This window comes from Nicotiana tabacum, chromosome 14 (genome assembly GCF_000715075.1).
Source record: "Nicotiana tabacum cultivar K326 chromosome 14, ASM71507v2, whole genome shotgun sequence".
In the NCBI taxonomy this organism is placed as follows: Eukaryota; Viridiplantae; Streptophyta; class Magnoliopsida; order Solanales; family Solanaceae; genus Nicotiana; species Nicotiana tabacum.
Genome location: NC_134093.1, coordinates 99,916,233 through 99,988,321, shown reverse-complemented (window position 1 = coordinate 99,988,321; position 72,089 = coordinate 99,916,233). Strand labels below are relative to the sequence as shown.

At 38.0% G+C, this 72,089-nt stretch overlaps 4 protein-coding genes across 10 annotated transcripts in view; 1 reads left to right on the top strand and 3 right to left on the bottom strand.

Moving 5' to 3' along the window:
- Positions 1–1,771, bottom strand: part of LOC107797205 (putative protein phosphatase 2C 60) — a 6,129-nt gene extending 4,358 nt beyond the window's left edge. Inside the window, exons 1-3 of one of the 4 annotated variants that reach the window (XM_016620075.2) lie at positions 1,287–1,771; positions 441–527; positions 1–356 (exon numbers count right to left, since the gene is read on the bottom strand). The exon at positions 1–356 is cut by the window's left edge and continues 68 nt beyond it. In XM_016620075.2, coding sequence (XP_016475561.2) covers positions 1–251 — 251 coding nt within the window. In that variant the 5' untranslated portion in view covers positions 252–356; positions 441–527; positions 1,287–1,771. Of the gene's footprint in view, positions 357–440 lie in introns of all 4 variants that reach the window. The other 3 variants (XM_016620074.2, XM_016620072.2, XM_016620076.2) reach the window with 3 other exon arrangements.
- A 33,208-nt stretch (positions 1,772–34,979) lies between these two features.
- LOC107775683 (aspartyl protease family protein 1-like) lies at positions 34,980–39,363 on the top strand. Its single transcript, XM_016595435.2, has 10 exons — positions 34,980–35,948; positions 36,025–36,160; positions 36,455–36,690; positions 37,566–37,790; positions 37,912–38,047; positions 38,258–38,331; positions 38,414–38,513; positions 38,588–38,648; positions 38,800–38,871; positions 38,961–39,363. Exons 1-10 carry the CDS (start codon positions 35,647–35,649, stop codon positions 39,212–39,214), a joined length of 1,596 nt encoding a protein of 531 aa, XP_016450921.2. The 5' UTR covers positions 34,980–35,646; the 3' UTR covers positions 39,215–39,363.
- A 1,486-nt stretch (positions 39,364–40,849) lies between these two features.
- LOC107775684 (uncharacterized) lies at positions 40,850–42,889 on the bottom strand. Its single transcript, XM_016595436.2, has 3 exons — positions 42,674–42,889; positions 42,526–42,580; positions 40,850–41,162 (listed from the first exon to the last, which is right to left on the bottom strand). Exons 1-3 carry the CDS (start codon positions 42,772–42,774, stop codon positions 41,055–41,057), a joined length of 264 nt encoding a protein of 87 aa, XP_016450922.1. The 5' UTR covers positions 42,775–42,889; the 3' UTR covers positions 40,850–41,054.
- A 6,926-nt stretch (positions 42,890–49,815) lies between these two features.
- Positions 49,816–59,824, bottom strand: LOC107804487 (protein MID1-COMPLEMENTING ACTIVITY 1-like). Of its 4 annotated transcripts, none has more exons than XM_016628389.2 (9): positions 59,696–59,824; positions 58,735–58,805; positions 57,667–58,460; positions 55,967–56,382; positions 55,721–55,830; positions 51,929–52,000; positions 50,766–50,872; positions 50,255–50,348; positions 49,816–50,079 (listed from the first exon to the last, which is right to left on the bottom strand). In XM_016628389.2, the coding sequence occupies exons 3-9, from the start codon at positions 58,072–58,074 to the stop codon at positions 50,027–50,029; spliced, it is 1,260 nt and encodes a 419-aa protein (XP_016483875.1). In that variant the 5' UTR covers positions 58,075–58,460; positions 58,735–58,805; positions 59,696–59,824; the 3' UTR covers positions 49,816–50,026. The 4 variants fall into 4 exon arrangements, with proteins under 4 accessions (XP_016483875.1, XP_075085225.1, XP_075085226.1 ...); XM_075229124.1 differs by having other exon boundaries at positions 59,621–59,712; XM_075229125.1 differs by lacking the exon at positions 59,696–59,824 and adding an exon at positions 58,999–59,058.
- Between the last annotated feature and the right edge of the window lie 12,265 nt (positions 59,825–72,089).

The following is a 72,089-nucleotide window of genomic DNA, read 5'->3' as shown; positions in this document are numbered from 1 at the left end:
ATCCCAGCAAATGTACCGTACGGGCCCGAATCAAGCAAGCTCAGAGAGCCCGACTCGATCTGGCTTTGATCCTCCAGCAAATTATTGGCCTGTACTACTGCCATTGAGAACTCGCCAATCAAGTGTTGACCACTGTCCTTATACCAAAAAAGTCCATCTTGCCGTCCAGCTGCATCCGAACCAGCATATACAGAACGGTCTGATGATGGCCGCCAACAGGCCCTCAGGAAATTTATCAGTCTTGATAACATCCCTCATTTCATTTCACCTCTGCTCTACCTCCAATTCTTCAACAGCCAGAATATGGATACAAGAGCAGTCTAACTAAACTCTAATTTGGTTATTACTCTCTTATCCTGCAAACAGGAAACAAGCAAATATAACAAGAAGTTCAGCTATACAACCACTTCAAGAAACACAGAATTGGGAAAAGATCATACCTTTACAGCAACAACAGATCCACTGTATTCCCAACAGGTGGGGTCTGTTAGGGTAGAGTGTATGCAGACCTTACCCCTTACCCCTACCTAGTGAAGGTAGAGAAAAGATCATAGCTTTAACAAAAAGAAATAAATCTACTTAGTAAAACAGAGAGTTCCAAAGTTCAATTTCAACACCAAAGAAGAATAACCAATGAAGTAGGTTAAGAACTATGAGGTCTCAGGTTCAAATCCAATACTAGGTGATTTCTTCGCATATGTCTGGGCCTTCGTAGATAGTCACCCAGTACCCGTGCTGGTGGGAGGCAGCAAATACCCTTTGGAATTATTCGAGAGTATGCCCAACCGACACGAACACATCCCGACAAGTCGAAATACCCTATATTGGACTTATCCAAAGGCTCAAAACACGAAGCGAAATGCAACAACTAAAAATGAAGACTCAAGTGAAACTTAAGGATCCTAATGTTCCAATTATCATGCAACGGTGCCGCCGAAATGCTCCCGAGCCCCTCGGGTCCTAAACCGAACAGAAGCACGAGTCTAAATACATCATATACACTTATTGGAAGCTTCAAATCATGAATCAAAGCGCGAATACTTAAATCGAGAGTTAAGGTTGCTAGTTTATCAAAAAAATCATGACCAACATCCTAGCAATTTCCAAGATATGAAGACTACATCAGCAATCACAAGAAGCAAATTGGGGTAAAATTACACACTACAGTCTACAATGAAAACCAGTCAATCCTATACTCACATACCCCCCAAATGAACAAAACAACAGTAATTCATAATATAGAAAGCACACAAATCAAATAATGTTTACAGCTTAGAGAGAATTACCTTCTTGAAAAATAATATAAAGATAAGATTTTGATGCAATTAGGCCTTTATTATGCTATCTTTTTTCTGGTCAGTTACTGAATCTTTTCAACTGATAATGACTGAGATCTGAAAAAAGACATAACAATCCATGTGGGTCTGAAAGTGTTAGATCTATAGATCCATCAAAGCAGCCCCCCTTAACTATACACAGTAAAGATTGAGTCTTTTTTCCAGTTCTTGTTTCCTTTCTCTCTCTCTTTTCGCTTGTATTACTTGTAAAAAGGAAAGGGGAAAAAGAAAATTGAGAAATTAAAGAGGAAAGAAAGAAGAAAAAGATAAGTATAATAAAGAAAAAGCGGGTGTTGGGTGGGGGAAAGGTTTTACTTTATCTGTGTGTGATTAAACTAACTGAAGAGAACAACACACACTCACTAGTGTTTAGCAGTAGACAAACAAAACCCTTTCAGGAAAAACCCAACAAAATTAGATGGCAAATAGACAGCAATGCTAAAGGAATGGCATATAAGTCAAATATAGGCAAAATATTTTTAAAAAAAAATTACTCTTTGTGAAAGATGTTATAAAATAAAGGCCGTAAAGTAAAGACAAGTATAGAGAAAAACTGATATATTATTCTCACTTCAAACTTATGTACATAATGAACTGAATTCTTCTCTATTTATAGAAGAAAAGAAGCTGTTGTGTAAGCTGTTACTGCAAGCTGCTGTGTAAGTTGCTACTGCAAGCTGCTTGTAAGCTGCTGTGTAAGCTGCTTGTAAGCTGTTGTGTAAGCTGCTTGTAAGTTGCTGCTCTAAACTGTTGTGCCAGATATAGATAATCTTCTATCATGGGTAATATTTATCCATAACGGAGTACCGAAAGGATAAGCTTCTTCAGGAGGCTTATTTCCAATAGAGTACTAAATAGATAAATGTATTTATGGCGGAGTCTCATATGGATAAACTTCTTCAGGAAGCTTATTTACAACGGAGTATTAAATGAACATCCATAATATAATATATTCATAACACTTCCCCTTGGATGTTCATTAAAAGATAATGTACCTCGTTAAAACCTTACTAGGAAAAATTCAGTGGGAAAAAATCCTAGTGAAGGAAAAAGAGTACACATATTTAGTAATACGCATTGCTAACTGCCTCATTAAAAACCTTATAAGGAAAATCCTGTGGGAAAAAAACCTTAATAAGGAAAAAAGAGTACATCGCGTATTTTACTCCCCCTGATGAAAACCTTGTTTCAAATATTTAAGTCTCCGCATTCCAATCTTGTATACCATATTCTCAAAAGTTGAAGTTGGTAAAGATTTGGTGAATAAATCTGCCGGATTGTCACTTGAACGGATTTGTTGCACATCGATGTCACCATTTTTCTGAAGATCGTGTGTGTAGAATAATTTTGGTGAAATGTGCTTCGTTCTATCTCCTTTTATAAATCCTCCCTTCAATTGGGCTATGCATGCAGCATTGTCTTCGTATAAAATTGTGGGTCTTTTCTCACATTCCAAATCACATTTTTCTCGAATAAAATGAATTATTGATCTCAACCATATGCATTCCCTACTTGCTTCATGAATAGCTATTATTTTAGCATGATTTGAAGAAGTAGCAACAATAAATTATTTTGTGGAGCGCCATGATATGATAGTACCTCCACATGTAAACACGTACCCGATTTGAGATCTAGCTTTATGGGGATCAGATAAATAACCTGCATCTGCATAACCAACAAGATCTGCACTATCTTTGTTAGCATAAAACAAACCCATATCAAGAGTTCCCTTTAAATATCGCAATATATGTTGAATCTCGTTCCAATGTCTCCGTGTAGGAGAAGAGCTATATCTTGCTAGTAAATTAATAGAAAATGCTATGTCAAGCCTTGTAGCATTAGCAAGATACATAAGTGCACCAATTGCACTGAGATAGGGTATTTCGGGACCCAGGAGTTCCTCATCCTTTTCTGGAGGTCGGAACGGGTCCTTATTCACTTCAAGTGATCGAACAACCATTGGTGTACTCAATGGGTGCGCTTTGTCCATGTAAAAGCATTTTAAGACCCTTTCTGTATAGGCAGATTGATGGATAAAGATCCCGTCTGCTAAATGTTCAATTTGCAGACCAAGACAAAGTTTTGTCTTCCCAAGATCTTTCATCTCAAATTATTTCTTAAGATATTCAGTTGCTTTTTGGAGCTCTTCTGAAGTTCTAACAAGATTTATGTCATCAACATAAACAGTAAGTATAACAAATTCTGAAGCCATTTTCTTTATAAAAATACATGGACAAATAACATCATTTATGTAACCCTCTTTCAGCAAATATTCACTGAGGCAATTATACCACATGCGCACAGATTGCTTTAAACCATACAAAGATCTTTGTAATCTGATTGAGTACATTTCCCGAGATTTTGAATATGCTTCAGGCATTTTAAATCCTTCGGGGATTTTCATGTAAATTTCATTATCAAGTGACCCGAATAGATAAGTTGTAACCACATCCATTAGATGTATTTCAAGCCTTTCACGTAAGGCTAAACTGATGAGATATCGAAATGTTATGGCATCCATAACGGGTGAATATGTTTCTTCATAATCGACTCCAGGTCGTTGTGAGAATCCTTGTGCGACAAGGCGAGCCTTGTATCTTTCAACTTCATTTTGCTCATTCCTTTTTCACACAAAAACCCATTTATGACCAACTGGCTTTATACCAGCAGGTGTTTGGACTACTGGTCCAAAGACCTCTCTTTTAGCAAGTGCGTTCAATTCTGATTGAATTGCCCCTTGCCATTTTGGCCAATCAGATCTTTGTTGACATTCTTCGACAGATTGGGGTTCAAAATCCTCACTATCTTGCATAATGTTAAGTGCAACATTATATGCAAAAATATTATCCACCACTATTTGAGATCGATTTAAATTAATCCCATCACCAGTAGAACTTATTAAAAGTTCCTCGCTCACTTGAGTCTCGGGTTTATTGATTTCTTCAGGAATCTCATAACTAATCAGATCTTGGGTCTCTTCAGGAGATCCCTTCATAATATCATTTTGATCATTTGTCGATTTTCTTTTTCTAGGATTTCGATCCTTAGAACCCATAGGCCTACCACGCTTCAGGCGTGCTTTAGGTTCACTAGCTCTCATGCTAATAGATGGTCCTGCTGGGACATCAATTTGGATAGGCACATTCTCTGCAGGGATATGTGACTTAGTTATCCTTTTCAAATCAGTAAATGCGTCTGGCATTTGATTTGCTATATTCTGTAAATGGATGATCTTCTGGACCTCCTGATTACATATAGGGGTACGTGGATCAAAGTGAGATAATGATGAAACTTTCCACACAATTTCTCTTTTGATTTCCTTTTTCTCTCCCCCTAATTGTGGGAAATTTGTTTCATCAAATCGACAATCTGCAAATCGAGCAGTAAATAAATCTCCCGTCAATGGTTCAAGATAGCGAATAATAGAGGGTGATTCAAACCCAATATATATTCCTAACCTTCTTTGGGGGCCCATCTTACTGCGCTGTGGTGGTGCTACTGGCACATATACAGCACATCCAAAAATTCGTAGATGGGCAATATTTGGTTCATGACCAAAAACTAATTATGACGGAGAATATTTATTATAATGCGTTGGTCTGAGACGGATAAGTGATGCTACGTGCAAGATAGCATGGCCCCAAATAGTAGTGGACTATTTTATTTTCATAAGTAGTGGTCTTGCTATTAATTGCAGTCGTTTAATGAATGACTCTGCAAGGCCATTTTGAGTATGAACATAAGCTACGGGATATTCAACTTTTATCCCAACTGATAGGCAGTAATCATCAAAAGCTTGAGATGAGAATTCTCCAGCATTATCAAGGCGAATAGCCTTTATAGGATAATCTGGGAATTGTGCCCTTAATCGAATTATTTGGGCTAATAACTTTGCAAACGCCAGGTTGCGAGATGATAATAGGTACACATGAGACCATCTTGAAGATGCATCTATTAGGACCATAAAATATCTAAACGACCCACTTGGTGGGTGAATAGGTACACATATATCCTCATGTATACGTTCTAAAAAGGTAGGGGACTCAATGCCAACCTTCATTGGTGATGGTCTAGTGATCATTTTGCCTTGATAACAAGCATCACAAGAAAATTCATTATTTGTAAGAATCTTCAGGTTCTTTAATAGATGCCCACTCAAACTTTCAGTAATTTGTCTCATCATTATTGATCCAGGATGGCCCAAACGGCCATGCCAAAGCACAAAAGTATTTGAATCAATAAACTTCTGGTTTACGATAGAGTGTGCTTCAACTGTACTAATCTCTGAATAGTATAAGCCAGAAGATAAAGTTGGTAACTTTTCTACAATGCATTTCTGGCCAGAAATATTCTTTGTAATACAAAGATATTCCACATTCATTTCATCTATTGTCTCAACATGATATCCATTTCGGCGGATATCTATAAAACTCAACAAGTTTCTTCGGGACTTGGAGGAGTACAATGCATTGTCGATAATAAGTTTTGTTCCCTTAGACAGAAATACAATAGCTCTTCTGGAGCCTTCAATCAAACTTATATTACCAGAAATTGTAGAAACATTTGCTTTTTCCTTATGCAAATAAGAAAAGTATTTTTGATCTTTGAATATGGCATGAGTTGTTCCATTATCAACTACACAAATATCTTCATGATTAGTCTTTGATCCAAACATAATTTGAGGATTATCCATATTCTTCAAAATGACATAAACAAAATAAATATGATAGTAAACATTATTATCAAAGCATAACTTTTATTTATGTACAACAATTACATAACCATACTATCTACTACAAATAACAAAAATTAAAATATTTACATCTCTACATATTCACTACCGATCACATGACTTGTTTCTCCTTCTGGGAGTGCAAAGTAATCAGCTACATCCAAATGCATGAAGTCTAAATTATCTTCAGAAATAAAATTTGTTTCAGCATTTTTCTCTGTCTTCTTCAGGGAAGCTTGATATAGCTCAACCAGGTGCTTTGGCGTACGACATGTACGTGACCAGTGCCCTTTTCCTTCACATCTATAGCATGTATTTTCTGGCTTTGCTGTTTGCACCACTTCATGCTTTTGCTCCTTCTTTTTCCACTGCTGGTGGTGAGGAGGGTTCTTTGGTGCATTATTATTACCACGATTAGAGTTTCCTCCCCGACCACAGCCATGACCACGACTGGGGCCACATCCTCTTCCACGCTTAGCTTGGTGGAAGTTCGTCTCATTCACTTCAGGGAATGGACAAGAACCAGTAGGTCGGCTTTCATGGTTTTTCATTAATAGCCCATTATGTTGCTCGGCTACAAGAAGATGTGAGATAAGTTCAGAATACTTTTTAAATCCCATCTCTCGATATTGCTGCTGCAGGAGCATATTCGAGGCATGAAAAGTGGTGAAAGTTTTCTCCAACATATCATGATCAGTAATATTATCACCACATAGTTTCAATTGGAAAATAATTCTGAACATAGCAGAATTATACTCACTGATAGATTTAAAATCTTGTAGCCTTAGATGAGTCCAATCATAACGTACCTGTGGAAGAACGACCATCTTTAGGTAGTCATATCTATCTTTCAAATTACTCCACAGTATGACTGGATCTTTAACAGTAAGATATTCTATTTTCAAGCCCTCATCAAGGTGATGGCGTAGGAATATCATTGCTTTGGCACGGTCTTGGTTTGATGCCTGATTTTTATCTTTGATGGTGTCTGCCAGACCCATCGCATCAAGATGAATTTCGGCATCAAGTACTCAAGACATGTAGCTTTTGTCCGATATATCCAGGGCTACAAACTCAAGTTTAGAAAGATTTGACATTATTTAGAAAAAGAAAGTTCGTACCTCTAATACTTTCAAAGTATTTGCTCGAGATGGCAGAGTCTCGTGCTGATAACGTGTTATAAAATAAAGGCTGTAAAGTAAAGACAAGTATAGAGAGAAACTGATATATTATTCTCACTTCAAACTTATGTACATAATGAACTGAATTCTCCTCTATTTATAGAAGAAAGGAAGCTGCTGTGTAAGCTGCTACTGCAAGCTGCTGTGTAAGCTGCTGCTGCAAGCTGCTGTGTAAGCTGCTTGTAAACTGCTGCTCTAAACTGTTGTGCCAGATATTGATAATCTTCTATCATGGGTAATATTTATCCATAACGGAGTACCGAAAGGATAAGCTTCTTCAGGAGGCTTATTTCCAATAGAGTACTAAATAGATAAATGTATTTATGGCGGAGTCTCATATGGATAAACTTCTTCAGGAAGCTTATTTACAACGGAGTACTAAATGAACATCCATAATATAATATATTCATAACAAAAGAATGAAATTTCATATTACATGTGTTATTAAGATTAAAATGGAGATGCTAAGATTAAATAAACTTTTTTTTAAAAAAAAAATCATTTTTTTCTAGACAAACCAAAAACAAAAATGTCACAAAAAATTGGATGGAGAGAGACTACATTACTACTTCCTTTCTCCCAATTTATGTGAAGAGCTTCGGAAAATGAACGTCAAAACACTTAATTTTTTATGTGAATTTTCATACAACTTTTTTAATACTAAAATTTATATATTAAATAATTACATAAAAAGTACTACTATAAGTTAACATAGTTAATGATTCAACTATTTAAAAAATACTTTATAAAGTTTTAGTCAAAGAAAAAGTGTTTGACTCCTTCAAATAATAATACCTTCACATAAAATGGTACCGAGGAAATACTTATGAACCGGTTATAATATAATATTTCTTAAATAAATCTGTTTATGAAATTGAGAGGAGAGAACCATGATTTCATCTTTTTAGCTTAATAATTCAAATTCAACTTTCAACTGTAATATCTCTTTCTTTTCTGTCAGTCAATTTAATATTTCTTAGTAATACAGTAGTAGTATGTTTTACGACATATGAGCGTATATTGCCAAACATATTGTACAACACCGGATGAAATCTACAGTTGTGAAATCTATGTAAAACATATTGTACTTGTGAAAACATACTACTTGTGAAATAATTTAAAACATTACCATCTCATCACTTCTGCTTGTGAAAGATTTCAGAGAAACTGAGAAGCTTTGTGGCCATGCCCAACTCTAGTTCTAAAAAGGATAAGCGATCATAAATATAATTCGATCTAAAAATCCGGAGTCGAATCCCACAGAGAACTAAGGTTTCGCTATAACTGTTTAATATCACCAAGAGGACAAACTCGAATAACTTTTAAGTTACTTAAACTAATTAACTAGTGATTATCAAAAAGCAATAGAAATTTATCAACTAAAGAAACTAAGGGATGGAGACTAAGTTAAGGATGTCTAAAATTATGATTTTTCCAATTGTCGGAATTATTCCCACTATGTTTCCTACAATTTCACCTATGTATTTTCTACTGATCGTGAGCACTTTAGGTGTCGTAATTATCTCTCAAGCAACTACAATAATTTACTAGGTATATTCTCTCGAACTACGCTAACTGGCTTTATCTAACCGCTCACTATGACCACGTCAAGGCTTTGTTATTTCTAAACCTACCTTTAAACCCGTTGTATTGATTTCTCACATACGTTGAGTGACGTTGTTCAACAACCACCTAAATATGTATCCTTTCTCAAGCAACACATAATAAATAGGCACAGTCAATCGATGGCCATTCAATCAACTAAATAAGTACGTAGTTGAACAAGTATATAACTCCAAAGGTTAAATTATATTAAAACATAACAAGAATTCATCCTCTAAGAGGTTCCATCAAAACTCTAGCTAATAAATTAGCTACTCATAATAGTATATAAAACTACAATACTAAAAGTCATAATCAACAATGAAAAGTAGGAAGAAGAAGGGGAAAAACTCGTGGTTGAATCTTTCTCCTTGATTCTCGCGTATTCTTGCCTCCTTGGGTGTTGTTTTACCCTAAAGTAGTGTCTCCCCCTTCAAAATGACGTTTTATGATGTATTTATATCAATTAGGGTTGATGTGGAGCGTCCTTGATCTCTCCAAATTCGAAAAGGATACGCTGAGTCGCGTACTAGAGTTGGTGCAACGAGCGACTTCTAGCACGCTCCCAGTTGTTTTTCTTCTTCGTTGTTCTTCCGCGTTCTAGGTCCAATGCCAACCTCCATACTTCACTGTTTTTTTGTTCATCTCCTAGGCCATTTCGCGCCTGCCTTCATGCAATGCACCAATTGTTGCACGCTCCCAAGTCTTGCATCTCTACTCTTTTTGCATCAAATCATCCAATTCTTGCGAACTTCCATCCAAATTCATTCCTACACACAATAAACATGTAATGTGCATATTATATGTTTATAAACATGAAATATCCCGCAACTCACATAAGAAATTATATGCAAACATACTCAGAAACATGCATTTTTTATTATTTATCACTACCCCATACTTAAACTCTTGCTCGTCCTCGAGCAATTTAAAATTAAGTACATAGGCAAAACACATATTTCAAAATATACTCAAGCATCACACCAATGACAATGCTTTATATCAACGCTTAGAACCCGGCATAAGTACTTTTCATACTCTCCACATTTTTAGACCAATGCCAAGACTATTTAAAATATTTGTGTCTCTTTTAACATCCTAACCTCAAAAATTGACTCCACTACATTCCTCTATATGACTCGCTTCTTGTGCCAACTAAAGATATGAGTTCTTTACCAATCCGTCATAAAGCATGTGCCCTCACCAACAAAGCAAAGAGAGTAATTAGTCCGCATACTCAAATATGAATTTCAATATAATTTAAGGACTCACATATTGAAAGAACTCGCTCACTCTCGCAAAGAAACTCATATGAAACTCAAGTTCGTACCATAAGCTTTCCCGTAGTGTAAGACTCGACTAATTTAAGCTGGTAAAATCTAGGATCAAGTAGGACTTTATAGAGTGTAATGTAGGCTAAGGGATGGGTAGTGTATATATATATATATATATATATATATATATATATAGGAAAAGAGAGACTAATCCTCCTAAGTACTTTCATACACCACACTTTCAAGCACATTCTTGTCATGACCAATTCAATATTTTATCGTAAAATCATACACAATTAAGCCTTTCTTCGTTAAGTACATCAACATATAGAAACTCACTAACCCAAATAAACATATGGGAGGTGTCATTCATTTTTCTTTTTTTTTTTCTTTTGTGTTTTTTTTTACACTCTCCTTAATTTGGTATTTCCAACTAGTAAGACTTTTATACACAAATGTTCCTTTCCAGCCTTTTTATGGTTTCACTCAAAAACTACCCATCTTTTCCTTACTCTTTCCACGACTTAAGTGCTTTCGGAGGTAAAGGGTGAATAAGATACGATTTATAACAAAATAGGAGTTGGCTCGTAATATGGGTGCCAAAGAAAAAAGTCTACATGCTCAAAAGGCTGACTACAAATGTTATCACTGGTAGGCAAATAGGCTTAAGGATCAATCAAAGAAATGTCTATATCATTTCCTAGACTCATATGACTTAATCATTTCGCTTTGACTCACACACGGAACAAGTTCTAGATTAATAAGGGATGATACAGAGTACAACCAAAATCTCACCTCACACAATGCACATGACTTACTCAGGACGGCTCAGACTCGACTCTCAAGTTAAAACAACTAGCACAGTCATCATATAATTCAAACACTAAGAAGTAACAACAAGAGTCAATAAATGAGCCCAAGCGTCAAAAGGAAGTCACACATATTCTCAAGGCATATAGTCACAAGAATCAAGAAGAAAGTACTCAGTACAAATGCTCCACCTCTAAGACCCGATATAAATCATGTCAAAAATATAAACACTCAAGTTCTTCCTATTCCATTATCAGTTGAAAAAAAAATATAATATTTTTGTTTAGACTTTAAACCCTTAAGAAAACTGTTTAGGAAGTCCATCGTAGGGAAAAGTCCAAAACCTTTTGAAAATTCTACCTACAAAAAAAAATTATTATCCGATTCAAAGAGTCATCCCTTGGAAAAGAACTGTGGCCATAAGAAAAAATAAGAGGGATTATTTCTACCTAATTATTATTTTTATTTTTATTTTGATTATTTTCAACACACATAAAATACTACAACTGAAATAGCATAGGAAATCACACAAACAGTCTATTCACCCCACACTTAAAATTATGCATTATCTCCAATACACACCCAAAAATACAAGAGGGTAAAAGAAACTCCTTGTTAGGCCAAAGGCCGAAGCATTAGCAGCTCATGGGGTACTCAAACTTCTCTCATGCATGACCCTTTGTGCGGGCACCCCACACTTAGTTCTAATCATTTAGCTTGTTGTTGCATCCTTCCATTTGCTTCCCATGCTCCTAAAAAATCAAAAACGACACTTGTTTCTCATTTGTGCCTCCAGGTTGCGAATAATAGCATCTTGCCTTTGTATGTGCAGTTGTTTCTCATTATTTTGTTCCACAAAGCACCTTAGCATATCCTTGATCTCTTTCAGGTCATCATCCCAGGGTTTTTTGTTCCTATTAACTTCACAAGAAAAAGAAGAACCATCAAAGTAAGGGGTTGGGGGAAGATAAGAAATATAAGCACAACCATGAAAGTGACCATCTTGACTACCACACATATCACATACATTCCACACATAAGATTGAGTTGGTGCACATAACTCGCTCTCGGGAATATTTTAACATTTTTACCACAGATGGTTTCCTCCACAATACACAAAAGGAAGATCAACAGTAGAATTACCAACATCAAATCTTCCATAATTCCACGATGCCATATTTCTCAAATTAACAAGCAAAACAAAAATTAAAAGAATTAAATACAAGAAAACAAAAATAAAAGTTCAAACTTGAAACCTATCATTATGTACACATACAGCTCCACCGTTATTTTTCCGGCAACGACGCCAAAATTTGGCCACGCCCAACACTAGTCCTAAAAAGGATAAACGGTCGCTGCAAATATAATCCGGTCTAAAAGTCCGGAGTCGAATCCCACAGAGAACTAAGATTTCGCTATAACTGTTCAATATCACCAAGAGGACAAGCTCAGATAACTTTTAAGTTACTTAAACTAATTAACTAGTGATTATCAAAAAGCAATATGAATTTATCAACTAAAGAAACTAAGGGTTGGAGACTAAATTAAGGAGGTCTAGAGTTATGATTTCCCCATTTGTCGAAATCCTTTCCGCTATGTTTTCTACAATTTTGCCTATGTATTCTCTACTGATCGTGAGCACTTTAGGTGTCGTAATTATCTCTCAAGCAACTACAATAATTTACTAGGTATATTCTCTCGAACTACGCTAACTGGCTTTATCTAACCGCTCACTATGACCACGTCAAGGCTTTGTTATTTCTAAACCTACCTTTAAACCCGCTGTATTGATTTCTCACATACGTTAGAAGTGACATTGTTCAACAACCACCTAAATATATATCCTTTCTCAAGCAACAGATAATAAATAGGCACAGTCAATCGATGGCCATTCAATCAACTGAAATAAGTACGTAGTTGAACAAGTATATAACTCCAAGGTTAAATTATATTAAAACATAACAATAATTCATCCTCTAAGGGGTTCCATCAAAACTCTAGATAATAAATTAGCTACTCATAATAGTATGTAAAACTACAATACTAAAAGTCATAACCAACAATGAAAAGTAGGAAGAAGAAGGGGAAAAACTCGTGGTTGAATCTTCCTCCTTGATTCTCGTGTATTCTTGCCTCCTTGGGTGTTGTTTTACCCTAAAGTAGTGTCTCCCCCTTCAAAAGGACGTTTTATGATATATTTATATCAATTAGGGTTGATGTGGGGCGTCCTTGATCTCTCCAAATTCGAAAAGGGCACCCTGAGTCGCGTACTAGAGTTGGTGCAACGCGCGACTTCTAGCACGCTCCCAGTTGTTTTTCTTCTTCTTTGTTCTTTCGCGTTCTAGGTCCAGCGCCAACCTCCATACTTCACTGTTTTTTTTGTTCATCTCCTAGGCCATTTCGCGCCTGCCTTCATGCAATGCACCAATTGTTGCACGCTCCTAGGTCTTGCATCTTGCGAACTTCCATCCAAATTCATTCCTACACACAATAAACATGTAATGAGCATATTATATATTTATAAACATGAAATATCCCGCAACTCACATAAGAAATTATATGCAAACATACTCAGAAACATGCATTTTCCATCATTTATCACTTAGTGATAGCATAGATAGATATAAGAAATTGCGGAAATAGGTTTATGAAAGTTTGGATCTAATGCCATGTAATTAACTAATCCGAGCATTTAATTTAAATTTTTAAGATCTCTAGACTAATAGTCCAGAACAATAAATCCCTTAAAAAGCTTCGTTGTAAAGCATTCATCCCAATACGTGTAGTTTAGACTTTAAGTTCGTCAATAGAAAGCTTAATTTGTATAGCGCCTAGGAACAAGGCCTAGAAAAGGTAAGACACAAAATAGTCGCGCGACAAAGGTGCTATTCTACCATACTTCACACGGATTGATTCACATGATTTAAACGGCTACTCAGACTTCACCAGCTCGGCCCTGTGGCTAATATGGCAGTTCGTCGAACACTTGACGTGCCTAATTCTAAAGCAAAATGTGCAACTTCAGGAGGGGAATGTCGTCCCTATTTTAATAAGAATTGTCGTTCACAAATGACAATGAATGCCATATGTCAATTACAGAAGCACAATGTAAGCACTAGGGCAAATAGAAGAAATATTTCTAGGGTCTCACCACGATGGTGAACCCTACAATTCTCAGAGGAACAAAGCGGACACCCAGGTGGGAGTTTTGGGTCAAGTTGAATGATTACTTCATAATAATTTAAAACTTTAGTAGTATAAGTAACATGTATAATTCCCTCTATTTTGGAAAATTAATTTAGTAATAGTATACAATACAAAGTCATAAAGAAAAGTGATCAAAGAAAATATTATTTAATGCTCTAAAATCTCAAATATTAATTATCTATTATGCCCCAAAGTGAGGAGGGTGTGAACTCTAATTACTCATCGAGCGAACCTTGTGTCTAACTGTCTGACATATAATTTAACTGAATTGTCTGAATTTAGCTGGAAATGTAACCATAGTTAAAAACATTGAATTGTTAAGTCTATAATTGTCACGACACAAAATCCAACTAGTCGTGATGACACCTAACCCAACTCTCTAGGTAAGCCAGTTAACTATTAACCAATTCTAATAACAATAAATAAAGCAATTAAATAAAACAATTATCTGAATCTTATACATTCCCCAAGAACCAGTAGTATAAATCATGAGCTTCTAAGAATAGAGTTTACAAAGCGGAAATGAAATAAATACATCGTCTGTTTGAAAAGTATATAAACAGAGTTTTACATATCTAAAGCTACCACGAACAAGAGGCAGCTACAATCGGGACGCAGGTACATCTTCAATCCAGCTCTCATCGAATACAGCAACATCAGCAACCAACATCTGCACGCAAGGTGCAGGAGTATAGTATGGGTACAACCGACCTCATGTACTCAAAAAGTAACAAATTTAACTTTAGGTTGAAAGTAGTGACGAGCTAACACAAGGTCGGGTCCAATACCAATATCCCATAACAGTTCATAATAGCATAATACAAGTAAAAAAAGATGTATCTCAGAAGTAAAATGCTCAACCCCTTCACAGTTCCAGAAAATAGTCATGCTTCTCAAGTATCTTAGTGAAAACCCAAATCTTTCATCAAAAATGCCAAAAATACGAGTAAGTTTGAAAACTGTAATAAATATTTTTTTTTCAAATATCCTTTCCACAATAAATAAGATGTTTCATTCTTTTTCCAGATAGCAAGTGTGAAAATACCTCTCTATGCCCACATATCAATGTGTGTAAAAAATCATGAATGACGTGATACCGTACAACATGAGGAAAAATGCATCTCTATGCTTGTATATCATGTGTGCATGCCAATGCCATATATCTCAGAGATGAATCATGTACTCATACTCATAGAGTACCCAATCTCACTGTCTCACACTTTTCACTCATCATGCTCAACCACTCGGTACTATATATAGCCCATACGGCCCAGGGAAGATCCATCCCGGAATATATACATCACTGACCATCAGTCACTCGGTACCGAGGAAGGCCAATCCGGCTCCATGGAGAAGATCCATCTCCAGATATATATAAATGCTTCGGACAAGATCCATGTCCAGGGAAGATCCATCCCTCAATATAAATCAACCGCGCTCGCTGGAGGTGTGCAGACCCCAGAGGGGCTCCTACAGCCCAAGCGCTATCATAAGTCAGATCCAGGCATAAATCAATATAGCATATTGCGGCGTGCAGCCCGATCCCATAGCTATAATCAATATAACCTGTTGTGGCGTGCATCCCAATCCCAAAATATCACTCTCACTCGGGCCCTCGGCCTCACTCGGTCATCAATCTTTCCATTCTCACTCGCAGGCTCTCAATTTATCATGAAACTATAACTAGTCCGACAACAATGATATGATGTATCAATAAATAATAACTGAGACTGAGATATGGTATGAATGCATGAATATGACTGAGTATGAAATATCAATAAAATCAGTGAGATAATAGTAAGAAACGACCACTATGGGTCCAAACAGTATCGGCATAATGCCTAAACATGATATCTAACATGATTGGAATCTTAATTACTTTATCACATGGTAAAAATACAGATATCAACAAAGTAGGACCATTGTACAGTGCCATGGAAACAACAGAGTCCCAATTCACATGGTGCACGCCACACGCCCGTCACCTAGCATGTGCGTCACCTCAATACCAATCGCATAACACGTATTTCGGGGTTTCATACCCTCAGCACTAAGATTAGAAGAGTTACTTACCTCGAACAAGCCAATACCAATACCGAACAAGCCAAGCGATGCTCCAAAGATGTCATCCCGCGTGTTCCGACCTCTGAACGGCTCGAAACTAACTAAAAATAACTCAAATGCATCAAACAATGCTAAAGGAACCAATCCCTGTCGAAAAAGATCAAATCTTGAATCAAAAGCCCAAAATCGGCCACAAACCCAACCCGGGCTCATACCTCGGAACCCGACAGAATTTACAAAACTCGAAAGCTCATTCACTCACGAGTCTAACCATACTAAATTTATCAAAATCCGACACCATTTGGTCATGCAAATCTCCAAAATTCACTCTCCAATTCTCAAGCCCTAAACCCCCAAATTTCACTTCAAAATCTCACTAATTAGGCGGGGAAATCAGTAGGGAAACAAGTTTTATGATCCAAAACGAGTACAAGAAGTTTACCTCAATAATCACCTCGAAAATCTTCTCCAAAATCGCCTAAGTCCGAGTCCAAAATATTGAAATAAGACTAAAATTGTGAACCCTTACTTATAAACCTTCTGCCCAGACTTTTCGCATCTGCGGGCCTATTGTCGCACCTGCGATGCCGCATCTGCAGTGAAAATGACACTTCTGCGGAAGTCACTTGCACTTCCAGGGCCCGCACCTGCGCTCCAGGTTCTGCACCTGCGAACGCGCATCTGCGGCCCTGGCCTCGCTTCTGCGGAGTCAATCTCTCCTAGTTGCCCCCGCACCTGCGTCCACTTGTCCACATCTGCGCTACCGCGGGTGGGGAAATTCTTCGCACCTACGATCCCTGTCCTTCATGGCCTTGCCCGCATCTGCGATTCATGCCACGCTTCTGCGTGCTCGCACCTGCGGTGCCCACTCCGCAGGTGCGGTTACACCAGTAGCAGCAACTCTTCAACTGCTTCATCAACTCAAAAACAATCAAGTTCATTAACCACCCGAAATCTACCCGAGGCCCCCGGAACCTCAGCCAAATATGCCAACAAGTCATATAACCCAAAACGAACTTAGTCGAACCTTTGAATCACTCAAAACAACATCAAAACATCGATTACACCCGGATTCAACCCTAAAAAACTTCTAAACTTCTGAATTCTACAAACGATGTCGAATCATACCAAACCATGCCCCATTGACCTCAACTTTTTCATACAAGTGTCACGACCCAAAATCTCACCCGTCGTGATGGCGTCTATCTCAATACTAGGCAAGCCGAAAATCTCAATAAACCATAATTTCTCTCAAGATTGAAAATATAATATTTAAATACAATACAAACACTCCCCAAAATCTGGTGTCGCTGAGTACATAAGCATCTAATATAAATACAAGTTTGGAAAATATAGTCTATAATAGTCTGAGACCAAATACAGTGAACAAAGAGATAGAGAAGGAGAGACAAGATCTGCAGAACACGGCAGCTACCTCAAAATCTCCTGAAAATCAACCGCGCGAAAGGATCAACACTCGCTATGTCCGGGAACACTTGGATCTGCACACGAAGTGCAGGGTATAGTATGAGTACAACCAACTCAGCAAGTAACAATAATAAATAAGGAACTGAAAATAGTAACGAGCTACACAATTATGGTTCGTTTCTAGTAATTCCAGCAAAAGAATAGACATGCTATCAAATCTGACAGTTTAATGTCAAATCAATGTTTATACAGTTCTTGTTCATGTAATCCGTATATCAACAATCTTTCAGAGGTTTCACAATAATGACAGATAGCAACTAAGTGCAATAACAAATGAAAATCAAGTACAACCTCTTAAGACAACAATCACTCACTGGGCTCCCAGCCCTCATCACTCACTCTCAATGGGTACCCGTGCTCACTGGGGGTGTACAGACTCATGAGGGGCTCCTACAGCCCAAGTGCTATAAGAACGGACAACTCACGTGCTGCACGGACAACTCACGTGCCATAATATAAATCTCTGGATCCGCACGGCCAACTCACGTGCAATAATAATAATATAAGGATCCGCACGGCCAACTCACGAGCTGCACGGCTAACTCACGTGCAATAATAAGCCAATAAGGCCTACTGCAGGCGGGCATCCCCGATCCATAAAATATCCTCACAATCAGGCCCTCGGCCTCCCTCAGTCATAAATCTCTCTAGTCTCTCAGGCTCTCAATAATCATGAATCAGCCCAAACAACAATGACATGATGTATCAATAATAATAACAGAGATTGAGATAAAATGTGCAAGTAGAAATTGAGACTGAGTAAATATAGCATTTAGCAGGCAATTCAACAAGTACACGACCTCTGTGGGTCCCAACAACACTATTACATAACCTACGCATGATTTCTAACATGATTTACAGTTAAATTTTATCAACACATAGAGGGCATATAGCTAACAACAAATTATTCAACTTTACAGTTTCCCGGGACGGACCACGTCACAATCCTCTCGGTGCACGCCCACATGCTCGTCACCTAGCATGTGCGTCACCTCCAAAATAATCACATGATACCAAAATCCGGGGTTTAATACCCTCAGGACCAGATTTATAACTGTTACTTACCTCAACCCGTGTAATTATTTATTCCTCTATGCCCTTGCCACGAGAATTGGTCTCCGAAAGCCTCGTATCTAGCCACAATTAATTCGAATCAGTCAATACAAATTATTGTAATTAATTCCATAAGAAAATACTAATTTTCCCAATAAAATCCGAAATTAACTCAAAAATCGCTCGTGGGGCTCACGTATCGGAACCCGACAAAAGTTAAAGAATATGAACGCTCATCCAACCACGAGTCCAACCATATAAATTTCATCAAAATCCGACACCAACTCAACCCTCAAATCTTCAATTAAAGTGTATGAAAATTTCTACCATTTTCAGCCCAATCCTTACCCATTTGAACTTAACAATCTTTCCACAACCTTATTGGTATGTATATATGATACTTTACACCCAAGAATCATACTATTAATCACCCATCTTTACTCCAAACCCGAAATTGAAGAATTAGGGAAAGAAATTCGCACCTCTTGAAGCCCTAGCAAGATCCTTGTGAAATCTTCAAACCTTGAACAAGAGTTGATGGATAAATCACTAAGTCTTCACTTTCTCTCTCTCTAAAATGCTCTCACCTCTCTCTAAAATATCACATTTTGGCTCAAAAATGAGCTTCAAGGGCTATAAATCGAAGTTGGGTCGGGTCAAAAATTAGAAAGAATGGAAGCTCCGACGCAGTTATGCGATCGCATAACAGGTATGCGGTCCGCATACCAACCGCATAATTTGGCCTCCAAAGCTGGGCGTTACTGACCTGTTCTGCGATCATTATGCGGTCCGCATACTTGTTCTGCGGTCGCATAATGCACCGCAAAATAGGTCTGCGGTCGCATAGTGCACCGTAGATTTTTCTCAAACCTTGCCCTCCTCGTGCTCCACTTTGCGACCATTATGCGGTCCGCATAGTGATTCTGCAGCTATATAGTGGTCGCAGAAATGATCATTTTCGACAAAATTTTCCTTTACACATCGGTGCATTGTTCAACCCAAAAAGTCCGAGCCGCGAGAAATTTCTATAATCTTTGTACTAATTGATCTACCTCGGCACCACCAAACCTTAATTTTCTTAGCAAAATTTTCTCCGGGATCGTTACACATAAGTTAACATCCGGTCAACCTTTTCAACTTAAATTCTAAACCTTGGAACTAAGCGCTCTAAATCATTTCAAAATCTCACTGAACCCAAACCAATTACCCCGGCAAGCCAAATAACAACTGTAATTCACAATCGGAGCAGTAAATGGGGGAACGGGATTGCAATAGTCAAAACGACCGGCCGGTTCGTTACAACAAGTCATATTCAACATTACGGACCTACTCCAACTTCCGGAATCGGAATCCGACCCCGATATCAAAAAGTCAATCCCCCAGTCAAACTTCCCCAAAATTCAACTTTCGTCATTTCAAGCCAAATTCCACTACGGACCTCTGAATCACAATCTGGACGCGCTCCTAAGTCCAAAATTACCCAACGGAGCTAACGGACCCATCAAAACTCCGTTCCGAGTTCAAATTCACAAAAAGTCAAACTTGATCAACTCTCCCACTTTAAAACTTCAACAATGAAATTCATTCTTCTAAATCGATTCCGAATAACCTAAAAACCAAAACTGACGATTCACATAAGTCATAATACATCATACAGAGCTATTCATGCCCGTAAACTACCGAGCGACATGTAAATACTCAAAACGATCGGTCGGATCGTTACAATAATTGAACGTTAAGAATTGTAACTGAAAACTATGAACACCAACTAAGTTAAGTTATGAGCCTCTAAACTGAATAAAAATCTAAAAACATATATCCTTATGCCATACCCCGGAATACTAAAGCAATTTATAAATAATGAGACCGAGTCTCCCAACAAAAAGAGAAGCATGTGAATATTGGAATGTGAGCTGGTGCTAATTGGTCGTATCGGAAACGTTGTCAGTTGTATCTGCATTTAAGAAATAGAAGCAAGCCCTTGCCAACTAAGTATTACTTATAGAATACTCGGTAACTCTCATAGACTATATGGGGAATACATGATGTACAAGAAACATATTCACACATAACATGTAAGTAATCTAAGGTCTGTAAATTAATAATAAACTGAAAGTTGAAATGATCAATTTTATAGTCTAATGATCATTGCATTAATTCTCTAGTCTAATGATCAATTTTATAGGAGTCATCCAATTCGTGGATTAAACTAGAACTCTTTAACATGATGCTCATACTCATTCTTGAATCATTTGATAAGGGCTGAATACTTGTTGACATAATTTCCTCCTAATTAATTCAATACCCAAATAAATTTAAGCTTGCCCACTGAAATCTATGCAAACTCGCTTGGATCAGGCATAGTAGAAAATAGAAAAATTAACTTAAATAGATAGTCGGCAGATATACTATATATTATACTTAATAATAATAATAATAATAATAATAATAATAATAATAAAGTTGAACATTCTTTATTGCATTGAGGAGCTATCGACAGTAAAATTCGAATTTCTATAATCAAGCACATGGATAATTTAATGATTTACTCCTACTAAGTAATTTAAGTAATTATGACTTTCGTGAACGACCCATTTTAGATCATTATTTTCATTTTCTCAATTATTATATTGCCAAAAATCGCACCATTTTCAGGAGGTCCATATGTTTAAGTTGGAAACAGGAAATTTCATGCTTATTAAATTCTTGTGATGACCCAAACGGTCATCTTATGTTTTAGAACTCGTATCTGCGTTCTTAAGCCTTAAAAATCTCATTTTTACCCTCCTCAATTTGCGTGCGCAGTCTGGGCAGGTTTCCGAAAAGCTTTTATGTTGAAAACTAATGAAAATAAGAATTTTTGTCTTAAAAGTTGATTTTAGTTGACTTCGATCAATATTTTTGGTAAACGAGCCCAGATCCGTGCGTTGACGGTCCCGGTAGGTCCGTATCGAATTATGGGACCTGGGCGTATGCACGGAATTGAATTCGGAGGTCCCTAACTTGAGTTATGAATTTTTTATGAAAGTTAAAAGTCTAAAAATTAATTATTTTTAAGAATTAATTGATGTTTTGCATTGTTAGTACCGGGTCCGTATTTTAGTTCCGGAGCCCGGTACAGGTTCATTATGATATTTAAGACCTGTCTGAGAAATTTGGTGAGAAATGGAGTTGATTTGACGTGATTCGGACCTTCGGTTGAGAAAATAGTAGTTTTAAAGTGTTTTTAAGAATTTTATTCGATTTGGTGCTAAATTCAGAGTTCTAGGTGGTATTTTGGCGATTTGATCGCGCGAGCAGATCCGTATGATATTTTTAGACTTGTGTGCATATTTGGTTTGGAGCCCCGAGGGCTCGGGTGAGTTTCGGATAGGCCACGGGATGTTTTGGACTTTGAAAATCTGGTTTTTACTGCAGAGTCTATGTTCTGGCATGTCCTTCTTCGCGTTCGCGAAGGTACTCTCGCGAACGCGAAGAGTAAACTGGGCAGCTGAAGTTTTCTTCTTCGCGAACGCGAAGGCCTGGTCGCGAACGCGAAGTGATGGGGGACTTACCCTTCGCGAACGCGACTGGCTCAACGTGGACGCGAAGCATGTGGGGACCTGGGGGGGGGGGGGTGGTCGTTGCTTCATCGCGAACGCGAGCCATGCCTCGCGAACGCGAGCCATGCCTCGCGAACGCGAGCCATGCCTCGCGAACGCGAAGGCCATGGGGGAGTAATCATCGCGAACGCGAGCTGGGTCTCGCGAATGCGAAGGCTTGGCAGCCAGTACCCTTCGCGAATGCGACACTGCTCTCGCGAACGCGATGAACACTGTCGCCCAACACTTAACGGAATCCAAAAACGAGATTTTAGCCAAAAACTCATTTTTCTCAAAAATCAAACTGTGAGAGGCGATTTTTCAAGAGTCATTTCTTCCCCAAATTGTTGGTAAGTGATTCTAAACCATTTTCTTTCAATTACCCATTACATTTCTTGAAATTTCAACCTAAAATCTAGAATTTACATGGTAGAATTAGGGGTTAGGGTAGAAACTAGGAATTTCAAGAATTTGGGGATTTAGACCTCAATTTGAGGTCAGATTCCAAAATCAATTATATATTCAGGCTCGGGGATGAATGGGTAAAAGAAATTTGGTCCGAAACTCGAATTTTGACCAAGCGGGCCCGGGGTCGATTTTTTGACTTTTTGGAGGAAAAATTTGGGAAATTTAATTTATGCAATATAATTGACTCCTTTAGCAATATTTGATATTATTGAGTCATTTTTTAATAGATACGAGTAGTTTGAAGGTGAATTTCAAAGAAAAAGCTGTGATTGAGAATTAAGTGGCCTTCAGAACGAGGTAAGTGTTGTGTCTAACCCTGACTTGAGGGAATTAGGAACCTTAGATTACTTGCTAAGTGAAATTCATTTGAGCGGCGTATATGTGAGGTGACGAGTACTAATGCGCCGCCAATTTACCTGTTTTTTCATGTTTCTTCCGTTTTCTTGTATTGTCTCATTCTCATGCCTAATTGCTATGTGTTATACTAGTGTTGTTAAATTAATCGTCATTATCATGTTTACGAATTTTCTGGTGATAATTGAGTTTATATTTCAAAGTTGAGATTGATATTATGGAACCAAATATTGAAGTAAGGTTTACTTGTTATTCTATCTCCCTGTTGTTATTTATGCATTGCATTATGGTAAGGGAGAGTATTAATGCACGAAGGGTGATGTCATGCCATATTGTGAGTGTTAATGCACGAAGGGTGATGCCGTGCCATGATATGAGAGTTAATGCACGAAGAGTGATGCCGTGTCGTTTCTATTAATTTTATGGTGAGATTGAGAGTAAAAACACGAAGGGTGATGCCGTGTATTTTTCCTTACTGTATTCACTATTCCTGTTGATTCATGGTATATTGACTGCTCCGGTGATCATTCTGTTATAGTTCTTTATCTTGTATTCCCCTCAGTATGTTCCTCTCCCGACATTTCCTGTTTAGTTCTTCATTTCTGTTATTTGCATATACACAGTTAAATTGTACAAGTTGATTTGTAGGTGCCTTGCCTTAGCCTCATCACTACTTCGTCGAGGTTAGGCTCGACACTTACCAGTACATGGGGTCGGTTGTACTGACACTGCACTCTGCACTTTCTGTGCAGATTTTAATACCAACTCGGGTTGATCGAGATTTTGCTATTGGTCCGCTGTCCGCAGATGAACTACGAGGGAGCCAGAGATGCGCAAACATTGCCTCAACGTGTGATTCCGACTGAAGATGCGAACGTATAAAGAGATCACCCAGTGAATAATGTGTGGGGGGTGCAACGTACCTTGGCATCTGGTTGATTTATACGAGTTGTGAAGGTTAATATTGTGGACCATCGGATGTGGTGAACTATGACTTCGCGCCGAGTGGAGGAGTCCACTATCAATGAATGGATTGCGAGTCATGTGTTATATCAGTTTTGGCCTGAAATGTATATATGTGGAACTGAAAGGTTCTCCCAAAATTTACATGTGTTTAAGGCCTGAGATTTTGTAGAGGATAAGGTTGGGACTTGCGGTATGTCCACCTCCATAATAATCCTATACTTCAGTACCAAAGGAGTTAGAGAAACAACTTTAAATTTACAAAAGATCTACTCAGCGTGGACGTCATGGTTGCGGATTTTGGGATGCTTCGGAGGAAGTACAATGGTTGATGAGATTATGGACTATGTGGTTTGTGCCAAGATTTGTCTGTATGGAGCTCTACTTGTGTGATCGTTGTGTATAAATAGGGGTAAGGGGTACCTCCGAGAAGAATCGAAGAGAATGTTAAGAAATGGGTCAGCTCAACAGTGTCGAGACAGCATAACAAAAGAATTAATTGGCCTTGGGAGAGATAATTCTTCACAGGTGTCTGTGGCAAGCCTATGAAGAGGGCACACCAGCCAATACAACACTGCCCACTTGGCTCGATTCTCAGAAATGCTTTTGAAAGAGTTTGTTTCCCGGACTCTCCTAATGCATGGCGCATAGGGTTTGAACGATTGCGTCAGGTCACCATGACGGTGTCATAATATGCCATCAAGTTCAATAAGTTAGCCCGTCATATTCCTACTTTGTTTCCTATAACCAGAGAGCGAGTCCACAGACTCATTAAAGGACTTATTATGATCGTAAAATTTTATATGACTCGGGAGCTACAGACTGATACTTCATTTTCACTAGTGGTAGAAATTGCCAAGATATTAGAACGTGTTCGGGGTGAGGAAAAAGGAAACTAAGGAGACCAAGACGTCTCGAGGTTCTGGGGGATTCAGTAGATTCTACTCTGCGAGTATAAATTATTATGGCAGGGGCTCGGGTAGTCGGTCAGCCCAGTTAGCACATCGGATTAATCGAGGTACTCTAGTAAGTTCTTTTAATGCACCACTGACATAAGTGTCCTACAATGGTTATTCTAGTTATCTGGCACAGACTCAGTATGAGCAGCCAAACCAGCAGATGGGTTGTTATGAATACGGCGATACTAGGCACATCATGAGAAAATTATCCCAAACTTAGGAGATGCATATTTCATCAAAGCACTCAGGCTACGTGCCCCATTGCAGTTACCACATCATTCACACGGTCAGTTAGGGGTGGAGGACAGGCGGGTAGAAGGCGTCCTAGAGGTGGAGACCCAGCCGTTGTTATATTTGTTTTATGGTATGGTGGAGGTCGTTACATCAGATGGTGTCGTTATAGGTACGACCTCGATTTAAAATAAAGGAATAATTTCCTTAACTTGATTCGATTCTGAGTATCAAGACGAGTCCTCTTATTGTGCACCACTTATGAGTGAGCTTCGTAATTCTATAATCTACTTATGTGTTTACTTCTGTTTGGAGGTTTTATGGAGATAAATACACCTATCATTCCATGATGGACTCTAATAAGATCTGTGAGGCTAAAGGTGCCTTTCTGGTACTTATTTCGGTATGTTTTGATGTATTTTCGGATAATTTATTTACAAATTGTGAATTATATGCCTTACCGATGTGGGGTTCATTATGCATTGTGATTTTGTTTAAAGAAAGTTATTTAAAAGGAGAAAATGGAAAGTTTCGATTGGCAAGATGTACATATTACTTGTGATTCAGAACGGAGGCCGAGTTGCTCGTATTTTAAAATAAATTGATGTGTTTAAACCGGGCTATGAGCTGCGGTGGAAGTTATATAAGGACGAGATCCTTGTGATAAAAAAATCTTGTGTTTAAATTCTCCCTTGTGAAATTTAATTTGTACAATAGTACTAATAGGGAGTCATGCCTGCTAGGCTTATTCAAAAATATTTGTATGAAATTCTCTATGCATACTTGCCAAATTTGTGTTATAATATTGAGTTGTAACCTACGAGGTAGGTGCCCGCCCAGGTGGCGTTAAATGTGACTCGTTAATTCGGGAAAATAATTATGAGGTCTTCATGCCTCGCATCTCGTTATTAGTATTGTGAAGGTTTGAAACGAGATTTTTGTTAACATGAAGTTAATTGACGATTCTGTAATTGATTATGAACAACTATTAAGACCAGATTGACCCAGAAGGGTGCCCCATTTAGATGGTCAGACGAGTGTGAGTTGAGCTTTCAGAAGATCAAGACCGCTTTGACTACAACGCTAGTGTTGGTATTACCCACAGGTTCAGGATCGTATACGGTATATTGTGACGCCTCTCACATTGGGCTTGGTGCAGTATTAATGCAAGATGGCAAGGTAATTGCATATGCGTCGCGGCAATTGAAAGTTCACGAGAAGAATTATCCCATTCATGACTTAGAACTGGCAGCCATTGTTCATGCGCTGAAGATTTAGAGGCACTACCTCTACGGTGTCTCGTGTGAGGTATTTACTGATCGTCGTTGCCTTCAGTACCTGTTCAAACAAAAAGATCTTTATTTGAGGCAGAGAAGATGGTTGGAGTTGTTGAAAGACTATGATATCACCATTTTGTATCACCCCGGAAAGGCCAATGTGGTGGTCGATGCTTTGAGTAGAAAGGTTGTGAGTATGGGCAGTCTTGCGTATATTCCGGTTGGTGAGAGGCCATTAACTGCATATGTTCAGACTTTGGCTAACCAATTCGTGAGGTTAGATGTTTCAGAACCCAATCGAGATCTAGCTTGCACAGTGGCTCGATCTTCTTTATATGAGCGCATCAGAGAGAGGCAGTATGATGATACTCGTTTACTTGTCCTTAGGACACGGTGCGGCACAGTGATGCCAAACAGGTTGCTGTGGGGGAAGATGAAGTTCTGCGAATGCAGGGTCGTATTTGTGTGCCTGATGTGGATGGGCTTCATGAATTAATTCTTGAAGAGGCACACAGTTCCAGGTATTCTATTCATCCAGGTATCGCCAAAATGTATCAAGATTTGCGGCAACATTATTGGTGGAGGAGGATGAAGAAAGATATAGTTGCTTACATAGCTTGGTGCCTAAATTGTCAGCAGGTAAAATATGAGCATCAGAGACCCGGTGGTTTGCTTCAGCAGATGGAGATTCCTGAGTGGAAGTGGGAGCGTATCACTATGGACTTTGTTGTTGGACTCCCACGGACTCAGAGGAAGTTCGACGTCGTATGGGTTATTAAGGATAGGCTGACTAAGTCAGCGCACTTCATTCTTGTGGTAGTTACCAATTCCTTGGAGCGGTTAGCAGAGATTTATATTCGTGAGATCGTCCGTCTTTACGGTGTGCCCGTGTCTATCATTTCTGATCGAGGTACGCAGTTTACCTCACACTTTTGGAGGGCAGTACAGCGTGAGTTGGGTACGCGGGTTGAGTTGAGCATAACATTTCATCCTCAGATGGACGGGCAATCCGAGCGTACTATTCAAATCTTGGAGGATATGTTCCGCGCTTGTGTTATAGACTTCAGAGGATCGTGGGATCAGATCTTGCCCCTTGTAGAGTTCGCCTACAACAACAGCTACCAGTCGAGCATTCAGATGGCTCCCTATGAGGCATTATATGGTAGGCGGTGTCGATCGCCAGTTGGGTGGTTCGAGCCGGGAGAGGCTTGGTTGTTGGGCACAGACTTAGTACAGGATGCCTTGGATAAGGTCAAGATTATTCAGGATCGACTTCACATAGCTCAGTCCAGGCAGAAGAGTTATGCCGACCGTAGAGTTCGTGATGTTGCATTCATGGTCGGAGAGAGAGTGTTACTTCGGGTATCACCCATGAAGGGTGTAATGAGGTTCGGAAAGAAGGGCAAGTTGAGCCCTAGGTATATCGAACCTTTTGAGATTCTGGAGAGAGTGGGAGATGTGGCTTACAGGCTTGAATTACCACCTATTTTAGCAGATGTTCATCCGATATTCCATATGTCCATGCTTCGAAAGTATCACGGCGATCCGTCCCATGTGTTAGATTTCAGCTCTGTCCAGTTGGACAAGGATTTGACTTACGAGGAGGAACCAGTATCAATTCTAGCCCGGCAAGTTTGCTAGTTAAGATCAAAGAGTTATCCTTCAGTTCGAGTGCAGTGGAGAGGTAAGCCTATTGAGGCAGCTACTTGGGAGTCCGAGTCCGATATGCGGAGTAGATATCCCCACCTTTTTACCAGCCCAGGTACTTTTCTATGTCCATTCGAGGACGAACGGTTGTTTTAGAGGTGGAGATTGTGATGATCCAAAAGGTCATTTTATATTTTAGAACTCGAATCTGCGCTCTTAAGCCTTAAAAATCTCATTTTTACCCTCATCGATTTGCGTGCACAGTCCAAGAAGGTTTCCGAAAAACTTTTATGTTAAAAACTAATGAAAATAAGAATTTTTGCCTTAAAAGTTGATTTTAGTTGACTTCGGTCAACATTTTTGGTAAACAGGCCTGGATCCGTGCGTTGACGGTCTCGATAGGTCCGTATCGAATTATGGGACCTAGGCGTATGCCCGGAATTAAATTCGGAGGTCCCTAGCTTGAATTATGAATTTTTGATGAAAGTTAAAAGTCTGAAAATTAATTGTTTTAAGATGTTTGGCATTGTTAGTACCGGGTCTGTATTTTAGTTCCGGAGCCCGGTACAGGTTCATTATGATATTTAAGCCCTGTCTGAGAAATTTGGTGAGAAATGGAGTTGATCTGACGTAATTCGGACCTTCGGTTGAGAAAATAGTAATTTTAAAGTTTTCTTGAGAATTTCATTCGATTTGGTGCTAAATTCGGAGTTCTAGGTGTTATTTTGGCGATTTGATCGCGTGAGCAGGTCCGTATGATATTTTTAGACTTGTGTGCATGTTTGGTTTGGAGCCCCGAGGGCTCGGGTAAGTTTCGGATAGGCCACGAGATGTTTTGGACTTTGAAAATCTGGTTTTTACTGCAGAGTCTGTGTTCTGGCATGTCCTTCTTCGCGTTCGCGAAGGTACTCTCGCGAACGCGAAGAGTAAACTGGGCAGCTAAAGTTTTCTTCTTTGCGAACGCGAAGTGATGGGGGACTTATCCTTCGCGAACGCGAAGCATGTGGGGACCTGGGGGGGAGGGGGTTTCGTTGCTTCATCGCGAACGCGAGCGATGCCTCGCAAACGCGAAGTCTTGGCAGCTAGTACCCTTCGCGAACGCGACAGTGCTCTTGCGAACACGATGAACACTGTCGCCCAGCACTTAACAGAATCTAAAAACGGAATTTTAGCCAAAAACTCATTTTTCTCAAAAATCAAACGGTGAGAGGCGATTTTTCAAGAGTCATTTCTTCCCCAAATTGTTGGTAAGTGATTCTAAATCATTTTCTTTCAAATACCCATTAATTTCTTGAAATTTCAACCTAAACTCTAGAATTTTCATGGTAGGATTAGGGGTTAGGGTAGACACTAGGAATTTCGGAAATTTGGGGATTTAGATCTCAATTTGAGGTCGGATTCTAAAACCAATTATATATTCGGGCTCGGGGATGAATGGGTAAAAGAATTTTGGTCCGAACCTCGAGTTTTGACCAAGCGGGCCCGGGCCGATATTTTGACTTTTTGGAGGAAAAATTTGGAAAATTTAATTTATGCAATATAATTGATTCCTTTAGCAATATTTGACATTATTGAGTCATTTTTAAATAGATACGAGTGGTTTGGAGGTGAATTCCAAAGAAAAAGCTGTGATTGAGAATTAAGTAGTATTCGGAGCGAGGTAAGTGTTGTGTCTAACCCTGACTTGAGGAAATTATGAACCTTAGATTACTTGCTAAGTGAAATTCTTGTGAGCGGCGTATATGTGAGGTGACGAGTACTTATGCGTCGCCAATTTACCTGTTTTTCCATGTTTCTTTCGTTTTCTTATATTGTCTCATTCCCATGCCTAATTGCTATGTGTTATACTAGTGTTGTTAAATTGATCGTCATTATCATGTTTACGGATTTTCTAATGATAATTGAGTTTATATTTCAAAGTTGAGATTGATATTATGGAACCAAATGTTGAAGTAAGGTTTGTACTTGTTATTCTATCTTCCTGTTGTTATTTATGCATTGCATTATGGTAAGGGAGAATGTTAATGCACGAAGGGTGATGCCGTGCCATATTGTGAGTGTTAATGCACGAAGGGTGATGTCGTGTCATATTGTGAGTGTTAATGCACGAAGGGTGATGCCGTTCCATGAGATGAGAGTTAATGCACGAAGAGTGATGCCGTGTTGTTTCTATTAATTTTATGGTGAGATTGAAAGTAAAAGCACGAAGGGTGATGCCGTGCATTTTTCCTTGCTGTATTCACTATTCCTGTTGATTCATGGTATATTGACTGCTCCGGTGATCATTCTGTTGTAGTTCTTTATCTTGTATTCCCCACAGTATGTTCCTCTCCCGACATTTCCTGTTTAGTTCTTCATTTCTGTTATTTGCATATACACTATTAAATTGTACATGTTGATTTGTAGGTGCCTTGTCCTAGCCTCGTCACTATTTCGTCGAGGTTAGGCTCGACACTTACCAGTACATGAGGTCGGTTGTACTAATATTGTACTCTGCACTTTGTGTGCAGATTTTGATACTGGCTCAGGTAAATCGAGATTTTGCTATTGGTCCGATGTTCGGAGACTCAAGGTAGATCTGTCGGCGTTCACAGACCTTGAAGTCCCCGTCTATCTTTTCTGTTCTACTGGTTCTTTCATTCAGACAGTTGTATTTCTTTCTGACTATTACTTGTAGCAAATTCTAGAATGCTCGTGAATTGTGACTCCAGATCTGGGTGGTAATAATTAATACAGTTTTATGATATTCCGCACTTATTATATTTCATCTTAGTTAATTATTGTTATTTACTGAATGAAAATAAGAAATTGGTTTAATGATTCTCTAACGTTGGCTTGCCTGGCAAGTGAAATGTTAAGCGCCATTACGGTCCCATCGGTGGAAAATTTCGGATCGTGATAATTTTTCAACCGAAAATTGAAAGGTTTTTTTTTCCAAATATTTTGGGAAATCAAAGGCGTCTTTAATGCACTGCATTAACACTATTTAATTACCTATGGAATTCAATGCAGAGTGGATATGCAGGAAATTGGAGTATATTTTCATATCGTGAGGGGGGTTGTGTGTGTGGGGGGTGGGGTTGAAGCAGGTCACCCGTGACACAACGCATCACATAAGTGATAAGACCAAATACCATATATAACCATATCATAATATATAGCTACACTCCTCTGTATATGTAGTCTATCCATTGAAGCTATGATATGATATTATGTTAGGTGAATTTATAAGTGAAGTTGAAAAAATAACAAAGAAAATCAAAATATCCTTTAGGCTGAGGCACAAATATTCCATTTTCTTCATTACATCAAAAGTTTCGCTGGTCCAGCAGTAATCTTCTTGACTTGTTTATCCCCGACCATATCGTATGACTCGTACAAATTCTGGACTAGTTGTTGACTCCAAAACTCCACCACAAATAACATATTCCTTCAACTAAATAAAATTCTCTTTTGTAGTCAGTGGCGGAACCAAGATTTTCATTAAGGGGATTCATAACATAAAAAAATAAACTAATCAAGAAGTTAAGGGGTGTCATTATATAGTATATTTATATATTTTTTTTTAAATTACCTAGCTCTACAGTGTAATTTTCCGGCAAAGTGGTGTCGGTTAACACTCCTTTGGTGTATGTGGCTCCGCCACTGTTTGTAGTGAATAAATTGGAGACTTAGATTATTTCCTTCTCTCAGCTCTCTTTTTAATTATACCAACTTACTTTTTCATACACTCTACAATATTTTTCATACGCTACTCTACCACAGAAATACTCCTATTTATAGCTGTAAGAAGTCTTCCTTGGAATAAATTAGAAGAAAATTGGGTAATAAATTATGAGATCATGGAGAACATGGGTTAATGAAAATTAAGAGTTTATGACCACTTCTCAAGATCATGGGATAATAATGAAAATAATAAGAGATCATGATATATTATTATTTTAATATTAAAAACCCAATATTCCAGCATATTACTCACTCCGGTATACTAAAACTAATATTTTTCTTTTAGGTGTCACTTTAGCAAATTAAGAGACATTTATCATTTTCTTCCAATGTTACCATTATCATTAAGTACCCGTACTTCCTAGTCATTGCTTTGCTGACAGGTTCTTAATTACTAGTATTAGTATATGTAAAATAGAAAAATAAATTCTTAATTAATAATTTTTTAAGGGGAGCGTCAAGTAAATAATGGACTAATAAAAGTAAATGAGAAAGTAATTTGGAAAGAAGTCTAAAAGGGAAGAGGTGCCCATTTTTCATGTATGCCAGTTTGATAACATCATGGCATAGATTTGATGATTATTTGGCAATTTCAACAAATTGGGTATGAATATGACCTACAAAGTTTGTTGTAAGACTCGCTTATTAGTAGTGAAGTTAGAATTTTTATAAGGGAATTCATCAATTTATTTTTCGAATCACCTTTGTCATTACGCTAGAAACTTTCCTTATGTCAGGGAGATTCAACAATTCATACACACATGATATTTGTTTTCACCCTTTTTACGTTGTATAATTTTTTTTTATAAAATTTAATTAAACCCTCTTCACTAATGATAACTCCACCCCTGCACATTACCAGTGGTATATATGTTGAAATCAGTGGCAAAGCTTTGTTGGCCCAAGGGTGGTCAACTGATCACCATTCGCCGAAAAATTATAAGTACTACATATAAGGTAAAATATTACTTGTTATTGATTAAAAATAGACTTTGAACACCCTTGCATAGTTCACTGGCAAAGAATTTGAACACCCTTATTAAATTTCCTGGCTTCGCTGGTTGAAATTAATGACAACTAATTTTACCGATTGATTCAAATATTTGGCAAAAGAAAGTTCAGTATTTCTGCCTCTAATTAGATAGCTTTGACTTAAATTGTCATTTTGGTAGTTTATACTTCTTTAAGGGAATGAAAGAGGAGGGGAACAAATACTTAATAATTAAAAGAAGATAGGATATGAAAATATGATATTGACTCGATATAAGATGTTTGGTATACATTTGGAAGATTGACTAAAATTTTAATTCTTTTTGTACACCAGAAACTACCCGTGCCTCTCAACTTAAAGGAAAGAAAGAGAAATCGAAAGAAATCAGCAACATGTGATCAAGTCGTCTCCCACTTTTCTGCCTCAACCCGTTTTCATTTCCAATTTCACTTGCGGCAAAATAATGACAGAGCTAGAATTTTTATCAAAGAATGTCAAAATATTTTTTAAACCCACAAAGAAACCAAGAAAAATAAATATAATATTTATACATAAAAAAAAGTTTATCTAGCTACATAATGAAATATTCGAAAAGGAGTATCAATTAACACTCCTTAAATACATGTGGCTCTACCACTGACATCAAAGATAAATGTAAATTTAGGAAGAAAAGACTCTTTTGCGTCAGTATTGTTGGCATGTTGGGCGGATTTACTGTTTAAAAAATAGAGCACGTGAACCCATGATCTCTCTATCAAACTAGGTGTTTTATGTACGCATTTTTTAGAATTGATCTAATATTATCTAATGGCCCTCATGCTCCAAAAAATTAAATATTGCATTTGGTTGAATACCGAGTTACTTACTTAGAGGAACAGAGATAAATTCTTGCTTAATACTTTCTTATCTCTTTTCGTTAGGTATACCCATATTGTAGAAATCCTAAATTTGCCTAACAAGATAGGTATTTGGTAGCTCAATAGCAACATATAAATTAAGGTTGTTCATCACTTCTTACGAACTCAAAACTTGTGGAGGCTAATCTATTCCATTTTGTTTAGTTCAACAAAAGGTCTTGGCTAACAAAATGAGCTTTTTTAACCAATCTTTTAAGCCAAGGTCACACTAACTCTCATGTATATCATTTTTCGATCCTATAAAAACAATCGGTAGGAATCAAACCTACGGGTTGGGTGATTTTGCTATTTAACCATGAATGCAAAAAGACTTATCGAATGAAATAAGTTTTGGTATTCCTTCTCGAGCTTTTTTCCTCCATTATTTAAGTTAGTGAGTGCATAGTCTAGGGGTGGCAAAATGGTTAAAAAAAATAGTTAACCACCCATATTATCCACTAAAAATGAGTTGGATAATGAACTTTTTAAAAACGGGTCAAATATGAATAAGAACCATATTATCCATTTAGAAATGAATAACCAATGGATAACTCATGGGTTTAACTTTTACATTTGTAAAACCTCAAATTGGGAGACTTTGAATTCTCCCAAAAGTGATCATATTCATGAAACCATGGATAATATGGTTACCCATGTTATCCGCCGGTTAACCTATTTTTTATCCGTATTAAATATGGGTCAGGTCGGATAATTTATCCGTTTTTTTATTATCCGTTTTCGACCCGTCTCATATCCGACCCGCTCGTTTGCCACCCCTAGTGCATACTTTCATTATTTTTACTACTTTGTAAGTAGAAAATACAAACTTACATTGTACTTGGTAAACACAATTGCACCTCCTACTTACAAACTTAGACCTTGAATTCGTTTATTCTTATTGAGCATATAAAAGATACCATGCAAATACTTTTCACAAAACAAAACAGGAGAAATCATGAATGGAGTAGAAACTGCAGTATCGGATCTTCTGGTAGGTAGTGCAAGTACCTAGGGCGGAGTTAAAATGCAGAATAGGGATTCGAGCAAATCTAGTAGCTTTGGTCCAAATTTTGTATTTATCTTAAAAAATTATTGAATATATACAAATTATTAACTTAGAACCCAATAACTTAAATAAAGTAAGAATCCCAAACATGTAAGCTTCAAAACCTGACTTTGCTTCTGCCAGTACCCTCCAAATTCTTTGCACTTCATATCCACCAACAACATTAAACCTTGGGCCCCATTATGTGTGAACCCAAAACATGGAATCCACAATACCTTCCCCAATCAGTACTAGGTAATTGTCCAAACATCCTTGCTTTCACAAAGACTTGAACATTTTTTTTCCCTCTATCATTCTGTCATTCCCCATTTGACAATAAACTACTACAACTTGTAGTAAAGCTTCAGTTGGTGGACTCACTTTCCACCTCCTCCAGTTTCGAATTCGTCAACCCAAAATTTTCTATTCATATCTTTAATTATCACACACCCTTTTGATTCTTGGTTCTACCCTTTTTCTCTCCCTTCCTAAACATACATATATATGGACTATGTATTGTACCGCACTGTTTTTTGTTCATTTTTGTATCACTGTTCCATTGAGAATATTTTGGGGAGTTCTTTTCCCGGACTGCTGGTGGTTGAACTTGAAAGAGTTTGCTATGAAGAATGGGAAGAGAAAGTTAAGGCGAGATCAGGAATTCAACCATTGAGACGTCTTTCAGATTAAGACAAAACTGCGTAAACTATACCTTCACATTTGAGCCTGAGCCGTTAGGTTACTTTTTCTCGTTATTTCAATGGATAATTCTTGTTGTACTAGTACCTTCACGGTGCGGGTTATCGTGCTGATGGTTTTAGCTTTACAGTTGCATAATAGTGAAGCGTTTGGGACATTCGGGTTTGATATCCACCACAGGTATTCTGATCCAGTGAAAGGTATTCTGGACCCTCAAAGATTGCCCCAAAAAGGTAGTATTGAGTATTATTCAGCTTGGACTCAGCGTGATCACCGGCTAGCTGACACCGGTGATCCTACTCCGGTGTCAGTCACGTTCGCCAGAGGGGGAAACAAAACTGTTCTACTCAGTTCTCTGGGATTGTAGGTTCCTTCTTTTGCAGTTCTTCTCATGTTCTTCCTTTACTAGGACTAACTAAATGTGTTTGGTGATTTTCAGTTTGCATTATGCAAATGTGACAGCGGGTACACCCGGGCAACCATTTCTGGTGGCACTTGACACTGGCAGTGACTTATTTTGGCTACCATGTAACTGCAGCAGCTGTGCCCGTTCACTTGTGACGGGTTCTGGAAGTGTATGTGTAATTTGCATATTTATTACTTTAGGGCAGTCCCGTGCACAAGGCATCCCGCATTCACGCAGAGTCCGGAGAAGGACAGGGGAGTGATGTAAGCAACCTACCCTAATGCAAGCATTAGTGACTGCTTCCACAGCTCGAACCAGTGACCTATGTCACACACAGACAATTTTACCGTTGCTTCAAGGCTACCCTTCTTGCATATTACTTTGAAACAGTTAAATTGCGTTTCCAGTGACGGATATGGATAACTAAAAGACACTTGTTTTACTGTCCCTACTTTTGAAACAGCGTATAGATCTCAACATTTACAACCTTAATACATCCTCGACAAGCAATATTGTTCCCCGCAACAACACTCTGTGTGGACAAGGAAGACAATGTTCAGCGGCACATAGTGCATGTGATTATGTAGTTGCATATTTCTCCAATAATACCTCATCTTCAGGAGTATTGGTAGAAGACATCTTGCACTTACAAACAGATAATACTCAACAAAAAAGTGTAGAGGCACCAATTACACTGGGGTGAGTGTGATTACTTCTTGTTTCTCTTTTGAAGATATTAAGGGGTCGTTTGGTAGGATGGATAAGCAAAAATAATCCTGGAATAAAAATTTAGTACCGCATTATCCCTTGTTTGGTTACTAATCCTGGGATAAGTTATCCAAGGAATAAAAATAGTATCGGGATAACTTATACCAGAGGGTGAAATAGTAATCCCAGGATAAGTTACCCCAGGATTAAAAATAATACCGGGATAATTTATACCTGCCAGAGAATGGAAAAGTAATACCAGGATAAGTTATCCTAGGATAAAACAGTAAAATTGACAACCCCAGGATTAATATAACATACCAAACTTCCCTCTGTTTCAAAAAGATTGTCACTATTTCCTTATTAGTCTGTTTCAAAAAAAATTGACATCTTTCAATATTATTTCCTTAGTAGGAAGCATTTATAACCACACAAGTAATATAACAGGTTTCAGACCACAAGTTTCAAAAGTTTTATAGCCACACAAATGTTATGGCTTATTTAAGACTACATATCTCACCAAAGTCTTCCTTTCTTTATTAAAATTTGCACCAAGTCAAATTAAGACAATTTTTTTGAAACGGAGGGAGTAATACCAGAATAACTAATATCACCAAAACTAATCCCATAATAACTTGTTTTCAAACCACACGACCCCAAGGTTAATAACTGCACACTAGATGGTGTGAGAGAAAATGTAGTCAAATTCACTTATTGACTGCCCAACCTAAAAGCGGAGAGAGCTAATGCGTTCCACTTACTGAATACAGTTCAATGGCCGATCCAGGATGCCAAAGGCGTTCTTGCATTACACAATGCATTTTCTAGTCCACTACAATCTATATTTACTAGTAGTTCTATTTCAGGTGTGGGATAAAACAAACTGGTGCATTCTTGAATGGTGCTGCTCCCAATGGTCTATTTGGACTTGGTATGGACAGTATATCTGTTCCTAGCATTTTGGCCAGCAAAGGTTTTGCTGCAAATTCTTTTTCCATGTGCTTTGGGGCTGATGGTATTGGAAGAATAGATTTTGGAGACAAAGGGAGTCCAGGCCAAGGAGAAACACCATTCAATCTTGAACAACCACAGTAAGCATTCACCTTGATTCACAGGGTTCAGCATTTTGATTCCTGTTTCAAGCTTGATTATATATGATGTGGGAATTCAAACTAAATATGTGTTTCCTTCCTCTTCTCTCTCTGGATGCAGCCAAACTTATAATATTAGCTTCACAGGAATAACTGTGGGAACTAAGAACATTGATGTTGATTTCACAGCCATATTTGACACTGGTACCTCATTCACATACTTAAATGATCCAGCTTACACAGTCATTACAGAGAATGTGAGTCAGGAGAAAAGGCAAATATATATGTGAAAAACCGCTAAAATTTCAATAAATATTAAATTCTGGACCCATAATTTCAAAAGTACATTAAGTTCAAGTAAGAACCCATCAAATTTAAAACCTGGATCTGCCTCCGGCCAGGAGGTCACTAGTTGGAGACTTTGTTGTTTATATTTGACAACTAAAAATATTTGGTATATTTGGCAGTTCAATTCCCAGGCAAAAGAGCAACGTATTCAACCTACTGTCCAAGTTCCTTTTGAGTACTGCTATGGCATAAGGTAAACCAGCTTATATAATCTTTATTTGTATTCTCTCTCTCAATTCCTTATAAACTCTCAGAACTTAACACTGTCTATACAGTGCAAATCAGACTACCTTTGGAAATCCTGATGTAAATTTGATAATGAAAGATGGCGACCAGTTTTATCTTTTTGATCCAATCATAACATTGTCATTTCCGGTAAGATGGTATCTGCTCTTAGTAGGTTAGAGTATTCTCTATTATAATTTTCTAATTACCTCCTTAATCCTCAGGACGGATCCAAGGCATATTGTTTAGCTGTTGTCAAAAGTGGGGATGTCAACATCATTGGACGTGAGTATCTATTAACTAGTAATTCTGTTTATTTCTGCAATTAAGGAACTAAAGATCTTACCAATACCAAGTGGTAAGAAGATTTTAAGTTTTTGTTTTCATCTATATACAAAATGAAAGAAATAACAGTAATACAAGGACCCCTTTGCAGAAAATGTTATGACTGCCTACCTGATGGTGTTTGATCGGGAAAAGATGGTTTTGGGCTGGAAGCCATCTGATTGTGAGTTTATATCCCACCTTTAACATAAGATATATACTCAACCTTAAACAGAAGGCGATTTCCAAAAACAGTTCAAGTTCCTTTTTCAGGTTATGATTCTAAAGAATCCAAAAGTACTACTCTGCCAATCAACAAGCAAAAGCCTACTGAAGCGTCTATTCCTACCAATGTGGGGCCTGAGGCCACCAGAGGAAACAGAAATGGCACTGCTAGGACAACTCCAGCTTTTCCATCATCTACACTTACAGGAAACCATGGAACACAGTTGAATTCCTTCTTTTGCATGCTAGTGATGACTATGTTTTCCACTTTTAGCTATTATTTGATTATTATTTCTTCATGAAGCATCTCTTTACCCCTGTATTATAGTGACCTCTGTTTAATTGGTCGAATAGAAACTTCGAAGTGTCAAAAACACACCATTTTCCCGTACTACAATCTCTTTTTCTTTTTTATTTTAATTTACAACAATGAAGGGGAGCCTTGGAGTAATTGGTAAAGTTGTTGCCGTGTGAACAGGAGGTAACGGGTTCAAGCCGTGGAAATAGCCTCTTGCAGAAATGCAGGGTAAGGCTGCGTACAATAGACCCTTGTGGTCCGGCCCTTCCCCGGACCCCGCGCATAGCGGGAGCTTAGTGCACCGGGCTGCCCTTTTTTTTTATTTATAATTTACAACAATGGCATCCTGACCAATTTGCTCAAACCTCAACTAGTACGCCTGGTATCTGTTACTTCCCACCAGCAGAGGTACCAAGTAACTCCGTCCAGCAATGTTTAGGCAGATCAGAAGAAATCACCTAACTTTTTTGTCTCTACTGAGATTTGAACTCATTGACCATACTACAGTATCGTTTTGTAATCAGTATTTGTTAATAAATTTCTTTTATTTTCACACACCTTTCAAATACAAACTTGATTAGTAATAAAAAATTATGAGCTTACGTTAAGTGAACAACATCAAGATTCAAAGAAATGGAGGATGAAGCGTAAGAGTGACACGGTTCAAAAGATGTTTGTACTCTCGTTCATAGGCAGTAGAAAGAGTCAGAAAGAGTCTTTTTGTTGTACAAAAACTGGAATCTAGCAGCATTATTTCCTTTCCTCAAAACGTTGTTTCCAATTGTTTCACAAAAGCAATATACTTTTGTTTGCAGATAATATATGTTCTGGAAGGAGTCCTATGTAGTCAATAAGAGTTGAGACGCAACCTTGTAAGGGAGGTAAAAAATATGATATTCCTAATGCATACTGCATAACTCTTCAACTACAAACGTAATTTGCATCTTTTAACTGCCACTTCAAGATTTGAATGGACAAAATTCTCTCAAGGTTTTAGAGTTGCAACACCAAATCTACTGATTTCACTTGATAAGCAGCACTTTAACGGCAACACATATTCCTTTTAGATTTCACTTGATAACAGCACTAACGGCAACACGTATTCATTCTCTGCGTTATATCTACTATCCCTATGTCAAAGTACACGGAAATTTGAAAGGCTTGGATGCAGCCTCTTGAATTCTAGATAAAATGCTAACAGGAAGATGCACATATGAAAATAACGGGTAGTGTCAACAATTGCTCCTTCTATAAGTATTCTAAGGCCAATACTCAAGCAACCTCAATTATGTTCCAGAGTGCACACGTATAACCAGTCAACGATTAATATGTGAGCTCTAGAAAACACTGATATTATGCTTATTAATTTTAAAAAGAACCTAATGACAGTAAACTGAAGTTTATGCCCTGTGTTCCAAATGCCAAGACAATTCATGAACTCAATGCTAACAGCATTCATCAAAACATATAAACCACGAGGTTTTATTAGTCCTATGTTTCAGATGCTTATGAAAAACAGAACCTCTTGGCTCTTGCAATGCAAAAAATGATTTGCACAAACGACCTCATGAAAAGAGATATTTGAAATTTGGTAATGAGATAAAGCTTGGGAAAAAAATAGAAATTAGCCTCTTCTAGGTATTACTAATCAAGGAGAAGCACTTCTTATTAGTCTCATTGATAAGTACAGATCGCTACAACTAGAACTGCAGTCAAGAAAAGGTTGACATAATAAAGAGGTACAACTGAGTAAACTCACATAATCTTTTCGAACATCTTCCATCAGATAATGAGCTCCCTCGATGTTTGTCAGTGGATAGTCTTAAGAACTACCTCTTTGATCATCATGTTTTTTTATTAGGCAGATCACCAGCACCATTAGAATTCAATGCATCATCAGTCTCAATAATCTTGCCATCTGTTGGTACAAGACGAGGGACCCCATCGACTATCTAATTAAACACAAGGAAGAAACATAAGCAAATGACAAACTTGACTAACAACAAAATGTAAAGCGTGAAGTCAAATACAAAAGCTCCAGTTGATATGACATAAGTGTCCTCTTAATTTTCTTTGTTTGTACGGATTATATCTTGAGGAAAATGTTCTCAAATCAATATTTTTCACTGATTTGACTGGAAATAACTTTCTACTGAAAGTGAAGGCACGTAATTTCCTCAGATTTCCAAACTCTTAAAGTTATCTTTCCTTTTGAATAATTAAACAATTAAATATTACTCATTCCCTTTCCTGGACTTTTTATAAAGCAGTTTGATTTCATTGTCTACACTCCAGCCATCCCTATCCTAACCCCTCACCTTCCTTACAAATGTGTTTCTTTTCATTTGCTTTGCCGTAGAAATTGTCTTTATCAGGTTTCTTTCCCAATTAGATAACATAATTTTTTTCCCTTCTTTTCTTCTCTTTCCTAGTTGTTCAAAATAGTTTAGGCAAACATACTCAGACATTGATTAAACAGTAGGAATGGGCAAGGAATAAAATTATTCTCAAAATTAATATATTGATTAAATGGAGAAACATGGACAATAAGGATTCATATAGCCGACGCCAACTAGTTTGGGATAGAGGCGTAGTTGTTGTAAAAGATATATTGATCGATTATACATCATAGTAACCTGCCTAAGAAAGTTTCGCAAAGCATAGCTAGCGCCCAGACTAGATAAAGGAGGAAGATTGCAGTATGGTAAAGAACTAAAGATAGTCTAACTATAACGAAGCTGTGAACATGGATAAAAATTATTTACGTAGAGGATCCCAGCTAATTTAATGGTGAAAACTTAACCACACATGTTGTTTACACCAAATCAGTAAATGCAGGACTTATGTCTTTCACACACATAAACATCACATATTATGGTTAATTGATACTAGTAAGGTTATATTGTTTGGTTTGGTGTAAACATTGGTTGCCGCCTGTGAGTAAGTATTTACTCTAATTTATCCTCCGATTTCCGAGCTTGGGGAACAATAATAATAGCCAAGATTGTACAAAATTGCACTCGTTGACAGAATATTTTCAGTAATTTAGGAGCCTAGGAGCAACAATAAAGTTGTCTCCATGTGACCTATAGGTCACGGGTTCGAGCACTAGAATCAGCCACTAATGTTTCATTAGGGTAGGCTGTCTACATCACGCCGCATGGTGTGCGGCCCTTTACCCGGACCCTGCGTGAATGCAGGATGCTTTGTGCACCAGGCTGCCCTTAATATTAAGAGTAAACAATAGGACACAGAGGAAATGAAATTCAATTATCAAAAACAATTTAGTAATTCAATGCAACACAAATCACTCACCGGATAAGAAACACCAATGGCATCACTGATTAGAGAATTCGTCTTCTCACAAAGCCTTCAACAGAGTTAAAATAAAAAACTACTAAACACATTCTGAGTTCAGAAAAAGAAAAATAATTTCCAATAAGTAAAAATTATGGGAACTTACCTTAAAGGTTGTTTTGAAAGTGGACAGACCAGATATTCTAATAGTGTTTTGTTAATCCCGACGGTTCCATCTTTTAGAAGTATTCTTCCGAATCTCACCATTTTTTAGTTTTTCCTGCAAAATTTGATTCCGGCACTGGGGTTTGATATGGTGAGTTAAGAAGAACTGGGGCGGGTCAAGATTAGCGGGTAAGAAACGGGTCAGCTTCATTGTTGAGGTTAATAAGAAAATCTTTATTGAAGAGTGGTTTACAATCACTATTGATTAGAAAGCATTGTTTAGTGTTTTTAAATTATATATACACTATATATTAAATTACAGTGATAATGTAAAATAAAAAATTAAATATTCTACCGTATAACTAATACTAATACTTTTTATATGTTGACTTTTTGCATAAGGTGCGTGGTCAATAAAGTAGGTTGATAGCCGGAAGTTTCGGCTTTGAATTTCAACGGACACAAAAATATTAGCAGCTGTGATTTCTTTCAATCTGTTCAATCCTTGATATAGAGTTACCTGGTACCTGTTGCGGATGAGTCTCCTGAAATTAGTTGAGGTGCGTGCAAGTTGGCTCGGATACCACGATTATCAAAAAAGAAATTATGTTAACTTTTTTCTCTTTCTTTTAGTTTATTTTTAACAGGAAAACTGAAAATTTTATTGATTACTTCTGATTTAGACCTTCAAAATAGCTGGTTAATAATCAGCTTGCTAGGTTTCTTTCAATCCATTTTAGTCCAAACCTTAGACGGGTCAATTTGGGTTAAATCTATTTTAATCTTTCCTTAGTTATATCAGTCATGTAATCTGTCAAATTTTAAATAAATTAGGCTTCTTCTTTAGTTAGACAGGGAATCCCCCAACAGCCCTTAGAAAGATGTCAGAGATCAAAATATAGTCCGAGAAGGAATCTTTTCATATTGGTGTTTCGATTATTGAAGAAAAATGAAAGGTAACAACTCAGTTCAATAGTAATGTTATGCGGCGCCTTCCTGAAGTTCCTTGGAAGGGCGACGTAAGGCTAGGCAACCAATGTCAGTACAGTTGCTATCCGCCAACTGAGGTCCCCTCCGTACGCTAGACTAGATTGTCAGTGCCGTACAGGAAAACCAATGTCATGAGCAATTGAAAGATAGCAGAAAAGAGAATTGAGAATGAAAGAAAGTTTGATTGCATTGAATGAAAGCTATTACAAAAAACAAGACGGTGTTGAGGGGAAGAGACACCAGTACAGAGAATTGTTTGCTTGCTTGAAAGTTTTGATTGCTTGGTCCCCCTTAATAATGCTTAAAAAAATAAACCAAAGTTACATGACTAGACCTATGAAAGCTGGAAAATCACACTTAAAGAAAATGCAGCAAAACTACTCTATATTTACAATAAAAAGGACTTAGTCTTCTACAAAGCAGCAGCAAGTCCGTTGGCAGCAACTTTGTCTTTAGCATCAGGGTCTGCGCGCGCGGCATTGTCTGCGCGCGCGGTGCTGTTGGCTTTTGCCTGTGGCTGGGCGCTGGCGATGGCTATCGGTGGGGCGACAGAGGCACACGCGCGCTTGTCACTTGGAGCTGCCGAGACCACGGGGCCGACCGTGGCGACGGGCGTTGGGAGGCTGGCCAGGACGCCACGGGGCGCGTCCAAGGGATCATGGGGCATGGCTGGAAAGCCGCCCATGACATTCTCCCCCACCTGAGTTGGCGACGTCCTCGGCGCCTTCCTTGCAAGGTAATCATCAATCAGGCTCTTGTAGGCTTTGAGGTTTGTTCCCCTCTCCCAAGTATTCTCCTCTGCATCACATCCCTGCCATTTCACCAAGAACTCCTGGTGATCTTTTCTTGAGGCGTGAATCACTCGATCATCAAGAATAGCTTCAGCACGCCTTTTCCTGGTTGAATTGGGGCCTCGAATACTTGGTATTGTGAGTTGGCTTCGTGAAGGATCCTCCATATCTTCCCGAAAAGGTTTCAGGAGACTGACATGGAAAACAGGATGGATTTTCCACCAAGCTGGGGTATCCACCCGGTATGCAACTTTCCCAATGCGCCTTTCAATGGACAAGGGTCCAATATATTTTTGCACTAGGCGAAGGTCATGGACCCCTGCAAACAAGTACCGCTTTGGGATTTTGACCATCACTTTGTCTCCCACCTGGTATTCCACAAAGCGGCGATTCTGATCAGCATGCCTCTTCATCCGCTTTTGGGCTTTGACAAGATAGCTCCGCACTATCTCCAAATTTTGCTTCCATTCTTTTGAGAAGCTAGCAGCCCGAGGAGATTTTGACATGTTTGGTGCGTTCACTGTGTGTGGGAGTAGCGGTTGCTGTCCGGTAACAATTTCAAAAGCGCTTTTGTTGGTACTTGAGCTCTTTTGTGAATTGAAACACAATTGAGCAGCATCCAGAAGCTTCACCCAATTCTTCTGCGATCCGGTCACAAAGTGCCGGAGGTATTCCTCTAGCATGCCATTGAATCGCTTCGTCTGGCCATCAGATTGCGGATGAAAACTTGAGCTATGACTCAATTTTGACCCGAGGCACTTAAAGAGTTGGGTCCAAAAATTGCTAGTGAAGCGTGAGTCGCGATCACTAACAATATCTTTAGGTAAGCCCCAATACTTGACGACATGAGAGAAGAATAGTCGAGCTGTATCTTCTGCTGATATATATTGTGGGGCTGCTATAAAGGTAGCATACTTGGAAAACCGATCCACCACAACCAAGATAGTTGTGAGATCTCCGACCTTGGGCAATCCGGTGATGAAGTCCAGGGAAACGCTTTCCCAAGGTCTTTTTGGTACAGCTAGTGGTTCCAAGAGCCCTGCCTGCGTCAAGCGGTCTGACTTATCTTTCTGGCATACTAGACAAGTCTTCACATACTGAGCGACGTCATCGACCATTTGAGGCCAATAATATGCACGGCGAAGTAATGCCATGGTGCGTTCCTCGCCGGGATGACCGGCCCACAAAGTATCGTGGCATTCTGCAAGAAGAGTCCGTCGCAGATCTCCTCCTTTAGGAACATAAAGTCGGTTCCCTTTCACCTTCAGGAACCTATCTTCGGTGTAGAACTGGCGAGTCTTGCCCTGTCCTACCAAATCAACCAAATACTGTGCAGCAGGATCCTTGATGAGTAGATCCTGTATCTGGTCTTTTATGGTGGTGGTTACTTCGCTTCCTTTTAGGGCGGCGAGTACGCACATCGATGCTAGATCAGCTCTCCGACTGAGTGCATCAGCAACATGATTGGTCTTTCCACTTCGGTACTCCAGGTTGAAGTGAAATTCCGCTAGGAGTTCCTGCCACCTAGCCTGTCGTCCATTCAGCTTTGGCTGGGTCATGAAATGGCTAACGGCTGTGTTGTCTGTCTTGACCACGAATGGGGATCCCAGTAGATAATGCCTCCAAAGGCTTAAGCAATGAACGACAACCAATAATTCTTTCTCATGGGCGGCATATGCATCCTTCAGTTTTCGGCTCTCGTACGCTACAGGATGCCCTTCTTGTAGCAATACTCCACCAAGTGCATAGTCGGAGGCATCCGTTTGCACTTCGAATGGCTTGGCCAAGTCAGGGAGGGCCAAGACTGGGCTACTAGACATAGCCATCTTCAATGCGTCGAAGGCCTCTGCCCGCTTGGGGCCCTAATCCCACGGGGTGGCCTTCTTGAGAAGTTCTGTCAGCGGCACTGCAATGAGGGAGTAACTTTTCACAAACAGCCGATAGAAGTTGCATAGGCCAAGGAACGACCTCAAGGCATGTATATCCTTAGGAGGCGGCCATTCTCTAATGGCCTGAATCTTCTGCTGGTCCATCTTGATCCTCCCTTCCTCGATGACATGTCCGAGGAAGTCAATTTGTTTCTGAGCAAATGAGCACTTGGATAGCTTCGCATATAATTCGTGCTCCCGCAATCGGGCTAGGACCTTCCGCAAATGCTCCAGGTGTTCTTCTAGTGTCTGGCTATATACCACAATGTCATCCAAATAAACCACGACGAATTCATCAATGTATTCTCGGAAGACTTGGTTCATCAAGGTGCAAAATGTGGCTGGCGCGTTAGTCAAGCCAAAGGGCATAACCAGGAAGTCGTACGACCCATATCTTGTCACACAGGTCATCTTGTGCTCATCACCATCGGCAATCCGAACTTGCCAATAACCTATCCTCAGGTCTATTTTGGTGAATACCGTCGCACCACCCAGTCTATCAAACAAGTCTTCCATTAGCGGAATAGGGTACTTGTTTTTCACGGTGATTTTGTTTAGAGCCCGGTAATCCACGCAGAGTCGTAAACTACCATCATGTTTCTTTTGGAATAGCACAGGGGAATTGTCTCCGAAGCTCGGCGAGTTCGGGTTGTGACATTCTGTATGGCGCCCGGGCAGGTGGCTTCGCACCCGGCACCAACTCAATCTCATGGTCCACAGTTCGCCTAGGCGGAAGACGCTTTGGCATGTCTTGTGGCATGATGTCTTCAAATTCCAGAAGTAACTCCTTCACGGGTGCAGGAATGGGACCCGAGGAGCGTTCTATATCTTCCATGCATAGGGTAGCCAGGAACGTGGGTTCATGTCTTTTTACCCCCTTCTTCAACTGCAAGGCCGAGATGTTCTCGGCTGCCATCTTCATGGGAATGCACAGAATAATGCAGGGCTTGGCCCCATTTGCCCCCATCATCAGTAGCATGTCTGCATACGGTGCGGGCATGGTATTGGTCTGTCTCAGGAATTCCAACCCCACGATTAACTCAAAGTCATCTATGATCACTACGCGCAAGTTGAACTTTCCTTCATAAGGGCCAAGCTTCACTGGTACTTCTTTGGCTATTCCACCCACTGGTTGAGGTGGTAAGTTGATAGCCTTCACACGACCTTTGCCCTTTCCTACAACTAGTCCAAGACGCTCTACCTGAGTCGAGGCTAAGTAGTTGTGGGTGGCACCCGTGTCTATCATTGCCCGAATGGGCTTGCCATTTACCTTCATGTCAACGAACATTAGGGTCCTCTCTTGATGAGGAGGAGTCCTCAAATTCGCCTTCTTATTTCCTTTCCTGGCAATTGGACAAGGGTCCTTCTTCTTGCGGATACCGGCACTGGTTCCCGCTAAGGGCTCAGAAATGGAGCCAACAATTGCATTGAATGTACCTACTGGCTCGGTCTGGTCCGCATCATCGGCGTCGTCATCCATCCCATCCTCAAAAGCTTGATGGGCGTTCATCTGTGCATGTGGACATTCATTATTCCAATGTGGTCCGCCGCAATGGCGACATCCTGAGAGGGGCTTCCTCCCCCGATCATTGTTGTTAGATGCAGCACTAGTACTGCCGGAAGAGGGAGCCTTGGATTTGGGTGCACTCCGGTCTCCTCCACTTCTGCTAGGGCCACTAGTGTTTGGTTGGCCCCCTTTGTATCCTCCTCGGACAGGCTGTTGAGGCCTATCCTTCCGGGCTTCCACTTGGTAATCCCCAAGGCACTCTGCTGCTTGGATTGCCTTAGGCAACGTGTCTACCCTTTGTCTCTGCAACTCCATCCGGGCATAAGGTTTCAACCCTTCCAGGAAGGTGAAGAGTTTGTCTTTGTCCCCCATGTCACGGATGTTCAGCATGAGCGCGGAGAATTCCCGCAGGTAATCTCGCACTGATTTGGTCTGGCGGAGCTCCCGCAACTTTCTCCTGGCATTGTACTCAACGTTTTCGGGGAAGAACTGTAGGCGTATGGCTGCCTTCAGTTCCGCCCATGTGTCGAGGGCATCTTCACCTGCCTTGATGGCTTCGTACTTCACCCGCCACCAGAGTTTGGCATCACCCTGAAGATACATGGCAGCAGTTGCTACCTTCTTAGCTTCTTCCAGGCTTCCCACGGCATCGAAGTATTGATCGATATCGAAAATGAAATTTTTCACTTCTTTGGCATTCCGAGCTCCACTGTATGGCTTTGGCTCAGGAATTTTCAGCTTTTGTGCCATGGGGGCGAGGTTCACACCACCCCCAAATTGGTTTCCACCTCCTCGAAGTAGGCCTTGTAAAGCAGCATTGACAACATTGAGTTGGCCTGTCAAGTTGTCTATGGTTTGTTGCATGGCAGTCACCCTGTCTGCCTCTTGTTCCCTGTTGGCTAAATCCTCGGCACGCTCCTGCTGGAGGACCTCAAATTTACCAAAAATTTCAGCTGCCTCTGTGGCTGCTGTTTGCCGGTCTCCTTCAGAGTCGCGGCTGATGTTTTCTATGTCAACTTCGGCCTGGATGAGTCTGCGGTCCAGGTCGTCCAACCTTTGCACTAGGCTGGTCTTTAGATCGGGCACCATTTCCACGATGGGCCGTAATGCGTCAACCGTTCCCTCAAGGGTCGCGATGCGATCTCCATAATTCACCATGGTCAAAAATGGTGGTAATTGCAATGTTAAAGCAAGTTATTTACTAGGTTTCTTTCAATCCATTTTAGTCCAAACCTTAGACGGGTCAATTTGGGTTAAATCTATTTTAATCTTTCCTTAGTTATATCAGTCATGTAATCTGTCAAATTTTAAATAAATTAGGCTTCTTCTTTAGTTAGACAGGGAATCCCCCAACAGCCCTTAGAAAGATGTCAGAGATCAAAATATAGTCCGAGAAGGAATCTTTTCATATTGGTGTTTCGATTATTGAAGAAAAATGAAGGTAACAACTCAGTTCAATAGTAATATTGTCCATTTTACGTCTAAGTTGAAATATGTTAGTAAAGTTTAAGGTTTATTTTTTCATATATACTCAATATCTTTTCCGACTTAAAATTTGCCTAGAATGTTACAGTTGAATGTTTAAAAACGGCAACATACAATAACAGCTACTAACTATCTACAATAATCTTCAAAAGTATAGTAAATAACTTGCTTTAACCAATTAAAAAATACGTGTATATAAATTATATCAAGAATGGTATATTTTCCCATTTACATCACATGAGAATACAACCCCATCTCTCTTTTCACGTGAAATAGGTGCATAGCTAAGTTCATCTTTCCACTATTTAAACTACTAATGTTAACGGGCTAATACCCACCCAGACTGCATGGCCACATACCACGATATCGGGGCCAGGGGTGGGGGAGCGGGGGGGGGGGAGGGGGGAAAGGTTAGGGATAGTCCCTGATTTGTGAATCACAGTTTTAAGTAATGGACAATGAACCGTTGAAAACTATAGAATGTATTCTGTACAAGCTGAATCTGGATTATTAAGAATTACTTTACAGAATGGTTGACTAAACTCAGTCAGAAACTATCATGTTGCATGAATCCAGTAGTGACAAGTTAATCAGTCATTAACTCTGCATAATTCTATTAAGAAGATTAGCCCTAAAATGCCAATCGTAATTTCTTAGGATTCCATAAATTGAGAAGGCGGGGGACTTGTTTTCGTCTTCCCTGTACCTGCATAACGTAGCACACGCACATTTGCATCATTCGTGAACCTATAAAGAGTGAGCTTAGTGCAACAGTGTTAACATTTTCCGTTAGGATCTTGTTAATACAGAAAAACAGCACCACGCTAGTTGAAGGCATTAACAGATGGAAATAGTGAGTAGGGGATTCCAGTAAAACATACCATGAGCCCCACGTATCTCCACTTCACGCAATTCTTGGACAAGAGCACAGCAACAGCACATTAAGTGAGAGAGAAAATCATCTATAATGCCTCCCTAAAAAGAAACAAAAATCAGCAGGGTATCTACGATATCTCAATGATATTCAGTTTAACACCAGGTCTTGGATGAAGGTACTTGTCCGTCATTAACTATTTGGCTTTGTCAATCAAGTACCTTCAAACAAGGATCAACATGATGAAGAAAAGGAACCTTCAGAAGCTTTTCCTTATCCCTTCCGATAGGCATATGAAAATGCGAGAGGGGGGTTTCTCTTTTCTTGTGGAGTGCTTGCGGGAATAACTTGCAAGTCTATTTTTCATTTCTGATTTACTAGAGGGATATTAAGTTTGCGAATCTAATGTGATAACTTGCAAGTCTATTTTTCATTTCCTGTTTACTAGAAGGATATTAAGTTTGCGAATCTACTCTGATAATGGGATGAATGCAGCTGCAGCAGATATGGTAGTTTACCGTGATGTTTAGCTTTTTCCGTAGCTTCTTTCTGATGCAGCAAGTGTAACAACAGCAGGACAGTATCAATGAGTAAGCCATTAATTCATTACAGGCATCTGCTGAAGCTGCATCCAACACAGTCAAAAGTTATTTAGGAGAGATCCAAATGGTATCAAAATCGTGAATAAACATCTAATAAGAGAATGGCACGGTGAGATTGTTTGAGATATGTCTCACATCAGTTGTATAAGTTTCTCGAGAAGGATTTGTAACAATCTTGGACGACTCCAACAATAACCTTTCAGATCGCATTTGAATTGTTCTAAAAACTTGTTAGGGGGAAGAAACTTTAATTTATTTACTGGACACTTATTTCTTTATTTATATGTACGTCACGCCTCCTCACATGTAGATTGATTCTTTTTCTTATGCCAAACACGTGGAAATATTTTTGTTGATAGGTGTTGTAAGTCTTAAACTGAAAACCTCATGATAGTTGAATTTGTGAAACTCACATAAAATATTAATCTGTTAGAGATATGACACTTTTATTTATTCATTTCAGGTTTGTAGCATGTGAAAAATATATCAATTATACAACAATTAAGAAGTAGTTTCAGCCTTAAGGTACTCCACTCATATCCTTACCAATTTTGGCTGAATGCTCAAATTCTTTTTAGATGCATAGCTATACTTAAAATGAAGATACCTGTTATAAGATATCTAATTATACATAGAATTTGAATTTTGTCGCAGGAATATTGATCCAAATTTTCTAGTTCTTTAACTTACAAGACCTTGTCAAGTATTGAGTTTGCAGTTGCTATTTTCTCTTAAAAACAATCGAGAAATGCAATCAACAGCTTGGTTATCAAAAAAATAGGCCACCAATGCTAATCTAAAGATGGATTAACTAGTTCTTTCACATCTCTTAGATAGTACTTAGTTTAACTTAACCAAAAAACATAGTATATATGCTCTTACAGTGAGAACAGCACTTCAACTGCTAGTTCTGAATGTCATGCAGTGACTTGCAAAAACAAATACCATAACCATCGGTAATTATGGTCTCTTGTCATCAGAGAAAAGAAGATTGCTGAAAATGAGTAACTAAAAGATGACTCCATTTTATTTTCCATGACTAGACAAGAAAGAATTGGACAGACTATTAAGCCACTTACATATATGCCTGTCAGCTGCAGCACTGGCAACTTTAGAAAATGTACCACAAGGAAAGAAACAGGTTTTAATGCCTGCAAGGTAAAGACACACTTTTAACTACAATATCTTGATATTACATGAAAATGTAATAATATCTTCTCCAAAGGATGAATAACAAGTAGCTTTCCATCAGAAAGATGTAAAAGTGCAAACAAAGTAAACCAAAATGAATTGAGTTGAACAAGAAGGATCATATGTTAATGATGCCAAATGCGATCTTCCTTTGAAGTAAAGAACTATTGTTCATTAGCACAATTATTTTCCCAGCCAATATAATCTTTGAAGAAACTTCTATACCAAAAACCATAAAATAGGGAAAAGAGAATTTATGCATATGAAAACAAACAAGTCATACGATCAACTAATTTCAGGATTCTCCTTCAAATAAAGGCTATTCAGCATGAGAAATGATAGAACATGAACTAATAGTATCTATCTAAGATCACATGACCAGCAGAAGACTGCGGTCGTGTGGTTCATAGCAAGAAGAGCAGTACTAAAAGCACAAAGTGATAACAAAAAAGGATAGCCAATTGTGCTTCAGTATCCTATTTCAGCCGTGGGAATCCTTCCCGCCCGAATCTGCCACAAAGAAAAGATGCTTCTAATAACAATGACATGAAAAACATCCAATCTAAAGGAGTAAATGTTTGCGCCATTGACAACTTGAGCATGATCCAAATCTAAAGTAGCCACAGACTCAAATATTCTGGTCATAACAAACATGGATATTTGTTAACATGTGCCATGGGTTCCAATATACTCCTAAATGAAGAATGTATCACATAAAATAAATCAGTTGTACTCGTGGCTGATCTCTTGACGTGGCTGGTCTTTGCAATTTTGGAATCACTCTACTTCCAACCAAGAGGTTGTGAGTTCGAGTCACCCCAAGAGCAAGGTGGGAGTTCTTGGAGGGAAGGATGCCGAGGGTCTATTGGAAACAGCCTCTCTACCCCAGGGTAGGGGTAAGGTCTGCGTACACACTACCCTCCCCAGACCCCACTAGTGGGATTATACTGGGTTGTTGTTGTTGTATCTATATTATATTAAAAGCACGAAGGACCTTAGCGAAATGTCGTTCGCCTTTTTTATCCTTTTAAAATAGAGTTCACACTGGACAAAATAGTCATTAAATTAATTTCTTAATATTTACAAATAGTTATTTAATTATTTTCCTAATATTTAGGACTTCGAAATCAACTGAAATTTTATATACTAAGTATTTCCTTATTTGAACTATATAGAAATTCTTACTATTTCGGAATTAAAATCAATTCAGACTTTTACCTTATATACTAATAGTATAACTAATACGAACTCAACTTGTAAAATACTACCGAACAAATGATTGAAATTAATTTATATAGAATTCTGATAAAATAATCGTCCAGTGAGACTAGCCGATGGTCAACATGTCATAGTTATGATATATTATAAAGTTTTACATGTAGTAAAATCAATGTCACTGTCTACTAATTCATCATGTCATTTTCTGCTTTTATAGAAAAATTCCAGCAAGTTACTTTGACATAACAATCTATCTATCTATATTTATACTATATTAAAAACACGAATCTATCAATCTATATTTATATCTATACTATATTAAAGCACGAAGCCCCTTAGCAAAATGTCGTTTGCCTTTTTTACCCTTTAATAATAAATTTCATACTAGACAAATTACTTCCCTAATTATTAGAATTTTGAAATCAACTAAATTTTGTTTGTTGAACCCTTCCTTATTTGGATTAGGTAGGAAGTCCTAATATTTAAAACTTTAAATAAATTCTATTTAGATTCTAACACTTCAATAGGAATAAATAGCATAAAATTGAGTACTAATGTTAATATCTGAACTTTATGCAACTTATACATATATATATAACCAATTGAGACGATAGAATAATCATTAAATGACACTTAATACTTACATGATTAAATTAAGTAAATATATAAAAATTATAGTTATATGTCATATAGGAGTCATAAAATAAAATCATACTCATAATCCGCATATTTATAGGAGAATATATAGGGCAGAGTTTCTTCCTTATAGAGTAATTAGATGAATAGGATACAATAATCATTATTTTAAATACTTATATCTTTTTCTTTCACTTTCTTTTATAATAACTCAAAACACATTTTGAATTTGAATTTATGTTATTTTTTAATAGATTTATAGGCACACGCACAAAGCGCGTACCCTAATGACTAGTTCCAAAGCAAATGTATCAAGAACTAAGAGTTGATTCATTTCATTTTAAAAAGAGGAGAAACCAAAAATCGCCATATTATATGGTAGAAAAAATATTCCATCCATAGGTAGAGGTAGAGGTGTCTTAAGGATTATGCTTCAATGCCTAAGTATCCAATTTCCTTATCTCATTCTATCTTTTTGAAATACACACCCAAGTCAACATATTTTACTTTGCAAGATAGGAAAACATACAATGGTCACCATCAACTGAGCTTATCTGAAGTACTTAAAATGCATAGCTCGTAGATCTTTTGCCTGCTAGAGCTAGGAAATAAGAAGTCTCACATTTCTCATTCTGCCTAAGAGGTACCTCACCTTGATTAGAAAGATAAAGGTCATTGGCTAAGTTACATTTCCAGGTGCTTAAAACCCACTTTTGCAATTATATATCTGAAATGCTAACTAGAAAACTTGTGAAGGTGAATTCGAATGGTAACATCACTCACCAAGAATGTTTTCAGGTTGGCAGCAGTCCCTTGTTGTTTGCATTCTACCTTATTAATCTAGTTAGCCTATCTGTAATTGGCTCTAAAGTGCAGTTATTTGCAATGCTAGGATGGCACTTAGAAGCTTGTGGACTGACATTCAAGTTTGAGTGTCTATGCACATGAATCTACTGCTAAATACTTTCTTGACTTTTTTCTTTTCTGAACCAAAGAAGTCTTTTATTTTACTTCTACATCCAATGTTTCTTCTATTCTGTTTTACAGTCTACAGATAGCTCCGTCTATAAAGCATCTAATCTTTTTCTGCCACTGAGAAACATTTCCATAGCATGCTTACTTAGTACATCCTGCTTTAAATAAATGCCTTTATCTTTTCTTTTTTTGAATACTCCCTGGATTAAGCAACTCCTTTCCCTTGATCTAGCTACCCTACAGACCCTGTAAATGGAATGGAACCTCACTCCCAATACTTCCTCTGACTACTCCGAAGGTATGAATCAAGAGGATATTTATTAGCATGCACCAAGATGGTGACAAATATTATCAGTTTAGCGTTGAGTCTTCAGGAAATCTATCCAACGACCTATACAGTAGAAATGAAATAACAAATAGATTTTAATACTCCATGCTGGTTTCTCCATGCCAACAAATATCCTATTGTTACTTCCCCAAATTCATCCAAAAATGCACAAAGGAGCTGTTTGATAGGCTAAACAACAATCATGACAAACTTTTAGTTTCTGACGTTGGAGCATTGAATAAATTGTTCGATTTGATCAATAATAACAAAATATTTCCTCAAATTACAAAGTGTCTCACATAAAATTGGACTTGCGAATACAAGTACATCAACACGGGAAGTTTTGTGCACAAAATTCACTATTCTGGACATTTTACATCTTCAGTACAAATATCTATCAACAAATACTCATTGAAGAAACAGATTATCTTTCATTTAAGCAAAACTGATATGAAAAACGATAGAAAAGATGAAACCATATACTGTAACATAAAGAATAGTAAAGCAAAGATGTTGAATGTACATAAGAGAGGTTCTGAACAGCAGCCCAACAGATCTGAATGCCACTCGTCATATCGATCTGAACCCTTTGAAGACAGCAGTTCACGCTGAGATGAAACTGATGAAGTGATTCTGTAGATAACATAAAAACAAAATGGTTGAGAGAAGAGTATAGGCACTAAACTCTCAGACTCTAAAGAATTCACAAGATAGCTTCGACATCATATGAAAGGATTAAGGATCAATAATATCTATAAAGGAAACAAACCTTGAAGTTGACTGTTTCTCATCGCTCTTTGTATAACTTCTATCATTGTGTTCCTTGTCACTATTGACATCTGAGTGACTATGCTCTAACTTTTTGGTAGGCTTGGTGGGTGAACTCTTCTCAGAAAGAGATTCAGATGCAACTACCTCTGTGACTTCGAGAAGATGCTGAATGAATTCACAGTGACTTACATCCAAATTAGCTTGTGAACGTTGCAGTTCCAGCTGAAGCTTTTCATTCTCCTTTTGAATTGCCTCATTGATAGGCATGCTTGGGTAGGAACGAGAAAGGGTCTTCTTCAACACTACTGTATCATGTTTAGAGGGCTCTCGTTTCAAAATGACTTCTTGCACCTTCATGTCTTCAGCCTCCAAAGTGTATTCACACTGGTCCTTCTCAATGATTTCAAATCTCTCCTGTCAACATACGAAACGCAAAGATTTATCAGCTTTGAAGCTAGAAACTAGATACTGACACACACCAATTGTACATGTGTAAATAATTAAGTCAAGGTGCAGGTTACTCCTTCCAATTCTGAGCAGAAGCGAGCAAACCAAGCTAGATTTGCATGCTTGAATAGATATATTAGAATTACATGAAAATTAAATAAGTGAGCAAATTACTGTTATTTAAAGATGCATCTGTCTTCCAATTACAATTTATCTCGTGCTTAAACTTGATAAAGAAACTACTGCCTTGGGAAGTGATCACAAACATTTTTTTAACAGTGTTTGTAAAACAAGAAATAAGACAATACTGGCCCTTGACTTTGTTAATAGTCAGCAGTTACTATAGCAATGAAAAACGTTAGTTCATAACGTCCTAGTCCTTGACTTTAGTTCATAACCTGTAAAGTGGAGACAAGAGAATAAGAATACATAACCCAGCAGAAGAAAGAGGTTGAAGATACCCAACAACCCTGTGGCTGTGACAACACATTACTATGAATTCCAACTCTAGACCTAGGAGAAAGTAGAAACTGCTTGATACTAATATCCCATGGCTTTTGTCCACCATCTGGTACATTGAACTAGTCCACATTTCCCACACATGACCCACCTCATAATCTTATGCAAAATGAACAAGTGATCAGAGCTGTCTATTTTGCAGGAACCAAAATGTTTGAGAAACTCTCGTGCACTAATTTTTCTCCTAATTGATAGCACTTTACACAACAAGTAAGCTAATGTAAGAATTTATTCTTGAATTTACTGACACTGTTGTTGGTAATTGGTATTTATCTTTATGATGCTAATACATTCAAGCTTTTTATACATGTTACAGCATGAAAAAAGGAAATTTGTTCTTCCACACAAACATAGTATTTAACGAAAGAAGAAGTCAACCAAAAAGAAGTCTGCTTAGCATCTGAAAACAAGGATTTGAAAAGCAATTAACCAACAAACCTAGTAAGATCTTACAATAGGAAAAAGATCTTACAATAGGAAATACGTGCAAGATTAGCAGGTAAGAAAAGCCTCATACTATAGCTTTGGGGATCAGGCCAATATCAAACGAGGCAATGACCTGACGAATGATTCCAATTACATATCATGAATTCAGACTTCCAGCCAAACTTAATATACAAGAAAGGACAAATATATAGACATGAGACGGATTATGAATGAATAAAATAGATTATGAAGACATGTAAAGCTGAATGCCTGATGCTATGAATAAAGAAAGCAAAGTTTCAGTACCCTGACTCGAGCATTATCCACCAGCGTGATAAGAGGGATGATCTTCAAATATTGGTCAATCTCATTCTGAGCCTTCCGGAACTGGTAAACAATGTTCCATCCCATAGCCAACAGATAAAGATAGCTCCTATCGTGGCAGCTGTGGACCAACATATAAGACCTCCTTAATGCATCTTCAAGATATTCCAATGGCTCGCGGGTTTCGGGATACTTCTTGAGTTCTGTAATCTTAAGCTGCTCCAATAAATTCCCGATCAACTTGAGATGCTGCGCGAACTGCCTACAGTTCTTCTTGTGCATCCGAGCTGTGCTTGCAGCTTTTACAATCATCCCAATTAGCCTCACTGCATCAAGGCCAGCAAGCTGGGCAAAGTTTGCAACTTCCCCAAAGTGTTCCCACGTTGCCATTCTCAATCCCGGATTATTCCCTCAACCCCCTTTATTTTTCAACTCAATTACAAGCACAGACTCTTATCAATTGAATGACCATAATACTAACATTTGCTCATTCAAATCTCTTGCATAATAAACTAATCAAGTTTCAGATTTATCTTTTCCTTTTCTTTGACAAATTGTCTCTAAATTATTCTGTGCTTGTTGTCACAGGCAATCCAATTGATTAGTCAACGTACGTGACCCAGACACCACCGTCATTAAAAAACATACACATAAATAAAGTCAGCCTGCAATGTCCACTCAAGAGCTCCCTACACAGTCAGTTCTATACTGAGACCACTGGGAGCACAACTTGCAACAGATCTTGCAACTACTGAATTCCAGATGAAGATCTTCAGCTGCAATGTAAGCTCAAAATATGAATCAACAAGATCTCAAAGATAGTCAAACATTCCATTACCTTCCGCTATCCATTTCAACAAAGAGATAAAGGCAAAAAGGAATATACAATAAATAGGAAAAGATATTGTTTGACTCTTCACTTTAAGATCAAGTATCCCCACAACAAAAGAAAAGCAAGAAACGATTTTTTTTTCTTTTTTCTTTTTTAAATAAAGGAAAAGCAAGAAACAGTTTTCAGCATAATTCAATTAAAATTCCTAACAGCATTACCTGAATTAACAGTGACGCTGCTATCACCTCACTGTACTCCACCGGAATTATCCACACTTTCCTAGATAAACCTGTAATAATGTGGTCCAATTCATCATATTCAGCCACACATTAGCCCAGCTCACATATCTACATTCATATATTATACATGTACACACAAAAGACCAAAAATTTAAGTCAATGTATAATACACTGCAACTACTAATTCTTTGTGATAATGGATGCAAATTTCGGGTGTGTGTATATTTAAAACACATTACTCACTCGCATTCCTTTGTAGGCTGTCCCAAAGAAAAAAATACCTTCTAATTTAAACACAATTTAGCTTTAATCTTCTCATTTACATAGTTACAAAAAAAATTATGGCTTCTATTAAACACATAAGTTTCAGAAGAAAAAAAAATTAAACTTGCTCAATCAAATAATATCACTTAAAATAATATGATACCAGAGAGTATTTTCTAAAATAATAGTAGATGCAAAAATTTTGTATAAGTATACTTCTTTTTTCAAAAAATACAACTAACTACAAATTTTCACAAATAGCCACTTTTCAACCCGCTGCAATTGAAAATAACCACTGTCCTAAAGTTTCAAACTCCACAAATGAAACTAGAAGAATGGCTATTTTTTCAAGAAACAGAGTAAAAAAGTGGCTAGTGGGCACTATTTCTACTATAGAGGAAGTAGTGGAAACACTGTGCATCCGAGGTGTACACACAAATAATTTAAGCAAATGTAGCTTTTTGGGGCGGAAAAAGTAGAAACTCAGATGAGTTTTCCGAAAATGTTGCACAAAAAAAATGTATAGAAGCTAAAAAATAGGTGGAAGAAACGTAAAATTGAGAGCAAAAAGGACATGGATTTCTGTGAATTGCAGCTTTACAGGCATTGATTTGAGGGAATCAACTTCCAAATTGCAGAGAACAGTGTGTGTGTGTGTGAGAGAGAGAGAGGTCACCGGCTTCGGTGTCGCTTGTCTTGGAGCTCCGTTTTGCTGCACACTGCAGAAGAAGGAGAGAGTGTTTTGCAGAGTCACACTATTTGGATTTGAGTGGATACATACATTGTCAGAATGCCAGAAAAGCAATTTGGCTTTTATTCTTAATTTGCCTAAAACACCCTCCACTTTTTCTTGTTCTTGCAAATGTTACCACCGTCATCTACTATTTTTATAACACGGGTGCACCACAAAAAAAGCAAAAAAAAAAAATTAAGTGGAAATTGATTGAACTGCTTCAAACAACAATAACAACAATCCCAGTGTATTCCCATAAATGAGATCTGAGAAAGATAGTATGTAAGACCTTAACTCTAACTTATAGGGATAGAGAGGTTGTTTCCGATAGATCATCGGCTCAAGAAACAGGGGAGATAAAGCAACAAGTAGCAAACAATAATAATAATAATAATGTAATAACGGTAACGGATACGAATGACACAACATGTAAAATTGATCTCCGGTCCTCTAGGTAAAAAACTATGCATTCAACTAAGTGCACCATTTAGCCTTTTGAGAGTATCGGTGCTAGTAGATAGTATTCCTCCGTAGATCGATTCTAGCAAATATGTACATACAATACTTAGTTTGACGAATATATCATGAGTTCACGTGCCCCATAAAATAGGCTATAAACTCACCCCGCACCACAACTAACTTTTGCACACCTCAATTAATTTAATATACGATCAATCAATTTTTATTTTATTAAATCAAAATTACTAAATTATTTTTTAAAATGAAAAGTTATTCAACTTTAATTAAATATTACGAAAGTCAGTGAACATTAATTTATGTGATATTTAGGATTTATTTATTTAATTTATTTATTCATAAATTAACTTTTCAGCGATAAAATGAAAAAAGAAGTGATTATTTAAAATCCAATCCAATAATGTTATATTTAACGGAGTTTACCCCTAAACCTCATTAATTAATAAACTCAAGTTTGAGCTGTAAAGGATTTAGGTATCAGGACATCGGATGGGTAAATTAAAAGTACTCCCAATTTGACTTGTAGTTACAAAAGCATTAAATTAATTAATGACAGCTAGGTTATTAGTAAATTAAGTAGTCCACGTAATCATTTTGCAGCCAATGAATAATCTTTGGCTTTAATTGCTTCTAGTTGATGGGTGTAAGACCAAATTACCTCTTGCTTTATGACAAGGCCACATCACTGTTTCATTTTCTTTTTTGTTTAATTCTGTTTGCTTGACATTATTTTTTTTATAACGGTCTATATATGCCAACATAGGATTACCTCAACTATATTCATCGAGTATCTATCACCGGCAGTGTATCTAGAATTTATGTTTGACAAGTTTAACTTTAGTGTCTTACTATGAACTCACTACACTTTTGAAATTATAGGTTCAAAATTATATTCTTTTTTAAATTTTAGTAATTTTCACATATATATCTATACTCCGTGCCGAAATCAAGACCATTCAGAGTGAGATTTGAATCTCCAGTTTCACTTGTAGAGGCGCACCTAATAATAATTGCAACATAGAAGTCTTTGAGCATGGGTTCACACACATATATTTAGATAATTTTAAAAAAATATAGCATTATTATATATGGTTTAGGGAGAGGAGTATGGGTTCACGTGAACCCATATCCATCAACCTGGATACGCCTTTGAGCGAAAGGGGGTTAAGGCGAACTCTTTTTGCCTTATAAGATTAATAACATGTTCGGCAAGCTTCTCAAGAGGCCAAAAAAAAAAAAAATCTCACAAGCACTTTTTCCGTAACTTGAGGTGTTTGGCCAAGCTTTTTTGGAGAAAAAAAGTATTTTTGGAAAGAAGCAGAAGCAGTTTCCGAGAAGCAGAAAAAAAAAACTTCTTCCCAAAAGTAGAAGCAGAAACAATTTTGACTTTTCTTCTTACCAAAAATACTCTTAACAAAATATAGTATATACCGAAATAATCGTTAAACCTAATACTTAGGATATTAATGTATAAATATTTCTTATTATTTTTAGGATAGCTTTTTAATATATAGTGACTTTAGGGGTGAATATTTTTATATTTGTTAAATAATTTTTAATATATTTAACTTATATTAAAATAATTAAGTACTTTTAATTATTATTTTTATATTTTACTTAAATAAAATGAAAATATTTAATTATTACATATAATAATAAAATTTTAAGATTATTTATTTACTTATAATATTAACTATTAAGTAAATCATTTATATATCCTTATTCGTAATTTGATACTTAAAAGCACTTTCTAAAAAATTTTGTCAAACACAAATTATTGCTCAAAAGTGTTTTTCAGAGTGATTAGCCAAACACAAACAGCTTATCTCCAAAATTACTTTTTTCAAAAGCAACACTTTTAAAAAACGTATTTAGCAAAATATGCTGATTTCTCCATCTTGGCCAAACAGAATATTAATTTTTTATGTACATAGATTAAATATTGAAGAGCTTTAGCTTTTCTGGGTGTTTATTTATTTATTTATTTATTTGGTGAAAATATAAAAAGGCAAATTTGCGCAATTTAAGCAAACAACTAAAAAACAAAAGAGCATGCATGTTCAACTTAAAACTTCCATCCATATTGCGCAACTGTCATAATGGGACCAGGATTAATACTTTGGACAAAATGAGGCACATGTGCCCCCATAGAACACGTACCTTTCTTTTTTACTTACTTTAGTACTTAGTCGTTTTCTCATCAATGCCTTCACGAGTCTGCGCCTCATAATTTTTATAGCTATAGTCACAATTCTTTTTAGGTAATTTGATGGGTGATTACTTAATTTTTACTTTTATTGTGTTAGAGTTGCTAATTTATTTATTTAATTTTGTCTAAATATTACAAAAGGTGACAAAATATCGTTTGTAATTATAAGTTCACTCAACTTTAACTAAATATCAGATAAATTCACTAACCAAATTTTCAATTTTCATAACCAAGAAGTTACTTAATTCCGCTCTCAAGTGTCATAGAAAATATCTCATTTATTTTCTCCTAATGACTTCTGTTTTAAAAGACGTTTTCGGGGCGAGGCGTACCAAAAACGCTCTGGGGCGAAAGTCTCAAGAGGCGTACGCCCCGCAATTTGGGGTGTACGTCCGGGCATTCGGGGCGCGTTTTTTAAGTAAAGAGTAAGCCCCAGAGACTTTTTTAAATTAAAATAAAATGTGTTGAATTAGTTCTTCATATAATACCCAAATTCTCAAAAGTCAGTTTGGTAATTACTCAAAAGGTTTAAAAAGGAACTCAAAAGTATTAAATTTAAAAGTAAAGACTTTTTTATTGATTTAAGCCCTAATTCATGGTTTTCCCAAATTTTTATCTTGTCTGCTAATCTACTAATATCTCCCAAAAGCAACTAATATTTAATTTTTTTTACAAATACAAAGAGAACTACATTTTTCTTCATAGCAGCAAATTCAAAGTTCAAATTGCAGGTTAATCATCTTTTTTGTTCATCCATATAGAAAAGTTTATTCTTTTAGACTCAAATTACCTGTGCTTGTAAGTAACGTATAATAGATTGTTTTGATTAGTTTTTTGTGGGGATGGAGCACACATATATATATAGTTTTCTTTATAGTTTTCTTCATTTTTTATGCAATTTTACCTGTTTATAAATATTAACAGTCATTATATTATTTTATAAAATATTAAAAATTAAATATTTATGGGGCTTACGCCCCGCTGAGACATATGTAAAACGTCTCGCCTTACGCCCACGCCTTTTAAAACACCGCTAATGACTTATGTGATGCTTTGAAAAGGTAGAAAAACTGTTTTGTTACGAAATATAGTTAAGTGGCTTTGATACAATAAAATAAAAGCTGAATCATCATTTATGAAATGAACCACAATTTTTTTAGTTGAATTATATGATATTCAAAATTTACTGATTGATTAATCTGAATTTATTATATTCAGGTTTATTAAGGCACACTTTTAACAACATGTTCTCCAATTCTTAACCTGATATTCATGATTAAGGATCCTGTGACTCTAACCATTTCATAATACACTTCTATGATCTTATAATTACAAATTTGTTATTTTTGTTAAAACACTTATACTATTTTTCATATTTGCATAATAGTAGTGCAAGACAAGAGAAAGGCAAAAAGATAAATTAGCATGTGTCTGGCCTAAATTCTACAGCGCAACCGAATAAGTTGTCGAGTAGTCGTATGTGTTAACAGTTAGTCAAACCATTCTGTCTTGCCAAAAATAGTTGGAAAACTCAATAATTGTTGTCATCTTTTCACATTGTTCCTGTAGTTTTCTCTCCTTCCATACTAGCTTCGTGACCAAACAAATATCAACACAAAGAATTTGATGGAATGAATAGAATCTGAGACCTCGTATGACCAATATTAATTAGAGTTTCTGGGTTTGAACCTTGGTAATGGAAAAAATTCTGATATAGAATACTCAACATTGAGTGGGGAAAAAACAAAAATAAAATATCATGCCTTGCAATGTAGAGAGAGGTTAATTGGTACGATCAATGATGTGGCTCATGTAGGGCTATCAAATTTGGCCCAAACCCAAATTGTTCATTTATTGAGCCCAATTGATTTTGACCCCGCTCATCTCAATTCATTTAAAGTTGGACTAATTTTTATCACAAATTGATCCATGAGTAGCTTTACGAAATTATCTTAGAAATAATTCTTTTTTGTTTGATATGTTATATATGACCATAACATAAGGGAAAAAAGTCTTATTTAGTAATTATACAATTCATAAGAAAATAACACAGTGTTTACCCTAAAAATTGAGTAACAATTAAATTTATATTGTGGTTTTAAGAATATGTGATTTAAACCAGTACCAATTGATAAATAACGAATTAAATAGATAAATTGGATAATAAAATAAATCAAACCGGTCTGCAAACAATGCCTCGACCTCGATTCGAGATAGTCTCGAGGTTAGTTAATAAGAACAGTAGAGGATGAAACAAACAACGATGAACAATAAGTAAAACAAAGAAAGTAGCGTATGTGTATCTTCTTATCACTGAATAATGAAAACTCCCCCTTACAAGTGAATGTGATCCCTCTTTATATAATAGAAGAATCCTAAATAAGGTACAACTCTAATAACGGAAGTAGATCCCATGATTGACACTAATAACTGCTTTGATTTGATCTGTTCCGAGATTTTCGCCGTGATGTTCGACCGATTACTGATATCTCGTCATTCCGTTATTACGCCTTACTCGAAGTTAGTCATGCTTGATCTCGATTGTTGCTGGCCTCGATCTCAATGAACACTTCGATATCCAGGCTTGATGTTCTATCTTTGAGCTCGAGCCCGATTTATTATGAGGTTACTCTCGAGGCAACTCCCCTGCCAACGAAATCGGGTATGCTCGATTTCGACCATATACAGATAGTCCCCTCATTTTTAGAGTGTAACGAGAAGAAACGAATTCGAGACTTCGATTTAATACATCGATCAATTATGACGTCAACATCGTGACGTAAGTGGAAGAAGCGATTGAAGTGGGGCGTCTGCACAGTTCCCAAGGTCATTAATTAATGCAGTTGATGGTCGGCCACAAGTGCTTTCAAACCATCAAAGTGGCTATTATAAATAGACCACCTTCATGATCTTCTCAAACTTTACTTTCAAACTTCTTCTAATCTTCAAAAGCTCTTCTATTCTCTTCAAGTTCATCAACTTTGCCGGTTTTCGTTTGCCAATCTCTTATTAAAACACAAATTTCGCCTTCTTCTTCCTTAAACCTCATATAGAAATGGTACAAATATCAAAGATCGTTCCTCAAGAAGAAAAGGCCTCCCAATCGCGGTCGGCCGGTGACAAAACACCGGTGGAGCCACGTATCAAAGAGTGCATCCCCGCGCCATGTGAACTTACTTCCGACTTTAAAGTCGAAAAACCCTATTCGGTTCCTGGTCGATGCGAGCCCGTGTCTAGATACATATTTTCGATATCTGAAGGCGATCTCGAGCATGTGAAAAATGACAGGCACTAGGAGAATAAAAAGGTGGTGATTCCTACCCCCAATGAGGACATCACCACTCATGTGAAAGGGTTCTTAAGTGTGTATACTTACCCTTTCACACTGGGTTCCATCGATCCTGTCATAATCGACTTCTGCCGCCAATATTGGGTAACCCTAGGCCAGATCTACCCCTCTTTTTGGCGTATTGTCATTTTGCTCAGATTCTTCTTGAGCAAGATCGAGGGGATGTCTTTCACCCTTGATCATCTCATTAGGCTATACAACCCTCGTCTTTATCGGGGCAGACTGATAAGGCTTCAGCGCCGGGCCAAGAAGGTGCTGTTCTCGAGTATAGACGAGGACAAGGACCGAGGATGGATGGGCCGGTTTGTCCGAGTCAGGACCTCCGACTTAATCCCCGCCGAGAAGATGCCATTCCCCGAAGAATGGAACATGAAGCGTAAGTAGAACCTCACCGATAACGTTTGATTACTTGTTATGTTTCTTTTACCTCTTCTCATCTATATTCTTCTTTATGGTGCAGCTTTCCCCTGGTTTCCTGGTGCAGTCCCGGACCTTACAGGTTGGGTTCGACAACTGGTTTCAACCTCTTCGTATGCTTAGCGCTCGTGGCGCGATTTGGCCAAGGGTCGATGGTAGGCCATAAATCATGGTAAGTTCCCTTATCCGTGTTTGATGCTTTCCTGTGAAATACTTATTTTTAACTTAATTTTTTCTCATACATGTCTTGGATATAATGTCATTATGAGTCCGCCTTCCCCCGGGGAAGAAGAGGTCCCGAAGCCGACCAAAGACAAGAAAAGGAGAAGGGCCTCGCCTCGAGATACCCCAAAGCCCAAGAAAAGCAGGGCTCGAAAGTCGAAGACTGATCAGTGCAAAGGTTTTGGAGGACGAGGTCGAAGCTTTTCTTTCTGATGATGAAGACTCTGCGAGTGGATCCGAGAACTAAGGAAATGAAGATGAAGCTCCCAAAGATGCATCTCCCGAGGCGGACTAGGCACTTAGGATTTATTTTTTTGTTTTTTTGTAAAACCCTGTGTGGTATTTGTAAATACTTTGCATATATGAAAGATTCCCTTTCTTTCCGTTTCGTCTTCGATTTCTGATTTATGATAAATTCTGTTTTTGCCTTTGCCTTGTGAAAACTTTGTTGCAATCGTGTTGTTGTAGCCTCTATAATCGAGTGAGCAATAGCTCGAACTCAGAGTAGAACAAACCCTTAGGTTTTTTAGTTAAGCGAGGGCGAGTCCCCGAGCTCAACAATATGTTCGGGATTTTGATTTCGGATGGCTTGATCGAAGCCGTAATTGTACTGTTTTTATAGCCGAGTTCGAGTAAGTTTTGAACTCACAGTAACATACCCATTAAGGTTTTATATCAAATAATGATGAATCCTCAAGCTATATTCAAGTCAGTTTTATTTGAGCTCGGAATAGTGGAACCCTTAAGTCCGAATTGAGTGAAAACAAAATCTCGAACTCTAAGTATATAGGCCCTTAGGCTCTTTAGATTGGGTCGATATGGCCTCTAAAAGATGGCTATTGTTTTCCCTTTTTCGGCTTAGAAGACTTAGTAAAGAATTTCTTTATGCCTTAACACTTATTCTTTACCCATTGGGTTTTTTGAGGGTTCGATGTCAATTGAAACCCCTTTGCCTTTTGGGCCTTAGCACGTTTGTGTTAAGATAATTTGATACCTCTTAAGGTTTTTCGAGGGCTTATTTCATCGAAGCCCTTTTGATTAATTGCCGAGGGTAGCCTTTTTTAACGGTTTTTTCATAGAATTCGAAGGCCAATTTTTATTGCGGGATTCGGACGTCTCTGATCCGCCTTAATTTGGTCGTAACCTTTGGGTATGCCTCGTGGGCTTATTTTCCAATAACATTTCGAACTTGCTCGAAGTGTTAGTCTCCGAGAGTGATGTCCTTGGCCTATATATCGAGGGGTGCCTCTTTGAGGTCTTATGAATTTGAGTTTATATTACTAGAATATGTCGATCGTCGACGGCAGTCCCCGAGTGTACGAGGTATATTTGCACTTGGCCCTTGAGCCATTTCTCACAAAATCATGAGTGTGGAGCTTGTATAGTAAAAAAATTTCTTTGAGACACAAGATGTTTGATATAGAAAGAATGCTTCTTTGTATAATTTATACATGCGTACATGTTTTGCAATCGAGGCTCGACTAATCTATACAAACACGGTTCATTCGACCGTTTGGCCCATTACAAAGTTTCTCTATCAAGACCCTTTGACACAAAGTATTTTCCTTGAAAGAGTAACATCTTAGGGTGATGCCCCCAAGTATTCGAGGTTGATTGTAAAGAAGCCTTGTTGCCTCGTTAAAAAACTCGCCGGAAAAACCTACTCGGGACAAAAACTGATCTAAGGGAAAAAGAGTGCAACACATGCTTTAAAACCTGAGATCTCGATGTCTTCGATCAAACACCTGTAGTGAGTTAGTGTCTAATATATAAATGAAAAAATGGTATAAAGTCATACCTTAGAAATAATACCGTTTGAGAAGCGATATGTTCCAATTATTTGGCAGTTGTTCGTCGTCCATCGTGCCGAGCTTATAAGATCCCTTTCCGACGATGTCGAGGACTTGGAAGGGTCCCTCCCAATTTGGGCCGAGCTTCCCTTCATTAGGATCTCGAGTGTTGATGGTGACTTTCCTCAGGACTAAGTCCCCGACTCTGAAGTGGCGAAGGTTGGTTCTCCTATTGTAGTATCTTTCAATTAGTTGCTTTTGTGCAACCATTCGAACGAGTGCGGATTCTCGTTTTTCATCCAATAATTCGAGGCAAGTATTCATAGCCTCGTGATTTGACTATTCTGTTGTATGTCGAAATCTGGCATTGGGTTCCCCGACTTCGACTGGAATCATAGCTTCGGAGCCATATACTAAGGATAACAGGGTTGCCCCCGTATTGGACTTTGATGTTGTTCGATATGCTCAAAGGACTTCGGGTAGAATTTCTCTCCATTTACCCTTAGCGTCGTTCAACCTTTTCATTAGGTTTTGAATGATAGTCTTGTTCGTCAATTCGGCCTATCATTTCCCACTAGGGTGATACGGCGTTGATAATATCCTTTTTATTTTGTGGTCTTCGAGGAATTTTGTCACTTTGCTGTCGAGAAATCATTTTCCATTATCACAGTCTATTTCGGCGGGTATTCCAAATCGACATACGATGTTATCCGAGATGAAGTCTATAACCTATTTCTCTCTCACTCTATCACTTGTTGTTGCTATTGTTGGTTATAGTTGTTGTTGGGCTGTTGATGACCCTTCGTAGTTAAAAACAGGGGAGTTGCTGTCCAATTTTTCTTAAGCCATACGACTAGCCTAATATTATGGTATGACAATGTATGTTAACGGCAATATCATTTCACTTGTTGTAGATGCAAGAAGTTTGTGTTGAGCTTGGTTGAGTAATAAGGAAGAGATCATACCGGTATGTTAAGGCTATCCCTTCTTTCCTTTTGGCATTATCCAAATGATACAAACGAAACGAGCAAAATACATAACTTTCATAAATGACTCTATTCATAGAGATACTAGGGGTGTCTATATTCTTGATTCCCTATGTGAATTATTATTATATCCTCTATTCATGGGTCTCAGAAAAATACGTATTTGATAAAGTTTGTCCGAAAGGCATATTGATTTTATGATATTCGAGAAATCTTATTAACGTATTTCTTATGCATTTCATGCATTTATACATGTACATTGACACATGACCAGAAGGCGTTATATACGCGTATATCATATGCATATGGGATATGAGAAAAGGTTACGACATTATATGTGCACCACCACCTGATCAGTTGGTATACATTGATGATTTTGCCCACAGTGGCTGAGATGATATGATGTGATGCCCTCAGAGGCTTGATGATGTTATGTACGCATATACCTATGCATGGTATGGAATTTATACGCACTTGCATGACATTATAAATTTTCATGATTTACAGAGCTATTCAGAATTTCATGTTGAGTTATTTACTCCATGTTTCTTTCAAGTCTTTTATATACTACTTTTATGCCTTACATACTCGGTATTTTATTTGTACTGGCGTCTCTTTTGCCCGGGGACGCTGCGTTTCATGCCCGCAGGTCCCGATAGACAGGTTGAGAGTTCTCCTAGTAGGCTATCAGCTCAACAGAAGGTGTGTGTACACTCCACTTGCTCCGGAATTGCCTATTTGGTGAGTATGATTTGAATATGTATTGTTTGGTATGACGAGGCTCTGTCCCGACCTTTATTATATTTATGTAATCTTAGAGGCTTGTAGACACATATAATGTATACGGATACTGGTATGGCCTTATAGGCCAGTACGTAATATGTATAAGTTAGTATATCAAGTTGGGTCACCCTATATTGAGTATTTACTCATGTTTTGTTCTACTTATCTAACGACACCCTCTCCGGCTCAATTATCTATGATAGTATGATACGAAAGATATGTTACGTTGGTACTCGGTTGAGTAAGGTACCGGGTGATCGTCGCGGCCCATCGGTTTGGGTCGTGACAGAAGAGGGCCGACGATATCCATTCCCCATTTCATGAATGGACATGGGGATAAGACTGAATGAAGTTGTTCTCCGGGCTGATGGATCATCGGTGCAAACCTTTGACATTTATCACATTTTCGAACAAACTCCTTAGTGTCTTTTTCCATGCTATCCCAGTAGTATCTTGCTTTAATAATTTTGTGAATCAGTGATTCAGCGCCGGAGTGGTTCCCACAAGTGCCTTCATGGACCTCTCGTAGGAAATAATCGATGTTTCATGGTCCTAACCTTACTGCCAATGGTCCATCGAATGTACTTCTGTATAATGTTCTATCTTCAGCCAATGTGAATCGAGCAGCTTTGGTTTGTAGGGCCCTCGACTCTTTAGGGTCCGATGGGAGATTTCCGTTCTGCAAGTATTCAATATATTTATTCCTCCAATCCCATGTTAAGCTTGTAGAGTTTATCTCGGCATGACCTTCCTCGATCACGGATCTCGAGAGTTGAACAACAGTCCCCAAGCTGATCTCATCTTCCTCGACCGATGACCCCAAATTTGCAAGTGCATCGGCCTCACTATTTTGTTCTCAAGGTACATGCTGTAAAGTCCATTCCTTGAAACGGTACAAAGTTACCTACAGTTTGTCCAAATATCTTTGCATTCTATCCTCTCAAACTTTGAAGGATTTGTTTACTTGGTTCAACACCAGTAAAGAGTCACACTTAGCTTCAATGACTTCTGCTCACAAGCTTTTAGCTAGCTCGAGACCTACAATCATGGCCTCGTACTCGGCCTCATTGTTAGTCAACCTAGAAGTTTTGATAGATTGCCTAATAGTGCTACCCGTCGGCGGCTTCCAAACGATGCCTAGCCCGGACCCCTTCACATTGGAAGCATCGTCTGTGAAGAGGGTCCATACCCCCGATGATGTAACCGATTTTAACAAGAATTGCTTTTCAACTCGGGTACGAGGGTTGGCATGAAATCGGCCACGAAGTCTGTTAAATTTTGAGATTTGATGGTCGTTCTGGGTTGATATTCGGTATAGTATCCACTCAGTTCGACGACCCATTTGGCCAATCGGCCCTATAGTTCGGGCTTGTACAAAATATTACGAAGTGGGTAAGTGGTTAATACGCATATGGGGTGACATTGAAAGTATGGTCTTAACTTTCTAGAGGTGCTTATCAGTGCAAGTGCCAATTTCTCCAAGTGTGGATATCTAGTTTCTGCTTCTCCTAAGGTTCAACTTACATAATAAAAGGGAAATTGCGTACCTTTCTAACTAAGACACCACTGACCGCGATTTCTGATACTGCCAAGTACAAGTAAAGTTTCTCATCTGCCTTTGGAGTGTGAAGCAGTGGTGGGCTCGATAGGTATCGCTTCAATTCCTCTAATACATGTTGGCATTCCGGGGTCCAAGCGAAATCGTTTTTCTTTTTTAGTAGAGAGAAAATTTTGTGACTTCGTTCCGATGACCTCGAAATGAATCGCCCTAAGGCATCTATCCGTCCAGTTATCCTCTGCACGGCTTTTACACTATCCACGACGGTGATGCCTTCGATGGCCTTGATTTTATCGGGGTTGATCTCGATACCCCGATTCGATACCATGAAGCCAAAGAACTTGCCCGAACCAATCCCGGAAGCACATTTATCGGGTTTGAGCTTCATGTTGTATTTCCTTAAAATCTCGAACGTTCCCTGCAAATGAGCCAAATGGTCCTCTGCGCACAGGGACTTAACTAGCATGTCATCAATATAAACTTCCATTGATTTACCTATTTGTTCTTCGAACATTTTATTTACTAGGCGTTGGTAAGTAGCTCCTG

What these genes read in the sequence shown, in the direction of transcription:
- LOC107775683 (XM_016595435.2), top strand. Translation starts at nt 35,647, where the DNA reads ATGGATAATTCTTGTTGTACTAGTACCTTCACGGTGCGGGTTATCGTG. An exon ending in GAGGCACCAATTACACTGGG is followed by an intron (nt 36,691 to 37,565) that starts GTGAGTGTGATT and finishes GTTCTATTTCAG; the next exon opens with GTGTGGGATAAAACAAACTG. An exon ending in GAGTACTGCTATGGCATAAG is followed by an intron (nt 38,332 to 38,413) that starts GTAAACCAGCTT and finishes CTGTCTATACAG; the next exon opens with TGCAAATCAGACTACCTTTG.
- LOC107775684 (XM_016595436.2), bottom strand. Translation starts at nt 42,774, where the DNA reads ATGGTGAGATTCGGAAGAATACTTCTAAAAGATGGAACCGTCGGGATT. An exon ending in CTTTCAAAACAACCTTTAAG is followed by an intron (nt 42,581 to 42,673) that starts GTAAGTTCCCAT and finishes ACTCTGTTGAAG; the next exon opens with GCTTTGTGAGAAGACGAATT. An exon ending in CCATTGGTGTTTCTTATCCG is followed by an intron (nt 41,163 to 42,525) that starts GTGAGTGATTTG and finishes GTGTTTAATTAG; the next exon opens with ATAGTCGATGGGGTCCCTCG.
- LOC107804487 (XM_016628389.2), bottom strand. Translation starts at nt 58,074, where the DNA reads ATGGCAACGTGGGAACACTTTGGGGAAGTTGCAAACTTTGCCCAGCTT. An exon ending in CTGTTCAGAACCTCTCTTAT is followed by an intron (nt 52,001 to 55,720) that starts GTACATTCAACA and finishes TTTACCTTGCAG; the next exon opens with GCATTAAAACCTGTTTCTTT. An exon ending in GGAAAAAGCTAAACATCACG is followed by an intron (nt 50,349 to 50,765) that starts GTAAACTACCAT and finishes GTTTCTTTTTAG; the next exon opens with GGAGGCATTATAGATGATTT.